Raw genomic sequence first — 72,089 nt, 5'->3', positions numbered from 1 at the left:
ACATGGACTGCCATGTAAAATAAACACTCAGGGGAAGTGTGTGTATTGAATAGGGAAATACACATGAATTGTAAGAACGAACACTATGGAAAATATCACAAAGGCAGCCCCTCCACAGAACTAACCAACTACCACCCCATAGCGATTCTATCTCCACTCTCCAAATTACTAGAGAGATGTGTTCACTCTCAAATCTCAGACTACCTCCTTACTAACAACCTCCTTTCTAATACTCAACATGGTTTCCGACCAAACCGTAGCACCACCACTGCCTTACTCTCTTTTACTAACACTATCCTTCACTATAAAAACAATGGCCATCTCTCTTTCCTAGACATATCTAAAGCATTTGACATGGTCCCACACAAACAACTCCTCTCTGTACTCAATAACCTATCCTTTTCTCAATCAGTCACCAACTGGTTTCAAAGTTACCTGTATGACCGCCAGCAATCTGTCGTATGGCAAAATGACATATCTCCCCAACTACCTGTCTCTGTTGGTGTTTCCCAAGGATCCATCCTTGGACCCCTACTCTTCTCTATTTTCACCAATAATCTAGCCTCTGCCACCAAACATGGCACACTCATACAATTTGCAGATGACTCAACCATCATCTGCTTAGCCCAGTCCCTACAAAAGGTCACACAGGATGCCTTTTCCTCTGTTAAAACTTGGCTATCCGATGCCCAGTTAATACTTAACAAAAACAAAACTAAACTCCTCATCTTCAAACCCATCAAACATACTCAAAACAACTCTCACTTTAACATCACAGCAAAATACAACACCACTATCCACCCAACAGATCACACCAAATTGCTAGGAGTGGAAATAGACAACAATCTCAAATTTGACATTCACATATCCATGACCATAAACAAAGTCCACCAAAAACTGGGAACCTTATACAGAAATAAGCAACTCCTCACCAAAGCAGCTTGGATTTCAGTTGCAAATTTGCACCTTATCTCCACCCTACTTTATGCCTCTCCAATATATACCAACCTAAGGCAATGTGATCTAAATTAACTCGAGACCTGCTACAACAAAATCGCCAAATTCGCCACCGGGGCATCCTACCACAGTCACCACTGTCTCTCACTTACTGAACTAGGCTGGCTAGAACTACCTCACCTCCTTCAATGGTATCAACTTACACTTGCCCAAAACTGGTTAACTATCCTCCAAAGGTCCCATCCCTCCAGTATTTACTCCAACCCTATCTCACCAACAGACTACAACGATCCAGCAACAAAAATCAATTGCAGGTTACTAGATCCAATAACACTGCTGGAGAAGCACTATTCTCCAGCACTATAGCCAAATTATGGAACACCCTCCCCCACACAATAACCTCTCTACCATCATGCACCCACTTCAAAGCTTTACTTAAAGTGCACCTAAAAACATGCTGGCTATGCCCTTGTAACTCTCCCCTCTAACTTCTCCCACTCCATCTACCCTCTACCTCTCTTCCACTCCACAAACAACCTTTGATTACAGCAAGCTCTGATACTTACATGCCTATCTACTTATTATATGGCAGTAACTTCTTATCATAACAATTGTTAATATCTGCTATGACTTCGTGGATAAAACAGATGCTAGTTATCTACTGAATGTATTATGTTCTTCATCTGTAACTATGTTTGTAATATTTTAATTTGTGGAGCTTTTATCCCCGGGCCTCCGCTGAAAATGGACCTGCGTCCAGTCGGACATTCCCGGTCAACAAATGTAAATAAATAAAAAGACGACAGGTGAAACTATGTAATGTATAGCAGAGAAGGGCATGTCAATGGAAGATGGTGGTAGCAGCAACACCAATCACATATCTATATAGTCCAGTAGGGACTGTACACTGAAAATGTGTTTTATGTGACTGTCACACAAGATGATATAACAATGGGCAGGATGTCTGTGTCAGATAGGCATCCTTGCATGAATAATACAGAGGACATTTATTAGGAGTTTGACATACAATTGGCGTAGGGTGCATTTTATGATGCTGTGAAAACTGATATGCCTGAACATGAGTGCACTCTCAGCAGAGGTCCCCAGCAAGGTGGCCATAGGTAAAGGCTCATGGAAAACATTACAAGACCCAGCTACAGTCATAGACAATATCAGAATATTACCACCAGCAATCCCATGCCTCTGGAATAACATATGTGATTTACAGTGATAACAGATGAGTCTGCACACACATACACACACAAACACACAACACACACACACACACACACACACACACACACACACACACACACACACACACACACATATATATATATATATATATATATATATATATATATATATATATGGCACAATCCACACTGTCGTGAATGATATACATGCCATTAATGTTGTCAAGCAGCTATGCATGTAGTGTGTGTATAAGCAGAAGATGTACCACACATGCATCTGATCTAACAACTTGATTGATGTTCTGCACCATCAGACAGTCATGTGTATTCCACAGAAAGAATACCTAGGTATGGCCAATAAGCATGTGACAGCTCACTGTGACAAAGGTGGTACATTTCTGTTACACATCACTGGAAAATGTGTCAGTAGGTACATGAAGAAGGGTGCATTGTACACAGTTATTGGTGTGATGAAGGCTGGGAACCATGAAGGTATTATGGCCTCTGATGTAGATGTCCTTCATATACCCTGTACTTCTGTTACATTCAAGGGAGTAGTCAGCACAGTGGTCACATGCTGGTGGATGTACCACTTACCATCTTCCGCAGCACATGGGTCACATACTTATTGGTCTGATTATAGGATGTGATGCCCACATTATACTTGAGTGGTGTGTTTGTTACCTGAATTAACAAATCCCCCTCCATGGGTCTTATCAATGCAGGTGTTGTCAAGCCTGTGGCAGCAATGTTTGTTATCTGTTGCTACTGTCTGTATTAAAGTAAAATCATAGTTGGAATCAATGATTGCCCACATTCTGTAGTCCTTCAGGTAGCTATGTGGACACAGCACATATATGTCATCTGTGAATCACTTAACTATTGGACAGAAAAGGGCCTATCTGACAGCCATGATGTAAGGACATGATCACTGGACCTGAGATAATGGTCACATCACACATTTCAACATAGTCAGATGCCATGTATGTGACACACTGGTCTACTCATTAGGTGATATGGCTGTTTATGGTCACATATTACTGTGTTGAGTGACTACCTCAGTGTAGATTTGTGTCAAATGCCTTTACCTGGTAAAATTCCACAAGATGATAGTGTTGTCATCATGCATGTCCTTGATGACCTATTTGAGGACATCTATCAGATGTAACAGACATGATGTAGCATAAGCAACTCATACAGGTCTGTTACACACAGCCAGAATATAATGAGTGTAGATGTAGAAGAGGTACATGATCACATATTGGTCTGGCTCACAGTCGAGGAGGGTAAGGATGTGTCTATACCTGCATGCATTAGGTGCTGTCCCTCTACTCAGATGGATGCATGTTGATGTACACCCTTGTATCGGAATATATCTCATGTGGATGGTGTGTTGAAGTGTGTATTCTACTGTATCAGATGAGTCTGATATGCAAAGGTATGGAACGATCATCATGGACCCACAAACAAGGATATAGGACATCTCCAAACTCTGGATCCCACACAGTTTGGTTTTGTGAAGGGTAGATCATGCCTGCTCAACTTGCTCCACTTCTTTGAGTCAGTCACCAGAGCAGTGGATGAAGGCAAGGTGGTTCATACAGCCTACCTTGATCAGGCCAAGGCCTTTAATATCATTCCCCACTCAGGAATCATAGAAAAACTCACTAAGGTAGGCATCAACCCCTATATCACTAGGTGGGTTGCACACTGACTCACAGATAGAACCCACAGTGTGAACATAGCTGACTCCAAGTCAGACTGTCGACTAGTCACGAGTGGAGACCCACAGGGTTTGGTCCTGGGTCCTCTCCTGTTTGGTATCTACTTCTCTGAAGTCCAGGCCAACACAAAGGGACTCTGGATGACAAAGTTTGCAGATGATTGCAAGCTGGGGGCTATTATTAACTCCCCAAGTGATGTTGACATCCTACAGAATGAACTCAGTGAGACCAACGACTGGTGTGAGAATGATGGCCTTAAGCTCAATGCCAAAACAATGTGTCATCATCCCCATTTGGAAAAACCCGGTTTCCATGAATTATCACATTGATTATAGTCCACTGAACATAGAAGGCATTATAAGATATCTGGGAACACAGGTTGACAGCAACGTTTCTTTTGATCAACAAATTGCCACTGTGGTCAGAAAGTCCTTCTATGTGGCACATCTCATTAATAAGGGTTTTGCATCCACGAAGAAAGAGGTCATTGTCTCCCTCTACTCTTCCCTAATTAGGCCAATGATGGAGTACAATGCCCAGTTTGGCATGTACCTCACTAGACACCTGCAACAACTGGAGAGTCTGCAAAAGTACCTCACAAAGAGGATCCTAGGCCTTAAACATGTGTCCTATATGGACAGACTCATAAAACTCCAACTATCCTCTGTCTCATATTGCCTACTTAGAGGCGATCTCTGCTTGACTTACAAAGCCATGTCTGACCCAGCACTGTTAGAAATGCTACATCTAAAGAATTCCCAATCCCTCTGTACCACATGCTCCAGAGACATCAACCTCATTACCACAATCAACAGAACATATTGAAGGACAGGTTCATAACCCAGAGACTGCCCATGCTATGGAATAGACTTCCTATACATGTCAAGCCGAGCACCTTGCCAACCCTCTTCAGAAGAAATCTTGATGAGTGAATGGGAAATAGACACCACCCCAAGAATAACTCCAGTAGCTCTACTCGACAGAGGCACTGGAAAGTAAGGTCGGGTGGCACGATGCCAGGGTAATCCTATGGCTAGGCTTCTATAGGCCACAGGCCATTAGCCTAGTACACACCTATGAATCTATGAACCTATAAGCCTAAAACTGATTAGTTTATCCATATAAAGGGTGTTCTATCAGGAAGGCAATTAATGACAATCAAACATATTTTTTCTGACTATAGGAATTTCTTATAGAGAATATTGCATGGCAAATTACCAGTAAAGGTATATATGAGATTTTAAGTACTATATAATATGTAAATTAGTATAAGAAAGATTCCATAGTGTGTTTATCAAGGAAACAATGAGGCATCCTTGTTGAAGTTTGGGGGGGTTGAGGGTTTTTTGAGAGTATTTAAGAATCAATGAAATACCATTCTCTTTCAAAAACTGACAGTGAGCATGGTATGAGATATAAATCATACCTGAGGAGAAAAAAGAACAATGTTAATAAACAGGCTAAAAATGTTAATAGCAATAATTGTGATTATAGAAAGAGAGATAAGTATTATTATATAATGTTTAAAAACATGAAGTCTTTGAGGAGGTAAACAAATTGCTATGTTATAAAGGATGGAGATGCTGGAGTGTGGTAAAAAGTATATTATTGTTCCATAAAAAATGTTTCTCTTAGATGTCATGGTATGCAAATGAGAGCATTTGATTTTAAGTGTAAATAGTGATTTGAAATGGTACAGAAATAAAACAGCCCTATATTTTCTGGTAAGTGTTGTAGAACAATTTACATCAACCTGCATACCACCAACACAAGCAGATGGGACGTTGGTTTATTATCTCATCCTAAATATGGCACATTCAGGAATACAGTATTCCTCTCCAATGGTGCAAGTCTGTGTCAGTACTGGAAATATTCATCCATTTAACTGATATAGGACAAGAAGCCACATTCTTTCAGATGCTAATGGGAGTGTGTTGCCCATTGAGTCACTGATACCAACATTTTATTTACTTGCTTCTGCTTTGTTTAAATCTCAATCATTTTATTAAGTATTTCAAGGAATGTAAAGCAGTGAATACTGAACAAATTTGGCCATGGATAAGGCATTTCCATAGCACAAATTTAAATCACATCAGTTCTGAAAAAATCTCATACCCACACAGAGGCTGCAGACATTTCAGACACATCTTTACTCTCCAGATTTATCAACATCTAATTGGAAGATAGTATTAAAACACTGCCATATGTTTATCCACTAGCTAAACACTGTATTATGTTTCAGAAAACTATATTAAATACATCATTAATTGAAATACATATTTTTGTACAGTTCCCGCTCAGGATCACATGAATCAGACCTTTGTATGACTTTTATATTGAATGTAAGACATTCATTTTATTTGTTAGAGCTGATAAATAACTGGCCTAATTCTTTTCACGTAGCTTTATAATTAACAATCTGTTCTTCATCTCCAGTAAGATTAAATAATAAAAGCAAGTTTGTAGGTATGCAAGTGGAGTATGCTTAATCTTCCTCTTTCCTTGGGTGGCTTAGAGTTGTCTTGTTTAAGTTGTACCACCTGTCAGATCATAAGAACTTAAGCATCATGCCTATTGTGTTTTTAATACTGGTGCATAATACTCTGCCAAAAAATGTATTTATGGGAATACATGAGGACTATATGTCATATAAATTGCAGTAGCTCATGGAGGATAAGAAAGCTAAAGGGTTGCCTAGTTATAGATCTATTTTTCAGGCCTCTGTAGGATTGTTTTAGAACTGGATTCACTAAGAAAGAATGCAAATATATCATTCTAATACTAATAAAGATGAATATCTGGATTTATTTCAAATGTGTTGGAAAGAAAATAATGTTTAAAACAATCATTGTGTTTTCTACAAATGAATAGCTATATATTTATTTTATGTTGAATTGTCACTTTATTTAATTAAAATGTGTTGCTACGTGATTGATGCAGACTATCAATTTATCTTTCATAGTTATTTAAGAAGAAGCAGCAGAAGACCTCAGAAATGTGATGGCAACAGCACCTCAGGATGCATAATACTCAACACTGTGTTCCTCAGGGTTGTGTACTAAGCACTTTGTTGTTCACCATCCTCACCCATGACTCTTCTGCAAAATACAACACCAATCACATCATTAAGTTTGCAGGTGATACTAAAGTCATGGGCTTCATCAAAAGGGAAGATGGAAGAGCATACAGAGATGAGTTCTATTTATTGATTGACTAGTGTGCCAAGAACAAGCTTGACCTGAATGTCAATAAAACAAACAAAATCATTATAGACTTTAGGAAAAGGTCAACAATACACTTACTACTCATGATAAATGGTGAAGAGGTAGAAAGGGCCAAATCTACAAAGTTTTTTGGGGTGCACATTTCGGAGGATCTCTCTTGGACTGTGAACACTAAAAGGTTGCTTAAAAAAGCACACCAATATCTCCACTTTCCCAGAAGGCTGAAAAAAGCAAAGCTCCCACCTACTGATTTCACCACAGTCTACAGAGGAGGAGCTGAGAGCATTTTCACTGGTAGCTTCCCACTTTGATTGGAGAAACTCCATGGTCAGCCTCAGTAAGAAGCTGAGATCCCTCATAAAATCCTCCAAAGCTGGTTACGAAAACAAAATTGCCACTGATTCTAAAGACAACCACAAAACATTCTATAGCTATGTCAAGAATCTCAATGGCAACACTCAGATCTGCTCTGAGTTACAACACAATGGCACTAAATATACAGAACCAACTGATATTGCCAATATCCTGGCAGATAGGTTCAGTGCTAACTTTACCCCTCTCTCATCCCCTAAAGGGCCCATTTCTATACAGAAAGAATGCAAAGTTCCTGTAATCACGGCTGCACAGGTAAAAAACACACTCTCCAAAGCCAAGAACACAGCATCCATGGGAACTGACAACATCCCAGGCTGCATTCTACATGAACTACAGAACGATCTGGCACCCCACCCGAGTACCATGTTCAATCATAGCCTCACCTCTGGCTTTGTTCCCACTGAATGGTGCACAGCAATGGTTATCCCACTCCACAAAGGGGGAGCCATCACGGACCCCGGGAGCTACCACCCTGTTAGCCTGACGAGCCTGGTCTGGAAGGCTATGGAACATATCATAATGGAACTTGTAAACAATGACATTGGTAATCTCCAAACTCTGGACCCTACCTAGTTCGGGTTTGTAAAAGGCAGATCATGTCTCCTAAACCTGATAGACTTCTTTGAAGCAGTCACTAAAGCTATAGATGAGAGTAAGGTGGTTCACACAGCCTGTCTAGATCTCGCCAAGGCTTTCAACACCATTCCCCACTCTGGAATTATAGATAAACTCACTAAACTAGGTATAAATCCCTATGTCACAATATGGGTTGCAAACTGGATCACTGACAGAACCCACACTGTGAAAGTAACAGGCTCTAAATCCAACTTAAAACCAGTGACAAGTGGAGTACCACAGGTTTCAGTCCTAGGTCCTCTCCTGTTTGGTATCTACTTCTGAAGTACAGGCTAACACAGAAGGTCTTTGGCTAACAAAGTTCACAGATGACTGCAAACAAGGAGCCATAATCAAAACCCCTAACAATGTGGACATCCTACAAAAGGGCCTCACTGAGACAGATGCCTGGTGTCAAAGCCATGGCCTCAAGCTCAATGCCAAAAAGTGCATTGTCGTCCCTTTTGATAAAAACTCTGCACCCATAAACTACCACATAGGCGGTAGTCTACTTAACACCAAACATGTGATAAGAGACCTTGGGACACAGGTGGACAGTAGTCTCTCCTTTGATAATCACATCGCCACAGTAGTCAGAAAATCCTTCTACGTGGCACACCTCATCACAAAAGTTTTCTCATCCAGGAAAAAAGAGGTCATTGTTCCCCTCTACTCATCACTCATTAGACCCATTATAGAGTACAATGCCCCTTTTGGTATGTACCTCACAAGGGTCTATATTAGAACATCGAAGTTTCAAAACTTTGAATGTTCTAATATTGACCCTTGTTCATCGAATGCTGACAACATCGAACATGCAGAACAGCAATTTTTTTCCTAGGGAAAAGAATTTGCTGTTCAAAAACTCATACACAAAACACAAACACACCAAACACACAGCAATCCACACACATACACCTAAAATCTTACATCTAACCCTACACTAAACTGTACATACACCACTAACTATCCACTTACCTTAACCCAAACCCTAACCCTAAGGTCCGTCACTATTGCACACTCACGTCACCTGTGCCCTAACCCTAACTCACCTACCCTGCCCTAACAGTCATGTCCACACAATCACACACTTACCTGACCTGCGTCCTAACCATAACTCAAATAACCTGCCCTAATCCTCATGTCCACACAATTGCACACATACCTAACCCGCTCCCTAACCCTAACTCACCTAACGGACCCTAACCCTCATGTCCACACAATCGCACACATACCTAACCCACACCGTAACCATAACTCACCTAACCCACGCCCAATCACACACTTACCTGAACCCGACCCATAACTTTCCACCACAGCGCTGAAAATAGCAAAGTGACAGAAACGGACAACCAAATTCTTTCCCTAGGAAAAAATTTGGTTTTCTGTAGCTTCGCTATTTTCAGCGTTCGCTGAATAGGGGTTGATATTAGAACATTCAAAGTATTGAAACTTCAATGTTCTAATATAGGCCCCCTTACAAGACATCTAGAACAACTGAAAAGGCCACAGAAATACCTCACAAAGAGAATTACCAGCCTCAAACAGATGCTCTACGCAGACCGTCTCAAAAAACTCCAGCTTTACTCTGTCACATATCGCCTACTCAGAGGCGATCTCTGCCTAGTAATACAAAGCTATGTCAAACCCAGAGCTGTTGGACATGCTCCACTTAAAGAAATCCCAATCCCTGTGAGCTACACGCTCTAGGAACCTAAAGCTTGTCACCACAATAAACAGAACATGTTGAAGGGTTAGATTCCTGTCCCAGAGACTTCCCATACTCTGGAAAAATCTACCTGCCTATATCAAACAATGCTCCTCATTAGCACTCTTCAAGAAAAATCTTGATGATTGGATGGGATTTAGGAAATTCACCCTGGGGATCACTTATGTGGCTCTACTTGACAGGGGCACAGGAAAATAATTTTCTTGGGTGGCAAAAGCCAGGGTACCGTTTGGCTAGACTTATATAGGCCCTAGGGCCAATAGCCTAGTACCTACCTATGAACCTATGAACCTATGAACAGTACAACAACAGAAAGAAAGAAGCTACAGAGAGTAGTGTGAGTTGCTGAAAAAATCATGCGCCCAAACTCACCATCAATCCAGGATTTCTTTGCAGCAAGAAGCATTAAATGTGCATCCAAAATAATTGTTGACCCCTCTCACCCTGCACATGGCTGGTTTACACAACTGTCTTCGGGGAAGAGATATTGGGGTATCCGCTACAGGACCACCAAATAATTAAACAGCTTCTACTGAACAGTGATGAGACTTGTAAACTCTGATACCAGCCACTGATTATTTAGTTAGTAATCATTCACAATATGTAGCTCAGCTGAAAAGTGTGCAATATCTTTTTTTTTTCTTTGCTGTAGCAATATATTTTCTTATTTATGTGCAATTGCCTGCTGTTTGTCTGATGCCGATGAACAAAGTAGGACAATCTCAACATGTGCAATCCTACACTGTCTAGGGTTGCCACCTTTCGTCATGGCTAAACCCGGAGTAAAGCCACACCCCTCGCATCACCAGTAACCACAGCCCATCCCGCCTACACCCTGCCCATTTTGTGATGTCACGATGGCATCACCCAGCAGGGAATGCCCTCTCTTTCCATTCCTGCTGCCTGCTTTCAGCTGATTTACTATGCTTTTCTGTAAAAAAGCATAGTAAATCAGACAATTTACAAACTCCCAATAGTCTGTTTCCTTTTTTGAACAGAATACCAGAGTTTGTACAGTGTTTTCCAGACTACCGGAGAATCAGTTTAATTTCCGGATAGTCTGGAAAAAAACGGAGGGGTGGCAACCCTAACACGGTCATGCTGCTATGTGCAGTACACTTTTTATGACTGTCTGGGAGGGTTTGTGTATTTTTGCTGTTATTATTGTTTATTTATCCTTCTGTGGGTCCTGTATTGAATATATATTTTTTTTAAACTGAAATGTTATACTGTTCTTCTTCTTGTCCTTCCTATGTACTCTCTGGTGAGTTGATACACGAATTTTCATTTAAGCTGCACTTGAGTAGTCCTAAATGGCAATAAAGTTTACTTTGACTTTCCTTGACTTTTGAGAATATCATTCAAAAGTCTAACTAAATGTTGTCAAAAACTGCACTTAGGAACCTTAGTTTAGTGCTTATCTGGTAGCCAAAATCTCTTGAATGCAGGAAACTGATTTTAATACCATTGATAATTTTGGTAGTGCTATCTGTTTCCTTGCAAAAGTATCTGTTATAATAACTAAATTTCTATAATAATACTGATTTGCTCAAAAGCAATGTAGATTTTGAAGAAGAACTTTGACACTTGACCAAATAGAATAAACTGCTATAATACTGCATTTCAGCACTGACCACTTTAGTAACCAACAGCCAGGTTAACTAGCCATAAATGCATATTATCTGTATAGGTGTCCATATGACTATCTAGTTATCTCTATAACCACACAGACACACATGCATGCACACACACAGACACGCTCGCACACACACACACACACACACACACACACACACACACACACACACACACACACACATATATCACAGCAATCGTATTTTATATTGTGTATTACTGTAAGAGACCTTTGTTCTGAGAATAGGTTTGAAGTATTGTGTATGACAAGCATATGTTGTGCTCTGAGAAATTTTGTCATACTATAATATTTGTTGGTCCCTTTTCTTGCCGCAGCCCCTACTGTAAGGGTGGCTTATTTCCTGCCCATCTAAGATCTTTGGATTGTTAGTATGAACAAGCTGTTGTTCACATTTACTCATGAAAATAGCAAAACAAAAATGTTCTTTCTACTGTTTCCTCATGTGTACATCTTTTTTATTTGCATCAATGTGAAATGATCTTAATACTTCTGATTTTATTTTTTAATTCTTACACTTTTATTACTTACTTATTTATCTACCATTTCTCTTCCCAAACTTTACAGATGTAGTTTTGAAGCATGCCATCTGTTTTTTTTTATATTAAACCACATTCCTCGGCAAACTATGGTCAGTAATATCACTATATGCATACCTCATATGCACATTTTTATTTCATGGTAAGAATCTTATTCCAGAGAATATCAATACAGCTATTATATGATAAAAGCTTGCAAAATTCTGTGGGACTTTACTAAAGTTTTTAACATGGTAGCTGAATTATAGTAATAATGAAAAATAGCCTTCCCATGCACTAATATATTTAATGGGACCAGAGCTAAAGTTAATAATCCTACCTAACCAGAAAGTACTTCAGGGTTAGTCCTGAAAAAGTTATACTTCCTGCCTGCCATCCTGTGGGCTTATCCAGGAAAGAAAATTCAATCAGTCAATAAATAAAAAAAAAAATAAAAATTGATATATAGTGACATAAATTCCTCAATGAAGAAAAAGAAGTGATACTAACATTTAATCATACCCTGGGATTCAATAAACTCAGTGCAGGGTCCATGTGAAGCCTACATGGAGTTTACATGTTTGTGTGGCAGTATGTGGCAAGCAGTAGCACACAATGCATATTAATTATGCTCAGCCCGCCTATGCCAGGTTTTGTGGCTGGCCAGGAAACCATGTAAGTGACCACGGATATAATTTTTTTGTAAAGCAGAGCAGCTCCAGTCCATTACTTTGCACAGAATGCCACAATAATAACCAGGACTTCACAAATAGCTGTCAATGTGTTACTGCAACACACCTGCACAGAGGTCAACATAATGAGGAGACAAATAACCAGAAATAGGACATATCTGACATAAATGTTGCAAAAAAATGTGTTAGAATGAAACTCTCAACCTCTTAGCGCAAGAATTCTGAACAAAGCCATATATAATGGGAGGGACAAAGTCTGCAATGACATGCCACTCATTTACCAGAAGACCAATATGTCATGAGGAAAATATCAGAACTATGACAAAAAAAATCGACATTCTGAAAAATCAGGCCATTTGATAGGTATGACCTCAAATATATGAAATATTGACTCACATCAGTCCCAGTGATATGGCAGAAAACCACAAATTTGATAAGGAAAACATTTGTAAATCCTGGGAATATCTGGACAGTTCAGCGGTATGAATGTTAAGAATATGGTCCAAACACAGTACAGGACAGTGTACCTGCAGTGCAGAGTATTGTGATATCCCATGCCTGGCACTGTGTACTGAAGCTGTGTAAATTGTCTGTAAAGGGACATGCACTGCAATGTATAATAAACACTCAGGGGAAGTGTGTGTATTGAATAGGGAAATACATATGAATTGTAAGAACGAACACTATGGAAAATATCACGCATTATTCCCCTTCACAAAGGCGGCCCCTCCACAGAACTAACCAACTACCGCCCCATAGCAATTCTATTTCCACTCTCCAAAATACTAGATAGATGCATTCACTCTCAAATCTCAGACTACCTCCTTACTAACAACCTCCATTCTAATACTGAACATGGTTTGTGACCAAATCATAGCACCACAACTGCCTTACTCTCGTTTGCTGACACTATTCTTCACCATATAAGCAATGGCCATCTTTCTTTCCTAGACCTATCTAAAGCATTTGACATGGTCCCACACAAACAATTCCTCTCTGTACTCAATAACCTATCCTTTTCTCAATCAGTCACAAACTGGTTTCAAAGTTACCTGTCTTACCGCCAGCAATCCGTTGTATGGCAGAATGACATATCTCCCCAACTACCTATCTCTATTGGTGTTCCCCAAGGATCCATCCCTGGACCCCTACTCTTCTCTATTTTCACCAATAATCTAGCCTCTGCCACCAAACATGGCACACTCACAAAATATGCAGATGACTCAACCATCATCTGCTTAGCCCAGTCCCTACTCGAACTGCAAAAGATCACACAGGATGCCTTTTCCTGTGTTGAAACTTGGCTATCTGATGCCCAGTAAATACTCAACCCAAAGAAAACTAAACTCCTCATCTTTGAACCCACCAAACATACTCAAAACAACTCTCACTTTAACATCACAGCAAAATACAACATCACTATCCACCCAACAGATCACACCAAATTGCTAGGAGCTGAGATAGACAACAATCTCAAATTTGACATTCACATATCTATGACCATAAACAAAGTCCACCAAAAACTTGGAGCCTTATACAGAAATAAGCAGCTCCTCACCAAAGCAGCTAGGATTTCAGTTGCAAATTCACACCTTATCTCAACCCTACTTTATGCCTCTCCAATATACACCAGCCTAAGGCAATGCGATCTAAATAAACTCGAGACCTGCTACAACAAAATCGCCAAATTCGCCACTGGGGCATCCTACCACAGTCACCACTGTCTCTCACTTACTGAACTAGGCTGGCTGGAACTCCCTCACCTCCTTCAATGGTATCAACTCGCACTCGCCCACAAACTAGTTAACCATCCTCTAAAGGTCCCATCCCTCCAGTATCTACTCCAACCCTATCTCACCAGCAGATCACTATGATCCAGCAACAAAAATCAATTACAGGTTACTAGAGCCAATAACACTGCTGGAGAAGCACTATTCTCCAGCGCTATAGCCAAATTATGGAACACCCTCCCCCCCACAATAACCTCTCTACCATCATGCACCCACTTCAAAGCTTTACTTAAAGCGCACCTAAAAACATACTGGCTATGCCCTTGTAACTCTCACCTCTAACTTCTCCCACTCCATCTACCCTCTACGTCTCTTCCACTCCACAAACAACCTTTGATTACAGCAAGCTTTGATGCTTACATGCCTATCTACTTATTATATGGCAGTAACGTCTTATTGTAACAACTGTTAATATCTGCTATGACTTCGTGGATAGAACAGATGCTTGTTATCTACTAAATGTACTATGTTCTTCATCTGTAACTATATTTGTAATATTTTAATTTGTGGAGCTTTTATCCCCGGGCGTCCACTGAAAATGGACCTGCATCCATTCGGACATTCCCGGTCAACAAATGTAAATAAATAAAAAGAGGACAGGTGAAAATACGTAATGTACAGTAGAGAAGGGCATGTCAATGGAAGATGGTTGTAGCAGCAACACCAATAAAATTTCTATAAAGTACAGTAGGAACTGTACACTTAAAATGTGTTTTATGTGACTGTCACACAAGATGACATAATAATGGGCAGGATGTCTGTGTCAGATAGGCATCCTTACATGAATAATGCAGAGGACATTAATTAGAAGTTTGACATGCAATTGGCATAGGGTGCATTTTATGATGCTGTGCAAACTAATATGCCTGAATATGAGTGCACTCTCAGCAGAGATCCCCAGTAAGGTGGCCATAGGTAAAGGCTCATGGAAAACATTACAAGACCCAGCTACAGTCATAGACAATATCAGAATATTACCACCAGTAATCCCATGCCTCTGGAATAGCATATGTGATTTACAGTGATAACAGATGAGTCTGCACGCACACACACACACACACACACAACACACACACGCACACACACACACACACACACACATATATATATATATATATATATATATATATATATGTGTGTATAGCACAATCCACACTGTTGCGAATGATGTACATGCCATTAATGTTGTCAAGCAGCTATGTATATAGTGTGTGTATAAGCAGAAGAGGTACCACACATGCATCTGATCTAACAACTTGATTGATGTTCTGCACCATCAGACAGTCATGTATATTACACAGAAAGAATACCTAGGTATGGCCAATAAGCATGTGACAGCTCACTGTGACAAAGGTGGTACATTTCTCTTACACATCACTGGAAGATGTGTCAGGAGGTGCATGAAGAAGGGTGCATTGTATACAGTTATTGGTGTGATGAAGGCTGGGAACCATGAAGGTATTATGGCCTCTGATGTAGATGTCCTTCATATACCCAGCACTTCTGTTACATTCAAGGGAGTAGTTTGCACAGTGGTCACATGCTGGTGGATGTACCACTTACCATCTTTCCCAGCACATGGGTCACATACTTATTAGTCTGATTATAGATTGTGATGCCCACATTATACTTGAGTGGTGTGTTTGTTACCTGAATTAACAAATACCCCCTCTATGGGTCTTGTCAATGCAGGTGTTGTCAGGCCTGTGGCACCAATGTTTGTTATGTGTTGCTACTGTCTGTATTAAAGTAAAATCACAGTTGGAATCAATTTTTGCCCACATTCTATAGTCCTTCAGGTAGTTATGTGGAAAAAGCACATATATGTCATCTGTGAATCACTTAACTATTGGACAGAAAAGGGCCTATCAGACAGTCATGATGTAAGGACGTGATCACTGGACCTGAGATAAAGGTCACATCACACATTTCATAGTCAGATGCCATGTATGTGACACACTGGTCTACTCATTAGGTGATATAGCTGTTTATGGTCACATATTACAGTGTTGAGTGACTACCTCAGTGTAGATTTGTGTCAAATGCCTTTACCTGGTAAAATTTCACAAGATGATAGTGTTGTCATCATGCATGTCCTTTATGACCTATTTGAGGACATCTATCAGATGTAACAGACATGATGTAGCATAAGCAACTCATACAGGTCTGTTGCACACAGCCAAAATATATCAAGTGCCTATGTAGAAGAGGTCCATGATCACATATTGGTCCAGCTCACAGTCGAGGAGGGTCAGGATGTGTCTATGCCCGCATACATTAAGTGCTGTCCTCTACTCAGATGGATGCATGTTGATGTATACCCTTGTATCGGTGTATATCTCGTGTTTATGGTGTGTTGAAGTGAGTATTCTACCGTATCAAGTTGTATGTACTGAGTCATGCCATAGGTGATCTGTGATGTTGTCATAGGCCATTGCTTCCATGTCATTGGCTTGGATGAAGGTAAGACAGTGCATACTGCCTATCATAATCAGCCCTAGGGTTTTCACACAATCTCACATGCTGGTATCATTGATAAACCCTCCCACCTGGGGATTAACTCTTACATCAGTAGATGGATAAGCAATTGGCTCACTGACAGAACACATACTATGAACATTGGTAAATCAACCTTTACCAGCAGGGCTGTCACAATTGGCAAACCCCAGGGTTCTGTGCTTGGTCCTTCACTGTTTTGACTCTATTTCTTGACAGTTCAGGCTAAAGTATATGGACTTTGCCTTACCACGTTTGCTGAGTCTTGCATATTGGGTGCGATCATTGAGTCCACCAATAATGACAACATACTGCAAGGGGAGCTAACACAGACAAATGAATGGGGACAAAGGCACACAATCTATTACTAAATGCAGAAATCTGTCTTTTTCTATATTGTCCCTCTGAAAAGTGGAATTCCATGATAATCAAAGCATTGACAACAGTCCTGCTATGCTGGCACTCAGTAATGCCAGCACTGGGAACACATGTAGAAAGCAGTCTGAACTTCAACCACCAAGTGTCCATACTGGTATTGAAAGTGTATGTTGGGCACATCATATATCATGCCATGATATGCAGATCTTAGGATTTTATGACAGCACTGTAGTCAAAGTTCATCAGAACAGTAAAATAGTATAATTCTCTATTTGATGTGTACCTCACCAGGCACATACAGCAGCTGGAAAGACCACAGGGCTTTCTCAGCCAGATAACACAGGGCCGACAAATCATGGCATGATGCATGTGAATAGAGTTAAAGCCATGTCAATGCAGTATGTGTGTTACAGGATGAGGTGATGTCTGACTGGCCTCCAGGCCAGTGTCTGACACTGTCTTGGTGGGAATACTGTATATCCAAAAATCAGATATAGCTGATGACATCAGCAGTGTCTCTTGAGGAGAATATGGTAAACACAATGATCCACTTGGCACACACACACACACACACTCACACACACACACACACACACACAAACACACACACACACACACACACACACACACACACACACACACACACACACACACACACACACACACACACACACACACTGTTGACTGCAGTGGCAATAGAATGCCAACCTATCTAAATACACAGACTACAGAACTCAGTACTTTACACAAACACCAAACCACAAGTCTTACTTGGAGTGTGTCAGACAGCACTTTATAGCTGATAATATCAGCAGTGTCACTTGAGGAGAATATAACAGTGTCCCAGCATCCCACATGATGGTGTGAAAGGCTCTCTGTATTATCAAGCAGCAGTTCACACACAAACACACACACACACACATACACACACACACACACACACACACACACACACACACACACACGGCAGTGAGAATAGAACCCCTACCTATCTACGTCCGTAGACTACAGAACCAAGTACATTAAGGAAACACCATGGCACAAGTCTGAAATGGACTATCTCAGACAACACTTTATAGCTGTTGGGAGTCCTACATGAAATGTATGTGTAGGCGTGTGCAAGCATCAAAATACTGTCAATCCATGGGATTGGAGCAGCAGCTGCAGGATACACACTTTTGTTTTTGTGACATCACACACACACACACACACACACACACACACACACACACACACACACATACACACCCTCTTGATTGCAGTGAGAAAGGAACCCCTAAGTACTTAGACTGTAGAATGCAGTACTTTACACAAGTGCCTTGGCATAAGTCTGACTTTTCTAAGACTGCAGATGAATTTATAGTAGATGACAGCAGACCATGTGGGAGACAAAATATTGTGAGGCCTGCATAGGCTCATAGCTTCCTATGTTCATAGGAGGCTATTAGCCTAATGGCCATGCAGTGTTTAGAAGGCCAGCTGTGTAAAAAAAAACAAGTACCTTTATTGAGCATAGTTGGAAGACCATTGTTAGGAGAGGTATATTGTGAGCAGCACCAACTGGCCCTGTCAGTGAAGGACATAGATGCCACCCCAGAGATGGGTTTACAATCACCCAACCAGTAGTCAAGTTTGCGGTTGAACATGGTCATTGAGGAGCACTACATCACATGCAGTGGGAGCCTATTACAGAGGACTGTGAGTCATTGGGAGATATATCTGTCTCCCCAGCATGTTCTGATTATATCACAGGCTAGGATGAGAATCCTGGGTGAAGTTATTCTTGTCCCATTTTATTTTCAGATGTCCAGGATTTTCAGCAGGACAATGTCTAAGACTGCTCTGCAGGGCAGGCATAGGTAACTTCTCAGCAACTTGCATGATACTGATTACAGTGACAGGTCTTTCAGTCTTTTCATGTGTGTCATGTTTGGAGGCCCTGGAGTCTTCCAGACACAACCCTGTGTTTTCTGCAATTGTTGAAGTTGTTTGTTGAGGTGCAGACAAAAGGGAGCATCATACTCAATTAGTGGCCTGATAAGGGTAGAGTACAACAGAGGTATGACAACCCTGGTCTTGGATATGATTTCCATATGTATAATGTGCGCAATGCAGAATGTGTGAGCCACCACTACGGACACATAGTGATGAAAGCATACATTGCTATCAACATGTCTTCTTAAGTCTCACAACACTGTGTTTGAGCTTAGAGGGGTGCTATGTATATCATAATTAGCAGGGATACTTCATTGCCAATGGAGACAATGAGGCATTATATGCTTTAAGGTTCAATCCATGAGTTTGGCAGCAATCATTTGTGTGTGGCAGCCCCTTCAATAATATGTTACCATCATTGGGGGAGTCTATATTAGTGTGTCCAATTACCAGTCATCTGCAAATTTAGTTAACAACAGGTCATTTATCATTGTCTGCATTTCAGGGAAGAAGTTTACAAACAGTTGCAGGCCCAGCACAGATCCTTGTGGTATTCTAATGGTAAGTGGCTAGTGGTGGAGGTGCAGTCTCCAACTTTGAGAGTGTGTGTTATATCAGTGAGCCATTTGCCTATCCAGTTATGCTGTATGTCTTAATTCCCACATGGGGGATCGTCACTATGAGACCTGAATGAGGGATAGCATCAAAGGTCTTGGATAACTCAACATAGGTGGTATGTATTGCTATCCCTCATCCAGGTATTTGGGGTCAGAATTCAATAAGTCCACAAAGTTCAGTAAGCAAGACCTACCCTTGACAAAAACAAAATGGGTTGGGTCAAGTGTCTTGAAGGTCACCTATGTCCCTGTGGAAATGGTCCATGCTGATTTCTTCCCTAGCCTTGCAGATAAGTCTTTTTAGGTGTATGGGTCAATAGTTGTAGTTCTGCATGTTACCAGATTGATGTGCATTGCATCGCACACATTTGATATTACAATCCATAGTGTGGTTGTTATATGTATGGACTAATACTGAGACACCAGGGTTGCAGTGCTTCGGGGTGCCAACATATGGCTGTTTTATAAACATGTGACATATTGTTAGATAGGGCCCTCAGTTTGTAATGTTTCCACATGTAGTTTCATGCCATACATGGGGAATGGACAGTAAACAGCAGTAATTCAAAATAACATGTACATTTTCATAGAGGTGCGAGTAGCATGTTTGCATTACAGTTACCAAAGTGCATACAAATGCGTGATACACATTTGCACATAGCTAAGCAGTGCACAAAAGTAAGCTGTATTGCTAAAGTCTGACAGTTAGTACTGAGTCAATAAAATACACCTACAGTTTAACTGACTCTGTGGCAGCACATGTTAATGCATTGATACATTTCATTTTGGGGCCAGATGGTGCTGGATTTGAATGGTACTGGGTTTGAATACAGGTGTATCTAATACTTTTAAATAATTTGCATTGCAGACTGATAACTCTATGACATGAGTTATTTATACAAGATGTGTTGCTGTGAGTTGGCGCAGCACAACTGTGTTAAGCAGCATTGTGCAGGGGTAACCACACATGTTTGCCTTTTCCCACTGTAGCTCCACACTTCCACACAAATATGGAGCCCAAAAAGTGAAGGGATCCATTGCTTTTCCAGCAACTTATGTGTGGTGTGTGTGATTCTACTTTTTGACTAGATTAAAGGTGTGAAAATGGGATGTGTATGTGTGTTAGGCAAATGTAACGGACATGCCAGTCCAGACAGCAGGATTATAGTTACAGGAATATAGTATACAGTATATCCACAGTCATACATCTGATAATAAATGTGATAATGCATAGATAAATAATGTAATAACTGACACAATACTAGTGCCTCAGCCCTCATACATGTAATTAATATCAGCTCCACTATTTCAAGTGTTATAATTAAGAGTGACTATAATGGAAAATGGAACAACAGTAAAAATATAGGGAATATCCTGTATCTGTACACAGGGCTATGTGTATGGCAGTCCTACAGTTGCAGCTGTAACCACAAGAAGGTTGAAGTAATATTTGTCTGTCTTTCAGTTCATTGCTATAGATTGCAATGTCACAACAGTAAAAAAAAAAGTTGCATACCCTGTACTAGAACCCAAGACCATCTGAACTGTAGGCCTAAACTTATACCTGCTGCAACAGAACTACTTGCATGGTGTTACCCTATTTTACTAATCATTCTTAAGCCATGCAACACTAGTTAGCAGGTTTGTGTGATGAACAATAGCATTAATAAAATTTATCTGGTTTCTATTATTTTGTTATTCTGGGTCCTGTCTGCTATCTGGGGGGTCTAGTTGTCCAGTTTGTGCACTGTTACCCTTTGCAAAAATAAGACAAGCACAGCCAAGCCCAACATTCATTTCATCTATTATTTTGCTAAGCACCATATCCAGCAAACAGTGCCCCCTCCCAAAAAAATAGACAAACGAAGACAGAAAAGGAGAAAAAGAAAAAAAATGTAGTTGAAATGAGGAAAAATCATTGTATGACATACACAAAAGAAAATGATGCCTCACATCAGGTATGACTAGGTCTGGATTTGACTTATCATTCCAATGCACCTTTAAAACACAGGATGGGTGTCTTATCTCTCTTTGCCACAGAAACAACTTTGCATCAAAGGACTGAACTCATTTTGCCAAAACCAACTGCACCAGCATCTACAGTGATATCAAACCATACAATTGTTATTTGTATATATATTATGTATGGATGTAGGATGCCTAGTGATCATACAACATGTCATGATTACTACTTCCAAATATACAGCTCTGTATTCCATTTCTGTACTTATTGGCCAGTCTTCATTTATCTGACCAGTAATCTGAGACATGCAATGTAAGCCATTATATAGCATTGCCCTTAAAATGTGTGAGGATATTAAGTGGAAATGATATCATATGAAGCTGCAAACAAATGAAGAACAGGTTGGATGTTAAGGAACACAGCCTGTGAATTGTGTGCTGCTCACTTACATTTCCAACCTTACATCTAACACTTTGTAGATCTAAGCTGACACACCCAGTGGAAGTAAGGCAGCCTGTAGTGTTGTTGTGTTTTTCTTCTCTCAGCCACTAATCATTCACAAGTGAATTCCATTAAAACCAAACACTGAGGGATTGTCTACACTAAGTTTACATCTCTTACACAGATCCAAGTATTTGGGATTCAGCAATTCTAACAAGTTCACACTTCATTTGCATCTTCTCCATGTTAATAGCCCTGAATCTACACCGTATAAAAGGCAACCATGTAGCTAGGCAAACTGATGGTAAGGAGACTTGTTTTATGTTGGGAAGACTGCATATAAGCCATTTCTTAAGGATATATATGTACAGAGGAGTATTGTACTTCAAACGTTATGCTTTTTTAACTACATATTGCATATGCTGAAATGTATGTAAGAAAAATTTGAAGCAAAGGCTTTTACACTTTTATCTGTATGCATTAGTTAGAAGTGTACTGATGGCATGGGCATGCTTGTCAAGCCATTTCAGAGGTATAAATGATTGCAAATACATAAAAATGGAATGCTGTGTAAAAAATATGAGCAAATGTTTCAGGGACAGTTCCTTTGATAGCACTTTTAGCATTTTAAAGATGGTTTGCAAGCAAAAGTTATCAATTTCCTGTTTTATTTTGGGGGGGGCAAAGGTGAGTTACTGTTTTGGTACAAACATGGGCAGACTGTTCTTTTTATGGGGAGAAAAGGTGAGTTGCTGTTATGGCATAAACAAGGGCACACTGTTCTTTTTGGGGGAGCAAAGGCACAAACAAGGGTACACTGTCCTTTTGGGAAACAAAGGTGAGTTACTGTTATGGCATAAACAAGAATATGTTGCTCTGTTTACTTTCCTTGTTTGCATCCTTCCTGTTGTCCATATTTCACAACTATAGAGTGCTGTATGCTTTCCAGGGGGTAATACTGAGTGGCTACCTTTTCTGTTTTATCTGGAAACAATTATTTAGTAGTTATGTGATACTTATGTATATTATCCTTCTGTTGACTTTTAGGACACTGAGCAGTCTGCCTCCCAGGTGTGTCAATCCTTGTAGATCCCCCTTCACTGATGTATGAACCAGGTTATGGTGGATGCCTTTAGGCAACATGGTGCTTTTCTGCTGGAAAGGGGATGGGAAGATATGTCATGGATGAAAATTTGACAACAGATAATGGATAAACTGAATGCCTTGGGTGGCCATTGCAGGACATACAAGTAGGTGCATCAAAGGGTCACTGACATGATCATGTCAGCATGGAGGACAGCAGCTGTAGTGGGCTGTGAACAGATAGTTACTGGGGGAGGGCCTGCTAGAGAAGCACCACTAATACCCAATGAAGAGTTCTCAGGCCAATATCAGGGGTTCAGACATTTCCCGGACAGTGTAGTACAACATGTGCTAGATGTCAAAGCAACAGTTTCAGGGACATCAGGCACATCCCAGGAGGAGCTTCCATGTAGACTTTGGTGTCTCAACACTTGAATACTGTTGTATAGTAATCTATAAGTTACTTCTGTGTAACGTCTTTTTGGGGGGAATTGAAGACTGCTACACTTATTAGCTTAGTTTGCAGTTGTCAGCCATGTTTTTGTTGAAAGTATAGAGAATGGACATATTAAGGGATAAAATTATTATCCCCGTGCTACTGTTAATTGTGGTGATGTTGCCCTTACCTCTTGTTTAACTTCTTCCAAGACTATCTATATTTCAGAGACGTATCTCATCTGCAGATGGTAAGACAAACATTTTTATGTCAGTGCTGCTGAGCAATTTAAAGAAATATTTTATTGTGTGTTGTTGATGTCAAGTCTGTTGTGTGTATTGCTGTACTGTCTGTAATAGTGGCAGCATTGTTACTTTTTTAGCAGATATTAGACTATAGTAGTGTAGGTAATTTTTTTTCCTGTGTTCGTTGCCTTTTATCACAGGTGATTTGGACAGTGGGAGTTGTGGGCCATCTCCCACCTGACGTCAGTGTATCATCAGACTCTGATGATGATAGAGACCAAACTGAAGCACAGTCAGTAGGTGCAGAGGTTGAATCTGACAGCCATCACCTGAAATTCCATTGGACACTGCCAGTAATACAACGCCTATCCATTCCAGTGAGCTGCCAGATATTGGACAAATGGAGGGCAAGAACATTGATCAGGGAAGTGTAGCTACTGCAGCTTCAGTGCCTGATGACTATGGCCATAGCCAAAGTGTGGGCAAGGTGCCACGAAGGAGGGTTGCTAGGGGTGCTCTGAGGGAGCCTGCTGTTCCTCCTCCACCTGGTACATGTGCCTCTTCCAGTGCCACTCAGTATATGTTTAGGGCCATCATGGAGGCACAGGCACATTCCCATAAGTGCTCCAGATAAATGCTTCCGGATGTAGATTTGGCACAGTCTGACATATGTGACTGCCTCCACCTTGTTGCCAATTCTATGGATTGGTTGAATGACATATTGGAATGAGGGGTGTCTGTGATGGACTGAAGGGTGTCTATCATGGAGCAAGTATTGCTTTTGATAGAACATCTGCTGGGAGGGGAACAGCATCCTCGTGGGTGTAAGTCAGCCACATCATCTGCTGTCAGCCAACATGGCCATGACCGAGCATGCTTCACACACACACACACACACACACACACACACACACACACACACACACACACACACACACACACACACACACACACACACACACACACACAAACACAAAACACACACACAAAACAGTTACTCATTTTGTCTCACTGGCTATATGTTGGTTTATCCAAATGTCTGCCTGCTTCTTTTCTTACTCACACACACTCACTCACTAACCTTTTGTGTCAACTTAGGCTTTCTGCCCCCCTCCACCACACACATGCACACAATACCCTGTGCAAGTGATGATAAACCATATCCCTGTTTTCTATCTTTTGGATTCAGGGATGCATACACTTTTTGTCTAATACTCACAGTGCATAGCTAACTTAGTGCTTAGCATATCTTCATTTCTGGTGTTGAACTGGAAATTGTAGCTTTGACTTATACTGGCCTTGGAAAGTTAGACATTTGATAGCATCAGGATTTCCCAACTTTATAGTGAATGCTCTTATGAGGACTGTGAAGTAAAAAAGTGCAATATGTATAATTGCTTTCTAACTTCTGTCTTTAATGATTTGCCAGTAGAAATGTATGGTGCTAAACTGAGGGCAGGCAGTGATCATCAGTATGTTTGATCGGTATGACTGTGTGAATCTTTGATACCTGAGGCCTACTACTTACTAATGGACACATATAAGTCAAATAAGTCTCTGCTGTCACATGGTAAGGTAATTACTGTAGAAATATCTCACCTTTTATTTGTTTACCATACCAACTGATGAAATACAAGGAAATGCCACACATTCATATTATTAAACAATACAGTCCAGGTTCATGACTTACCTTGTAAATGGAGCAATTGCCACAGTTTTAGTTCATCAACTCTGTCTGATGGAAGCAGTACACAGAGAAGTAACTGTTGTGTGAGTTGCCTGAAATCAATGTTTCTATATGTATGTGAGTAGGAGGAAGGTTTTAGGCTCCTAGGTGTTGAGTGACTGTGCTAAGTATTGTCTCTTTGCCAATATAAGGGCATACTGAGAATGCCTACGTCTGCCTACACCAACAGCAGCTGGTCATTCTCCCTCTGACTCCTCAACTGCCTGTGGCCATAGTGACCTTGGCCTTGGTGGTGGGATGTGTGCCCCTTCCCCTTACTAATCCTGCTGAAGGTGTTTCCTCAGGATTCTATTCTGTAGCATGGCACATACTGTGTATATTTCTTTACATGTCTGTGGATTGTACTGCAGGGCTTCCCCAGATGTATCTAAGATACCAGAGCCATGACTTCAGCAGCCCAAACACATGCTCTATAATATTTCAGGTTTGAGCATGTGCCTCATTATAGTGTTCTTCCGTGTGTGTGTGTGTGTGTGTGTGTGTGTGTGTGTGTGTGTGTGTGTGTGTGTGTGTGTGTGTGTGTGTGTGTGTGTGTGTGTGTGTGTGTGTGTGTGTGTGTGTGTGTGTGTGTGTGCATTTCTGATGGGCATCATCAGCCACGGTTCCTGTGCATAGCCTGCATACCCCAGCAAATGACCCTGTGGTATATCCTCCCCCCCAGCAAACATCTGGTACAGTTGGAAGGTGTGCCAGATATGTGAGTCATAGTAACTGCTAGGGTTGCCAGCACATGATTCAAGATGATTCCCTTGGCATTACACATGATGTGGCAATTGATAGAGTGATAGCCCTTTCTGTTTATGTAGCGCCTACCCTGCTCCCCAGGTGGTGCCTTCATTTCTATATGTGTGCAATCTATGTCACCTAATACTTCAGGGTAGTGTGCTACAGGGTAGACCTTCTGCATATTTCTGCCCCTCTCCACAGAACTACATCAAAAATATATGTGGTCATTGCCATGTTGGAGCACAACATTCAGAAATTGGTGAGGAATCCTAGATGCTGATGCCTGTGACACCTCCACCATGTCCCCTGTTGGTCTCTGAAAGGTACCTGTAGCTAAGATTCTAACAGCTGCACATAAGTTTGTCTTCACTGGGATGGGTTCCCTTCAGTTGGCTCTGAGATGAGGATGGCAGAGGTCGCAGAGCTCCTGTAGTGTGTCCCTGCTCACCCTGCAGTGATCTATAATTTCCACATCATGTAGGTTGTGAAAACTTAAATGGGGCATGAAAACTCTTCTCCTTCTCAGCCTAAGACTATTAGTAGCAGCAGCAGCATTGGCTTTAGCCTGTAGCACATACAAATGTATTAAAGCAGCAGCCCCTAATATTCTGCCCATGTAGACTCCTTTCTATGGATGGATTCCAAAAGTTTAGCAAGTTGTAGGAAAAACTAACTTAGAGTCTACATGGATGCTTTATAGCTTGTCGAATAGCTCCACCATGTTGGATTAGTTGATTAGCATGCAATTCAGCTGCTTATGCTATAATTAGCATGCCACAGTGTTTACCTTGCTTGTGTGGGGGTGCATGCCCCTACACAGTGCTTAATGAATCTAAAATGTATTGCTACTTTGTGCACATAGAGGGCTTATTGAAGCCCCTGATAACCTATAATGTTCTTATCTTACACACACACACACACTAATTTCTGCAAGAATCTGCACATTTGAAATGATCACAGGTTTGAAGTGAATAAACCTTAGGAATAAATCTATCCAGGAAATTCATTAACAATCATGTAGGCTTTGTGCGGACCTGTTAAGTGTGCTCATGTGGACAGCATAAAAAATGTATACAAGGAAAATAATGCCAGCTGTACCAGGCAGGGAAAGTGTACTGAGTATAATGTACACATAAATAAAATATATGACTACAACAATGAAGGGAGGCTAAACGGCAAGGACAACAATAATCAAATGTTCACCATGCAGTTAATGTGCGCTGAGGACAGCACGCACACAAGTCAAAGATAGGATGGGAGGGTAAATGTGCCAATTGTACTAAGATAGCTTAGTTAAATGTATGCATGTCTCAAACACATCTGGTATCATACAATAATGCAGTATGCATGTCATGATATTTAATGATTGTCACACTTCTTGAGAAAATATACTTAAATAAAAATGATTGTATGACGTGAAAGGTGCATAAAGTAACACTGGAACAGAGTATAGTACTTGTGATATAATCAAGATTAACATGCTGATTTTATATGATAGTTAGCAAGGACACTACATACATTACTGGATATTTCCATAGTCTGGGTTTCATCAATATGATATGTTTGAAAAGAAGAATGTCTCATCAATCCATTCATCCATCTACATTCACACACATATACAGTCATGAGTTTCTCACTGCTGTATTCAAACTCTCTACCCATCTATGCAAACAATCTAGAAGAAAGTACATGATATGCATGCACCACAGGAGACACTGGAAATGAAGCGTGTGATAGTGCCTTTTGGAAAGGATTGCCTCATCAGTGTGTATCATGCAGTATGTGTTGCTGGACAAAGGGAAAGGGAGAGGTGGGATTCATGTGGCCATCTAAATGTTTCTCAAGAATAGAAGACAAATGAGCACAGCTGTTGAAGGACTCCTCCAGTGATGTGATGGTCCCACTATCACACATAAATTGACTGCTCTGAAATTAGAACTCCCTACCTATCCAGTCATACAATCTAGAGTGCAAAAGCCACCACAGAAGTCTGGCTTATATAGTATAAGTGTGCATTTTATAGAGGATGACATCATTATTGTGTTACAGAAAAGATGATGGTGGGAGAAGGGTGTTACAGTAAAGTGGACCCACCTTCCAGTGTAAATGTCCTCTATATTGCTAGCTGAGTGAGGACAACAGTACACAGGGTCATGCGTACCTAACTCTCACCAAACCATTTATATACACACCCACATACGCTGACTACTGTGAGAATAGAACCCTCTACCTATTTAGTTATACAATCTAGAGGACATAGTACTTAAGGCAAGTACCACCTCAGAACTCTGACTTCTGCACTGTGAGAGTGCTCTTTATAGAGGATGGCATCATCAGCATGTTGCAGAGAACACAGGAACCACTGAGAAAGTCTAACTTCTAGTCTGACAGTGTAGAGTACAGAGGATGATTTTCTCATTATGTGTCAGAAAATGCGTTGTTGAAGTTTTTTGCTTGTTGATATGAATGAGTAAGTGCAGACTGATGATCTAGGTCAGCTATGCTCTCATTAATGTATATCGCAGAGGTGAGAGTGACATGCCTGTTTTACATGATGTTGTGTCAATGACACACATAAACACACACTTGTGAAACACATAATGGACAATAAAGCATTCATGGCTCATCACGTTATAGTGATGGTATATAAACATTAATGAATGCTACTGTTATTAGCAATGTTATCTGCTCATGCATGAACAACATGCAGTATCAAACCAAAACAATCTAACATTTCCCAATGCAGTAGAACTAAGTAATGACGAAGTATGTGTGCCTATGTGCTATGTGTTTGTATATCATTTGCAAGTGTTAGTATTGCAGTGCAGACATAAATGTGCAGAATGATGTGTTTATTCAAAGTCCACTGCAGGTCTCATGAGTACAGTCATTCAAATCCATGTAATGAATTGTTACCATCCAGTAAGAATTGTTATATGTGCTCAACATCTCTTCCTAAAGGACAATGTTGAGAATCTCATTGGTGCTGAGGTTGGCAAAGTATTAGTGCATCCATAATTATATTTGAGGTGTTACACTTAGACAGGGAGTTAGCAGTAGTCAGTGGTCTTCCTTGCCAACCTGTGCACAAATAAGGAGCAGAAAAAAAACGGTGGTGTGTGAATAATGTAAAACAGATTTTTTTTTTTGTTAATGTTTAATTTGTCATGATTGCAACTTTTGTCATGGCAGTACTGGTTCAGTTTCATGGAGATATAATACTTTATGCCCTACCTTTGTACTATCATGGCCACCACTGTATTGAAGAATGAAGTGGTGTGACTGCCTTCCCCATTTGAGCGATAGTCAGCAGCAAGCAAACAGGGTTCACTGTTGAAGAAAAATTGAAACATTTAATTTGTCCTACCTTTTGTAACACAAACAGGATTGTGTCTTTATCACATCATCAAAAACATTAATTGTTGAATCATTATTCAGTAAACGCACTTCGTTGAAATCTCACTTTATCAAACAGCCATTTAATCAATGTTTTTCATAGGGAAAAACAATGGTTGGCCATCATCGGGAATTTGTCCTTTTTCCTACTGTAGTGCGATCTTGGAGTTGGTTTATTTAGTTAAGGTGTGTGGAGGTGCAGCCCCCCCACATTGAGAGGTGTGTGGGCAAAGCCCCCCCCTCCCACTTGGGTGTTTTGAATTTTGTAACTGGCAGTAGGTTGGACAGCTGATTTTTATCCCTATGAAAAACTTTGACTAAACAGCCGTTCAACAAAGTGAGATTTTGACGAAGTGGGTTTGCTGAATAGTGATTCAATAATTAGTGTTTTTGACAATATGATAGACCCACAGGTTTAGTGGTAATCTACAACCATCAGAACTCTTCGTGGTACTGAAGGGAGACATTCTCCCTTCTACCTGTATGTCTCTGTGGCACAAGTTATAGGCACAGCAAGCTTTATGAAAAAGTGCAGTGTTTGAATCCAATATGGAGTTACCTTTAGAAAGGTTGTAAAAATGTGATTATTACAATTATTTTGATCATGACTGTAAAATGACATAGGAATAACTATCTTAAATGTGTTTATTTCCCAGATTGTGTCAGTAATACCTACATAAATAAACCTGCTTACATACTATCACCCATATTTCAAGAAAACCGCAAGTTCATTCTGTGTACAATTTGTAAAACATGACAACAATAGTATGTAATTAAAAATAATTATTATGACTCTGCACATATCCTAACTATATGTGTAGGCAGAATGTGTGGTTAAGTGGGGTCATTATGCTTCCTAGCAGTAAGGATAGTAGCTAAATCATATAAGATGATCATTTCATCCATCAGACTGCAAAATATGCTATGTTAGAATGCAATGAGACAAAACACATGATGAGAGACAGCGACATCGAATAAGAGTTAGTGTTATTGCACATTTCTGACCACCTTTATGGTGTGTTTGTATTAGGTGTCTCCTCATTCAGATTGTGCCCTACTCTGTACCATGAAGTGATAAATAAAGGGGTAGAGAAGGTGGAGGAATGACAATAACCAATATATACACATACATGTTGTTGAAGAAGGTGTAGAAAACTGGGACATAATGGTGATCTGTGGTTGGTGTTTGATTGCTAACAGATGTAGCACACACACACACAAATAATATTAATTGCAAAAAACTTACATTACTGTGTAACATATATCAGTATTCGAGCCTTTGCCGGTAGAAACAAAAAACAGAGGCAATCACACATTGATAGTTTTCAATCACACACTGTAAGAGACACTCACAACATGTTCAATAAAAGCATTAGGTAAGCAGCAGTATTCACTATACTTATTTCAGATGTAGCATCCCTTACACTTTACATGATATCCAGCAGTCAGTTTGAGTAGAACACAACAGGTGTATGTTTATTTGTTACCATCCCAATACTGGGATTAAATCACATTTTGTTATGACATTTGAACTGCCATTTAGCATCACATAGTAGAATTGCTTGTAACCAGACCTTGAAAATCTTGAGTAGTACAACTGATAAAACAAAAAGGTGGTATATAGATGCATAGCAAGATAGACACATGAAAGAGACATAAACATAGGCAGTAAGAGTTTCTGTTACTGGTGGATTTGAACCTTTGACAAGATGAAAAATCAGGTGTATATAGCTGAGCATTATGTCAAGACATCAAAAAAAAAAATCCTCCCTCACACATGTAAAAATCACACAACTGAAGGAATGAAGATAATCTGCTGAAGCAAGGGAAGATGTAAATATTAGCCTTTAGTAAAAGCAATGACAATACGAAAATGCCATAGCACAAACTTCACATCTGTCACCTTAATGACTAATCAACAGTAGAAAGTGATGAGAAAGAAGGGGTATAGTTAAGAGAGATCACAGTAGCATATCAAGGTTTGGTGTTATGGGACATTAATGCACATATTTATGGTGTCTCCTCATTATTAATCTGTCATGTTCTGTACCATTAACTAATGGTTGTGTGAATCAACAAGGTATAGGAGATGAAATGCATGATTAAGACATCAGTAAAATAAGGGTGATTTCATATTTCTGATGTATGGGGACAGATATCTTTTCAATTTTTTTATATAGTATTCAAACTATGTTCACAAAACATCATAACTGAATATAACTTAAAATGCATGTAAATATATTATAGAACTACAATACCCCATTAACTCATACAAGACTATAGCACCTTTTTATAAACTTCTAGTTTATACCCATAGCTCTTTAAGAGGTTCAGACATTTTTTGCGGTCTGGATTCTTTAACTATCTGAGTTATCAGCTAATAATAGACAGTATTAGAAGTGCAAGGATTAATTAAAAAATGACAGTAAGACTGTTAATCTGGGATCTCTTACAACAGATAAGTTAATCACTGTGTGTTTCTTATTATTCGTGTGTTCATAGTTGTGCATTTTCATAACTAAGAGCCCTATATTTTTATGAGGGGTATGGTGTGATATGCCATTGTCTGACACAAAAATTCATTGACAATGCCCAGTGATATCACAATGCATCTGAGATGTTGGTAGCTTTTTTGCTAGGTGTTACTGTTAGCTCCTTGTGTGTAAAGTAAGGTGGTAGTGTTAGCGCAGTGTGCCTAGAGTAAGGTGCTAGTGTTAGCACAGTGTCCCTAAAGTAAGGTGCTAGTCTTAGTGCAATGTGCCTAAAGTAAGGTGGTTATGTTAGTGTAGTGTGCCTAAAGTAAGGTGGTAGTGTTAGTGCAGTGTGGCTAAAGTGAGGTGCTAGTGTTAGTGCAGTGTGCCTAGCATAATATGTTAGTGTTAGCACAGTGTGCCTAAAGTAAGGTGCTAGTGTTAGTGCAGTGTACCTAAAGCAATGTGGTAGTGTTAGTGCAATATGACTAAAGTAAGGTGGTAGTGTTAGCATCATGTGCCTAAAGTAAGGAAGTAGTGTTAGCACAGTGTGCCTAGAGTAAGGTGGTAGCATTGCTAATGTGGGCCTAAAGGAAGGAGGTAGTGTTATTGCAGTGTGCCTAGTGTAAGGTGGCAGTGTTAGTGTCATGTGCCTAAAGTAAGGCGGTAGTGTTAGTGCAGTGTTCTTTAAGTAAGATGGTTTGGTTAGCACAGCGTGCCTAAAGTGAAAAGGTTGTGTTAACACAGTGTGCCTAAAGTAAGATGGTAATGTTAGTGCACTGTGTCTAAAGTAGGGTGGCATTGTTAATGCAGTGTGCCTAAAGTAAGGTGGTATGCCTAAAGTAAGGTGGTAGTGTTACTGCAGTATGTCTAACATAAGGTGATAGTGTTAGCTCTGTGTGCCTAAAGTAAGGAGGTTGTGCTAGTGCAGTGTGGCTAAAGTAAGGTGATTGTGTTACCACAGTGTGCCTAAAGTAAGGTGCTGGTGTTAAAGCATTGTGCCTTAAGTAAGGCTAGTGTTAGTGCAATATGCCTAAAATAAGGTGGTAGTGTTAGTGCAGTATGCCTAAAGTATGGTGTTATTTTTAGTGCAGTGTGCCTAAAGTAAGTTGGTGGTGTTAGTGCAGTCTGCCTAAAATAAGGTGATTGTGTTAGCTTAAAGAAAGGTGGCTGTGTTAGCTCAATGTGCCTAAAGTAAATTGTAGTGTTAGCACAGTGTGCTTAAAGTAAGGTGGTTTATTTAGCATAGTGTGTCTAAAGTAAGGTGGCAGCGTTACTGCAGTATGCCTAAAGTAAGGTGATAGTATTAGCACCGTGTGCCTAAAGTAAGGTGGTAGTATTAGCACAGTGTGCCTAGACTAAGGTGCTAGTGTTAGTGCAGTATGCCTAAAGTAAGATGGTAGTGTTAGCACCAAGTGCCTAAATTAAGGAGGTAATGTTAGTGCAGTGTGCCTAATGTAAGGTGGTAACTCTAGTGCCATGTGCCTAAAGTAAGTTGGTAATGTTAGCACAGGGTGCCTAAAGGAAGTTTGTTTATTTAGTGCAGTGTGCCTAAGGTAGGGTAGTAGTGTTAGAACAGTGTGCTTAAAGTAAGGTGGTAGTGTTAACACCATGTGCCTAAAGTAAAAGGTGGTAGTGTTAGCACAGTGTGCCTAAAGCAAGGTGTTAGTGTTACTGGAGTATGCCTAAGGTGGTAGTGTTAGTGCAGTGTGGCTAAAGTAAGGTGATCGTGTTATCACAGTGTGCCTAAAGTAAGGTGCTGGTGTTACTGCAGTGTGTCTAAAGTAAGGTGCTAGTGCTAGTGCAGTATGCCTAAAGTAAGGTGGAAGTGTTAGCACCATGTGCCTAAAGTAAGTCGGTAGTGTTAGTGCAGTGTGCCTAATGTAAGGTGGTAGCTTTAGTGCCATGTGCCTAATGAAAGTTGGCTATGTTAGCACAGGGTGCCTAAAGTAAGATTGTTTATTTAGTGCAGTGTGCCTAAAGTAGGATAGTAGTGTTATAGCAGTGTGCTTAAAGTAAGGTGGTAGTGTTAGCATCATGTGCCTAAAGTAAGGTGGTATTCTTAGTGTAGTGTGCCTAAAGCAAGGTGCTAATGTTAGTGCAGTTTGCCTAAAGTAACGTAGTTATGTTAGCACAGTATGGCTAAAGTAAGGAGGTTGGGTTAGCACAGTATGCCTTAACTAAGGTGGTTTATTTAGTGCAGTGTGCCTAAAGTACAGTGGTAATATTACAGAAGTGTGAATAAAGGAATGTGGCAGTGTTAGCACCATCTGCCTAATGTGAGGTGTTTTGTTATTGCAGTGTGCCAAAAGTATGGTGGCAACTCTTGTGCAATATGCCTAAGGTAAGGTGGTCATGTGAGTGCAGTGTGTGTAAAATAAGGTGGTAGTGTTAGCGTAATGTGCCTAAAGAAAGGTGATAGTGTTAGTGCAGTGTGCCTAAAGTAATGCTTTAGCATGGTGTTCTTAGTGTAAGGTGGCTGTGTTAGCACAGTGTGGGTAAAGTAAGGTTGTAGTGTTAGTGCAGTGTGCCTAAAGTAAGGTGGTTGTGTCAGCACAGTATGCATAAGGTAAGGTGGTTGTCTTAGAGCAGTGTCCCTAAAGTAAGAGGGTAGTTCAGTGCACTGAGCCTAAGGTAAGGTGGCTTATTTAGTGCAGTGTGCCTAAAGTAATTTGTAGTTTTAGTGCAATGTGCCTAAAGTAAGGTGGGTTATTTTGTGTAGTGTGCCTATAGTAAGGTGGTTGTTTTAGCACAGTGTGCCTAAAGTAAGGCATTTGTGTTAGCAAGGTGTGCCTAAAGTAAGATGGTAGTGTTAGTGCACTGTGACTAAAGTAAAGTGGTTTATTTAGCATGGTGTGCCTAAAGTAAGTGGTGGTGGTTTTGCAGTGTGCCTAAAGTAAGGTGGTCATGTTAGTACAATGTTCCTAAAGTAAGGTGGTTGCAATAGCACAGTGTGCCTAAAGTAAGGTGGTAGAGTTAGTGCAGTTTGCCTAAAGTAAGATGGTAGTGTTAGTGCAGTGTAACTAAAGTAAGGTGGTAGTCTTAGTGCAGTGTGCCTACAGTAGGGTTGCAGAGTTAGCACTACTTGCCTAAAGTAAAATGTTAGTGTTAGTGCAGTGTGCCTAAATTAAGGTGGTAGTTTTAGTGCAGCGTGCTTAAGGTAAGGAGGCAGAGTTTGTGCCATGTGCCTAAAGTAAGGTGTTAGTGTTAGTGCAGCTTGCCTAAAGTAAGGTGGTAATGTTAGCACCATGTGCCTAAAGTAGGGTGGTAGTGTTAATGCAGTGTGGCTACAGTAAGGTGGTTGTGTTAGTGCAGTGTGCCTAAAGTAAGGTGGCAGTATTTGCCCAATATGCATAAGGAAAGGTGGTAGCTCTAGTGAAGTATGCCTTACATTTGGTGGTAGTGTTAACACAGGAAGCCTAAACTGATCTGGTACTTTTATTCCAATTTGCAGAAAGTAAAGTTTTACCCCAGAATTCAGTATAGTTCTGTGCAAGAATAAGCTATTCTTACATGGAATGAATCATGTCGGTGCAGCACATCAGCAAGCCTTGCATATTCATGAAGGTGTGCGGCTGTAACACCTACATGGACATGATCCGAGAACGAGCGCTGGAGGTGTGTTACAGCAGTGCCCGCACATGTAACACACCCCCTTCACTCAGAAAGTGCTGTTATGGCACATTTAAAAGCCAAAACACAGTTGTCTCCGAATATACTGCACAATTGTGCAGTATATCCACAGAATGCCTGCCACAGAAATGCATCTGGAGCATGTCATCCCGAGCCTCTGATGAAAATAGACTTCCTGTCCTAATCAGACTTATCCGGTCAACAAATATTAAATAAACAAATAAAATAAACACAACAGTGACATGCCAGAGTTCCCATACACCTTACAAAATACATACTAACACAAAACCCGTTATCCAATGCACTTTTAAAGTGATAAAATTGTCCCCAGTGTTGTGCCCTTGTTCCCCCATATGGCAGGCATACTCCTAAAGTGAGAAAAAGTTAAATTTCAGTTAAATCCTCAAAATATTTTTTTTATTAAACCAATAAAGTTTAAATGTAGCTGAGCGGATGTGCCCATTGAGCAGCTATGCATAGCAGTGTTTAAACATTAAAAGAAGTTAAAGAGAAATATACAAAGCGCAAATAGTGTGACTGGAGCAGTGTAGTGAGTTAGAGCATTTGTATTTTTCATAAATAGGTTGTTAATATTATTATGTATATGTTAACCAGGGTAGTGTAGCGGCCTCAAATGTGAGGTGTCAGTGAAATTTAAAGTTTCAGCAAGATTTAGCATAGCTAAGTGGATTTGTGCACAGGTAAGCAAGGATTAGTATTAACCCCTTTAAGCAATTGTTATCTTTGCTATGTGGGTTTGCCCGGTGCTTAACTTAGCACAGTGGTTTCAAAACTGTCCAATCATGGTAAAGGGTGAGAAATTAGCCTTACTTAAACCACACAGGCAGGAATATAGCTCATAACCAGTTGTAGCTCCCCACTGTAGGCACTATGGTTGCTGCAGCTGAAGGCGTGCGCTTTTGGGCTCAGTGCTGGGGCATTCAGGAGTCCAGGGTCATGGTTGGACTCCTCATTAAAGACCATGAAGGGTGACTGCTGCAAGACCATTACCAGGGCTCCCAATACAAAGTAGAAGCCTGGGAACATCTCGCCTGAGTTTTCACCACTGCCACTGGCATCCCTCGGACTGGTGAGCAGGTCCGGCACCACTTTGCTGACTTGAAGTGGAGGAAGAGGAACCTTTTGGACCAGTGGGTCCAAGATGCCTGGGTGGGGAATGCTCTAGCCATGTGTAAGTATTAGTCAAAATAAGTGTTCTGTAAAGTCCAGCCTGTGTATGTGATGGAAAGGTATGCATAAATATTTCTCTTATCTCCTGTACAGCTGCTGATGAGAGGGCTGTGAACTTGGAAGCCCACACCAGCAGGCTGCTAAGGTTGCATCACGAGGCTGGTGAGTAGCAATCTAGGTTGTATTATGTAGGGCAAATAAATAAAAAGTAGTAGAATGTCACCCTGCAGTATTTAAAAATTGGTATGGTTTTTAATGACTGAAGAAGCCAGTAGGAGAGTAATAGTGACATACAGGTTATATATCAATAAAAGTGTAATTACTTGTCAATAAAAGTGAAAACCCCAGACTTGTTGTGTTTACTCCGGTATTGTATGACTTGAAAGTTTCATGCACCAAGATCTGATATCAAAATAGTAATGTTGCTTAACCACTGGTTTCCACACTGTGCTATGTCAAAAGGTAAGTATAGGAATGTATATAAAAAATGCTGTAATCACAAGGTCAGATTGTACAACCAAGAGAGAATTAGACTGAAAACATTCAAGGACAAGACAGCAGTTTCTCAATAGTGTGTTCTGATGAAACACAAACTTGCTGTACTTTTAGCAGAAACAGCCACGGTTTGAATCCTGGGAGTGGTAGTAAGCTGTATGGATAATTTCAGCCAGGATTTTGTGAATATGTGTAGAAACAGTCAGGTAGTGTCAACATAAATTCCCTCAAACAGGTCTTCCAGGTAAGAGAAGGTATAAAGTAACTATAAGATGCCTGTAGTAATACTGTGTCCAACACCCACAGTCCGACCTCAAGGCTGCAAATGACAGCAAGACAAGTGCATACACCAAGTGGTCTCCCCCAAGAAATGTTCAAAAGTGTCATGATGTCACAGCTACCGGTCCGTGCTACCAACAACCCGAGTATAGCAGTAGCACACACACACACACACACACACACACACACACACACACACACACACACACACACACACACACACACACACACACACACACACACACACACACACACACACACACACACACAGTATGAGCGCACATATGTAACCCTGACAATGTGAATATGGATAGAAACAGTCAGGTAGTGTTAACAAACATTCCCTCTACAGGTCTTCCAGGTAAGAGAAACTATAAAGCAGGTATAAGAAGCCTGTAGTAATACTGTGTCCAACACCCACAGTCCAACCCCAAGGCTGAAAATGACAGCAGGATAAGTACATACACCAAGTGGTCTCCGCCAAGAAATGTTCAAAAGTGTCATGCTGTCACAGCTACCGGACCCTGCTACCAACAACCAGGTTGACCGAGAGAAATCAAGGCAGAGTATGTCAGTAGCACACACACACACACACACACACACACACACACACAGTATGAGTGCACATATGTAACCCTGACAATGTGAATATGGGTAGAAACAGTAAGATAGTGTTAAACACACTTGTCCACTGAATGCATGTAATCTGGTCTAATTGGCTTCATGACACATTATTGTTATCCTCACCACACTCTCAGGGGTTTGAGTGTCCAAATTTACCTCCAAATTCAATACATATGCACAGCTGTTGCTGTAGAAGAAATATACAGCTATGGACCTTCCCTACACCCATCCTGCACATCCCTAACTATCTTTCATATTGTTTTTCCCTCTTCATGCTCCCTTTTTCACCATTTTCCTGTCACCCCTTTTTTTCTTTTCTTTTAAAGAAATTAGCATGGGGGTAAGCAGGAGTAAGCAGTAGTAAGCATGAGTAAGTATGTTTACATGGTGCTTAGTGATGCCTACACAGATTAAGCACTTTTAAGGCTAACTGGCTATCAGCATAGTTAACCGGAAGTGAGCATTGCTTACCACCATGCAAACCTGTGCAAACCCACTTACAACTGCTTAAAAGTGCCTTGCTCACTCTGTATCCAACAGCCCTTGTTCTGCCATACAACAAAATAATTAGCCCTTGCAAGGCTTAAACCCAAGATTTGGCACACCATAGCTACAGCAATTTACCACTAAGCCATCTGAGCTATAGGGATGCTTAATGGTTTTTCAAATGTATCATGCAGCGGAGTCATTCAATAGTAGGAAAAAATGTTGTTAACATTAGTCATGTATTGTAAATAGATATAAATGTATATGTATTACACATATGTGTATGAAGATGCATAGACACATACCCACACCCACACATATATGTATATATATATATCTATATATATCTATATATATATATATATATATATATATATATATATATATATATATATATGGGTCTACGACTAATGACCGAAATGACGATTCCCCGACAGGATATTCACCGACGCGAGATGACCGACAGGTAAGTTTACCGACAGGGTTATTTGCCGACAGCGGAAAGACCGACAAGGGAATGTGCGATCGGGACCCGGTAAGTGTGCGATGGTGACGGAGTTAGGAGCGGTCAGGTAAGTGCTCGAGATTGTGGGATGTTGGGTTAGGCTGTGGGAAAGGTGAGTGTGTGTTTGTGTCGGAGGTATGGTTCGGGTAAGGTAAGTGTGTGTTAGTGAGGGACTGTAGTTTAGGGACGGGTTAAGTGAGTTAGGGTTAGGGTGCAGGTAGGTGATGTGCGTTAGTGTCGGAGCTTGGGCTAGGGGTGGGTTAAGTGAGTTAGGGTTAGGGTGCAGGTAGGTGATGTGTGCGTTAGTGTCGGAGCTTGGGCTAGGGGTGGGTTAAGTGAGTTAGGGTTAGGGTGCAGGTAGGTGAAGTGTGCGATAGTGTCGGACCTTAGGGTTAGGGTTTGGGTCAGGGCTAGTGTGTATGCTATGTAGTGTAGTGTGTTGTTTACTTTCCGTGTGTCGGTGTAATGATGTTCGGTGTTTTGCGTTGTCGGGTTTGTGTGATGTCGGTTATTTGGCGTCGGTGAGTTTTGTGTCGGGGAATCGTCGTGTCGGTGTTTAGTAGTAGACCCATATATATATATATATATATATATATATATATATATATATATATATATATATATATAAATACATGTTTTACCAATATCAAGCTTCTTCTCAATCCCAAAAAAAACAAACTTATTATATTTGGCCCAGGATAATCACCACTCCTAAGTGATAGCTTCTACATCAAATCTAAAGACAACACTCAAATCAGCCTACCACACACACAAAACTGCTAGGTGTTGAAATTGTCAACAATCTTAAATTTGACATCCACATTGCTCAAACTATCAAGGTTAACAAAAACTTAGACACCCTTACAGGAATGAAAACTTTATGACTAATAACACCAAAGCAACTATTGCAAGGACCAATCTCCTATCCATCCTCTTGTATGCCTCTCCCATCTTAACTAATCTCAGGCAAACTGTCATAAATAAAATGGAATCTTGTTACAACAAAATCGCTAAATCTGCTACCGAATTCCCTTATAGGTCCCATCACTGTCTGTCACTTAAGCAAGTCAACTGGTTGGAGCTGCCTCATATGCTACTACTCAACCAACTATCTACTTTATTACTTTCCCAACCTAACCCCTGCACTACAGGAACTCATACAACCACACATCCCCACTACAACTCTTACATCCAGCAACCAAACCCTCATAAAAGTCATCAAGCATAGAAATGATACTGGTAAATCCCTTTTTGCCAGCACCATTGCCAAAAAATGAAACATCCTACCAAGCCATACAACTTCTAGCACCTCCACTACTCAGTTTAAAAAAACTCCTGAAAAAACGTTTTCAGAATAATTGGCTATGCTCATGCCATTCACCAGGCTAACCCTTAAAAAGGTAACTACTCTGTACCTCAACTACTCTCAGACAGTCTGTTTCATGAATACATAATACTGCCTCTTTTTAGGTCTTTTGAGTAGATGTCTTTTGATACTCTATACATCAATGTTTGACTTTTGTATGAACTGTTAATTTCATGTATTCCATACTGTATGTATCATCTCTTTGTGTGTATGCAATGAAAGCTCTCATAACATGAAGTGCTTAATATGTGAAGGCATGGCTTAGCACCACGCAAACAGGCTTAGTCCCACTTACTACTGCTTACTTTCGCTTACCCCTGAGATAATTTCTTTAAATGAAAAGAAAAAAGGGGTGATAGGAAAATGGTGAAAAATAGGGCATGAAGAGTGAAAAACAATAAGAAAGATAGCTAGGGATCTGTAGGATGGGTATAGGGAAGATCCATACCTGTCCATTTTTTCTACGGCAACAGCTGTGCATATATACTGAATTTGGAGGCAAATTTGGACACTCAACCCCCTGAGAGAGGGGTGAGGACAACAATAATGTGTTGTGAAGCCAATTAGACCAGATTACATGTGTCCAGTGGACACATGTGCGAAATGGACAGCTATGTATGGGGTGACATTTTTTTGGGGGACGGAATAGATTGCCTTTTTTTTTAAGGTGAGAGTGGATGTTGGGGAAGGATAGCAGGTGTATTTGGTGAGTTAGGTTGGGTAGGACTGACAAGACAGACAAGACAGCATACAGTGGCAGTATATGACACATGTGAGGGGTAAACATCTTGGACGGGGAGGGGTGTTTGGTAATCGGAAGCCCATGAGCCCGCAAATGGATACAGTGAGATCCCCACCCATGGGCAGTCACCACTGCACCTTCACTGTTCCAAAGGTGGCTGTGCTGGAGGCTGAGCAGGTGGGGCAGTCTGACCCTCTAAAGGCACCATGTGGCCTTCAAGCTGGTTTAGCAGATCTTCCAATTCCTTGTGGCACTTGCTATGCACCAGACCCTGTACCTGGCTTTAGGTGACAGGATTCTGTCTGCACCTGCACCCAGGGGGGACAAGCCCCATCCCCTGAGGCAGTTCCACCCAAAGGTGGTGTATGACCAGCAGACGAGGAGATCTCGGGAGGGGTCCCAGATGTGCTGGGACCTGGTGCCATGGCCAGATGAGGCAGGACAGGTGAATCCGCTGGGATTAGCCTTCCCAGACGTGCTATGGTGTTCCAGTTTTAGAACATATGTTGGTTAGTAATGGTAAACACATTTCAGGATTAGTTATAACAGCATGCATGAGTATTCTCATTAACCCAAAACAACAGATTTGGAACATTTGCATATCAAACAGAACACATGCATATATTGAAACACAGTGGGCCTTACACCAGCATGCAGTTTACATTGATAGCAACAGGCCACCACTGATAGTATTTGAACAGGGAACATTAATTTAAATGCACTTCAACATTTGTAGAACAATAGGACACATGTCCCAACAGTAGGTTTGGTGGAAAACATACCCATTCATTTATGTGTTTAGATTATTGGTGAAGATAAGGTGGGGGAGAGAGAGATAGACGTTAATTAACAAATGTAGATTCTTGCAGTTGTCACAGCTTTAATGATCATTGCTCTAATCATTACTCTACCAGTATTATTACAACAACCCATGGACTTGGTTTGGGCAGTGGTATGTTTGTACACAGTATATAATTACAGTCTTCTTATAGCTACTTTATACCTTCTCTTACCTGGAAGACCTGTGGAGGGAATGTTTGTTAATACTATCTGACTGTTTCTACCCATATTCACATAGTCAGGGTTGCATATGTGCATGCATATTGTGTGTGTGTGTGTGTGTGTGTGTGTGTGTGTGTGTGTGTGTGTGTGTGTGTGTGTGTGTGTGTGTGTGTGTGTGTGTGTGTGTGCTTGCATGCTACTGACATACTCTTCCCTGGTTGTTGGCAGCAGGGACTGGTAGCTGTGCCAGCATGGCACATTTGAACATTTCTTGGGGGAGACCACTTGGTGTATGTACTTATCTTTCTGTCATTTTCAGCCTTGGGTTTGGACCATGGGTGTTGGATGCAGTATAACTACAGCTTTCCTATAGCTACTTTATACCTTCTCTTACCAGGAAGACCTGTGCAGGTGAATTTTTGTTAACACTATCTGACCGTTTCTACCCGTATTCACATAGTCAGGGTTACATATGTGCACTCATACTGTGCGTGTGTGTGTGTGTGTGTGTGTGTGTGTGTGTGTGTGTGTGTGTGTGTGTGTGTGTGTATGTGTCTATGTGTGCTACTGCCATACTCTGCCTTGATTTCTATCAGTCACCCTGGTTGTTGGCAGCAGGGACTGGTAGCTATGACAACATGACACTTTTGAACATTTCTTGGGGGAGACCACTTGCTGTATGTACTTATTTTGCTGTCATTTGCAGCCTTGGGGTTGGACTGTGGGTGTTGGACACAATATAACTACAGCCTTCTTATAGCTACTTTATACCTCCTCTTAACTGGAAGACATGTGGAGGGAATTTATGTTGACACTACCTTACGGTTTCTAAACATATTCACAAAATCCTAGTTAAAATTATGCATACAGATTACTACCACTCCAGAGATTCGAACTGTGGCTGTTTCTGTTAAAAATACAACAAATTTGTGTTTCATCAGAAGGAGCTATTGAGAAACTGCTGTCTCTTCCTTGAATGATTTCTGTCTCATTGTCTCTTTGTTGTATAATCTGACCCTGTAATTACAACATTCTTACACATACATTGCTATACATACCTTTTGACATAACACTATGTGAAAAAAGTAGTTATCACAACATTACTATTCAGATATCAGATCTTGGTGTGTGAAACTTTTCATATTAGTTAATCTCGTGTCTTACAGAGGCAATAACTTTGTCAGATGAGACTTGATTGTTGAATGCTTTCAGAGCTATAGTTGCTATGCATAACCTGTACACATTTCAATTCATACCATACCAGAGTAAATACAACCAGTCCAGGGTTTTGAATTTTATTGACAGGCAGTTACAGTTTTATTTAAATATAACCTATATGAGAGTATTACTGTTATATTGTCTGGTTTGTTCAGCACAAACCATACCCATTTTAATACTGCCAGGTGACATTCTTCTCCTTTATATTTACTTGGAATGAATACTACAAGCTAGATTGTTATTAGCCTTGTGATGCAGCTTTTGCAACCTGCTTGCATGGGCTTCCTCGTTTGCAGTCTACACAGCTGGAGCTGTAAAGAAGATAGAAAAACATTTATGCATACCTATCTATCACATACACAGGCTGGACTTTGGTAAACAGTTATTGATATGAATACTTACACATGGCAGGGACATCACCCCTCTGCCATGCTTCTTGGACACATTGGTCCAAGATCTCCCTCTTCTTCCACTTCAAGTCGGCATAGTGGTACTGGACCTGCTCACCAGTCCAAGGGATACCAATAGCACTGGTCAGATCACAGGCAAGACTTTCCCAGGCCTCCACTTTTTATTGGGAGCCCTGGTGCTGGTCCTGCAGCAGTCTTATATCATGGTTTTCAACATGGAGTCCTACCATGACCTTGGAGTCCTGTATGCCCCAGCGCTGCACCCGAAAGTGCATACCCTCTCCAACACCTGACATACTGCCTACAGTGGGGAGACCTAACTGGTTATGAGCTGTATTCCCGCCTGTGTGGTTTAAATATGGCTGATTTCTCACCCTTTGCCATGATTGGACAGTTTTGAATATGCTGAGCTAAGCTACAGGCAAACCTGCTTAGTTAATGTTGGCCGTGCTTAAAGGGGCAGGTTCAGCACTGCTTACCAATGGGCAAATCCACTTAGCTGGGCTACTCATTGCTTAGCATTCATATTTAAGCAATGTTTGCACCCAGAAAGCATAGCTGTGCAATGCTTAGCATTGCTTATGTTTTATTTTATAGACTATCAGCTGTATGGGATTGATTCATCATTCCTGGCATATTATAATTTTGTTTACCTTCCCTGACATCCCTTTATGTGCTTTCATTACATTTATTCTTGTGTGACGATACTGTAGGAGGCAGTTTTGTTTATATGGGGGTTTCACAACTTTATTACATTGACACCTCACATCTGGACCTACTACACTACTCTGGTTAATAAATATATGTTATTTACTACCTAATTATTAAAAAAAAAAAGTATGTACTGCTTTCATATGTAAAATGCTAATTGGCTTCAGTGGGGATCAAACCGGGAATGACTATTTAAAAAGCAAATACTCTGACCCGTTTACTATTTCCACATTGCTAGGTTCTCAGGTATATTCTTATTTAGCTCCTTATGATGTGTAAGCTAGGTTGAGCAGAGCTGGGAGATGCACACACCCACTCAGCTACATTTAAAGTTTATTCTGGACTGAAAAAAAATTAAACTGTTGTGTTTTATTTTTGTAATGTAGGGGTATGCATATTGCTTTCTGCAACATTATCTGTGGGGGGCTGGGCTTTTCAAATGGTAATACCATGACAGACTTTGCATTTGACAGGTATGCTCCACAGACACTAATAGTGTCTGCCATAACTCTCAACTGTACAGATATTCACAGAATCTCCAGATTTTTGCCATATATTTTTGATCCACTTTTCATATGATTGTGGCTTTCAGACAGATTAGTGGCAAATCATTATAGACTGTAGTTAGTAAATAATGACAAACATTTGAGTTTTCCACTTCATACCCTTTGGGAAGTCATGCTAGTGTGAACCCTGTCATTCTATTGACTTTATATGTTTGTGAGAGCAATATCTCACTTTTGACCCATTATTTTAATGGCTTTGTCCAGATTTGTTGTAAAGTTGGAGGTAATGGCATCTGCGGACACTCTCTCTACATTTACATTGCCATACTGCAATTATGGAGTGCAGGGGGAGTGTGTATTAAGTGAGCACTGCTCTCAGGTACACCACTTGTACTCGTACACAACACCCTATCTGTATTAGAGCACAGCAGTGCGCATTCATGAATATGCATGGCATGCTGCCGTGCTGAACTGGAACGGTCCCTTCCATGCAAGAATGATCTATTCTTGCACGGACATTCCAGGGCATATGTCCGAGACCATATGACCGAGGTTTTGAAACTTTAAAAGTAAAATAAAAATCACTAAAACTAAATAAAACGTATTATCTTTTCATTTTTGCACGGGGGACAAGCACCCTTGCACCCCCCACACCCTCTGCTAATTAAATATACCAAATTAAAATAAAATTAAAATATACCAAATTAAACTGGTGTGTTTTATTTTTGTAATGTAGGGGTATGCACATTGCTTTCTCCAACATTATCTGTGGGGGGCTGTGCTTTTCAAATAGTGATAACATGACAGGCTTTACATTTTAGAGGTATGCTCCACGGACCCTAACAGTGTCCGACATAACTCTCAACTGTACAGATATTCACAGAATCTCCAGATTTTTGCCTTATATTTTTGGTCCATTTTTCATATGATTGTGGCTTGCTGACAGATTAGTGGCAAAGCATTAAAGACTGTAGTTAGTAAATGATAGACATTTGAGTTTTACACTTCATACCCTTTGTGAAGTCATGCTAGTGCGAAACCTGTCATTTTATTGACTTTATAAGTTTGTGTGAGCAATATCTCACATTTGACCTTTTATTTTAATGGCTTTGTCCAGATTTCTTTTAAGGTTGGAGGTAATGGCATCTGCAGACACTCTCGCTACATTTACATTTCCATACTGCAATTATGGAGTGCAGGGGGAGTGTGTATTGTGAGAGCACTGCTCTCACGGACATGGAAGTTCCAGGGCATATGTCTGAGACCATATGACCAAAGTTTTGAAACTTCAAAAGTAAAATAACACGTTTTACTTAGTTTTAGTGTTTTTTATCTTTTCATTTTTACAGTGGGGACAAACCCCCTTGCACCCCCTGCTAATTAAATATACCAACTCCAAGATCCCATTACAGTAAGGAAAATGAAAAATCCCAACTTCTATGCTGTACGACAATCTCAATACAAAGTGTTCAAAGTTTCAAAACTTCGATCATAAGGTCTTTAAAGTTTTGAAACTTCAATAAATTGAAGTAGACCCATATTTATTTTATTTATTTATTTATTTGACATTTGTTAACCAGATAAGTCCAACTTAGCTTGAAGCCCATTTTCAATGGAGACCCGAGGAGAAAACTCTAATGTATTTACACAAAAGTCACAGTAAGAGAGACTATATGCAAAGTAATTAGTGTGCAATAGTACAATGATGAATATTTAAACAGTTGAAAGTTGATTATGATAGCAGCATAAATATCTGAATTTTAACAGTTGAAAGTGACTGACAAAACTGAAACCTGCACCGATTACACTGTTTTGAAAGAAGTATATGCAGTGGATACTGAGAAGTGAGATAACCTGAGTAGAGAAGGCAACTATATGAAGGAAGTATGAAAAAGAGAAAGACAGGCTGTGAAGTTAATAGTGGAGGTCGAATGATGAGACGAAAACAATGAGGTGAGGTTGAAAAGGATGGAAATTGGTTAGGTAGGTTCCTGGCATGGACAGATCCTGGAGCTTAAGAGGAACAGTTTAAGTTGCTTTTTGAACAGAGAAGTATTTGAGGTGTTTCTAATGGAGTAAGGAAGTTTGTTTCATGCTTAAGACACATTGTGGTTATAGAGAAGTTTACCTATATTTCTATTTGGTACGTGTATGTCTAGGAGCTGTTGGTCAGAGCTTCTGAGTGATCTGTAGGGGGTGTAGAAGGAGACTAGAGTGGAGAGGGAGCAGCAGGCAGTAGGCTTGTAAAGGATGGGGTGGGTGATATGAGGTTGAGTTATAAGAAGTTGGTGAGAGAGTTCAGGCCATTGCAATTGTGTTAGTGCAATGCAATGGTGGGCTCTGTGAGGTTGATTTGTTGCAAATCTGGCAATTTTATTTTAGGTTTGTTCAAGTTCTGAGATTAATGTGGATTGCAGACTTGTGAGGATGGGAGCAGCATAGAGGAGGCCATGTAGTAGGAATGCTCTAGCAAGGGATAGTTTAGCTTCAGGGGTAAGGAATTTTTGTTTCGATATAGCAGTCCCAATTTTTAGTGAGGTTTTTTGATACAAAGGTGAATATGCTGGTCAAACTTATGCTGGTAATCAATTATGGTACCAAGAAGTTTTGTGAGAGGGTCAGCTTTGATGATGGTGTTATCAAGTGAGGAGATGGAAAGGAAGATTTGTGATCAGAGAGGGATTTAGGAAGGAAGAGTAATAGTTTAGTTTTCTTGGGATTTAGGATACGCTGATTATCACTGACTCATTTTTTGATGGAGTTAAATGGGTTTTGAGTGAGGGAGAGGAAATTATCTATGTTATTAGAGGAGGTGATGAGGGTGGAGTCATCTGCATATTGGATAAGAGTAGAGTACTTGCTGGCAGAGTGGAGATTATTGGTAAAGAGGTTGAATAGAAGGGGATCTAGGATAGAACCCTGGGGAGCCCCTGTGTTTATGGTCAAGAAGGGGGACAGGTAGAGACCCAAGGCACATATTGTAATCTATCAGATAGGTAGCTGGAGAACCACTGCACGGTAGAAGGAGAGAGGCTGAGCTCAGTTAGTCTTCTTAGTAATTTAGAGTGAGATACTGTATAAAATGCTTTGGACAGGTCCAAGAAGAAACAGGATATGTGTTGGTTATTGACTCTGGCCTCAGCAACTGTATGAGTAAAGGACAAAAGGGCTGTAGCAGTAATGTGGTTAGGCCGGAAACCATGTTGAGTAGGGGTGAGGAGGTTCTCCTGTATGAGGTATTTAAGACATTGAGAGTGGATACATTTTTCTAGAATTTTTGAAAGAGGTGATAGGATGGCTATAAGTCAGAAGTTAGAGGGGTCTGTGGATTTATCTCCTTTGTGCAGTGGGATAGTATTGAAGGCTTTCCAGATGTTAGGAACTGTGCTTTCCTGGATAGATATATTTATTAGTATAGAGATTGGTAAGGCTATGGAATCAATTATGTACTGTTCAACACCTTATTGTAGTTGTTACCCAGAATACTTCGATGGTTTCTCTGGTATTTTCTGGAAAACAGTCAATATACCTGGCTAATGTGCTTGTGTTCCCTACCTTGAACTGTAATTTAATCCAGTTGAGAGTCATTATATTACATTAACTGTGTTAAGGCATATAATCTGTACAATAGCATTATAGCACTGTTAAAACCTTACCTAGATATTTATAGTAAACTCACTGTGTGCTTGTGTTGTTCCATTATCAACTCTTTATTCCTATTCTAATAGCTTAAATACTACCACCTAACATAGTTAACAGGCTTATTTAGTTCTATATTTATAAGGCACTGCTACTATGATTTTTGACTGCATTTATATACATTTTTATCTGCTTAGTACCGATTTTTGCTGCCTACTTATGAATATACTCTTTTTCTTCACCTCATTTCTATATTCCCTCACTTTATGAACACAGCTATTCATCCTGAATTTTCCTGTACCAGAGTATGAGATTGTGCCCTGCTTGCTGACCACGAACCATAACCTAAAATAATTCCTGCTGTCTCTTCCGTAACACCAGGAATAGAATCTAGATTTCTCCCTGAACCTCAATTCCTCAAGGTACCAAGAAAGTATGTTTTCTGCTACTAATTGTCTGTAGCAATTATTTTGCATAAATTAATACCAAGTGTTTAAGCATGTCTTCTTGCCATGATAGCCAGCAGCCTTACCCCTCATTACTTTTTAGCCCCCACACTTTCCCTTCTTCTATACTCCTTAATTATCTCCAAGCTTTTCCCTCCCCACTCCTGGACCTGCTATCTCTATTGATGAGCTACTGCTGCAATATAGGGTTTGCACACTAGATAGTGCCCTTTCCCTAGTTTTACCTTCCTTTAACATTGATCCTATTGTCTTAGACCATAGCTCACAGGCATCTATTTTCTTTTCTTGCTTATACTGTAGTCCCACTCTACCCTTCTAAAGTATCTGCTAATCAATTTACTACTCCCTCCACTATTACTACTATTACGTTTCTTATTCTCCTTACTTATCTCCACCCACACTCACTGACAGCAGTCAGCACTCCACTCATTGTTCTCATTCATCTTCTTCCTTACCTTGGCTCTACCACTCTATTCGCTCTGTGGGCTCACTCCACTCTCCTACCCTACCCCCAATTCCCACACACCCCAGTGGTCCTATTCTTATACTACTTAACCACACCCCTTTCCCCTTCCTACCAATCACTAAGAACACTATCATTGGCCATCTAGCTCCAATTCCTCCTTTCTCCTACCATTCCCTACCTCTCCTACCACACCCTTTACCTCTCCCTATCCACACCTAGTATACCTCCAAGCCTATAACAAAGACCTAACAACTTATTCATCCAAATGTACAAACTACCCACCTCAGCCCAGTTATAGCTGTTTCTCATACTCATACTTCTACCACCTTTAACTTTAGACTACCTCCTTACCTCCTATCAACACTCATTATATACACACCTTCAATACACCAATAAGCTAATCACCTATCCTTCTCTACCTGTTTTCACTAACCATGTGAATATAACATCTACACCCAGCTATCTACTACCTATCACAGAATAGCCCACATTAGATATAACTCCCTCAATCCCAGAAAATCTGTAAACCTATACTGTAAATCCCCTAATCCCAGATTTCAAATACAACTCCTCTTTTTAAAAGATGGAAACATTCACCCAAACCCAGGCCCAACAACTACTACTACCACACAACACCTCAACCCCAATCCCTCTACTTTTCAGTCCCTTACCAAACCACCAAACTCACTCTTAATAGCTCACCTCAATGTACGAAGTATTAATAACAAATTTGCACAACTCCACTCTCTCTTGGAAGTCTACTCCATTCGATGCTTAACAGAAACCTGGTTAAAACTGGCTACTAAAGACAATGAAGTCATCCCACCCGGCTATAATATCTTACGACTTGACCGTGTAGCTAAGAAGGGCGGTGGGATTGCTATCTTATTTAAATCAGGTCTAGAAATTACTAGCTATGCCTATAAACCATCTCAAGACTCTAAAGCTGAAATTATTATTTCCAAACTGCAAATTAACACTTTCAAATTAATTTATATTATCTGTATCTATCTACTTCCTGGCAATAGCAGTGCCATCATAGAAGATATCCTTTGCTGGTCATCCCAAAACTTACCCCACGAAACCATAATCCCAGGGGATTTTAACATTGACTGGAAGTGTTGCAGTGATAGTCACCCTGCCAGCCATATTAACCTATTTGTTTTTTCTCAAACTGTCACCTCCCCTACCAGGATAAACAAGCCTAATAAGAAAGAAAGTACCTTAGATTGCATTCTCATAAATAATCATCCCCAGACTTATGAAGCTGGAACCCTCCCTGATGATGTGAGTGACCACTCACTCACCGACATCATCAGGCATAAGACCAATCTACCCATTCCAACCATTTGTAGGACAATTAGAACGAAGAAAAACTTTAACCCCGATCTCTTCAAAGTGAACTTAAAGCATGTAACTGGTCTCCCTTAAAATACCTCCTACTGGAGGAAGCTGTTAAATACTTTAATTCTAACTTCCTAGCCATACTTGACCACCATGCTCCAACCCATTCTAACAGAATCAGAACTAAATCTGCCACATGGCTTTCAAAAGAAACCAAGCCAAAAATCAACTTAGAAATAAATACTGGAACAAATGGCGAATGACCAAAAACCCAGTAGACCAACAAAACTTCAAAAAGCTGAGAAATGACACTAAAAAAGCTGTACTCTCTGACAAAAGAAACTACTACCTACAATTTCAGCAGACTTACCATAATAATCCACAAAAGTTCTGGGCAAGTATTAACCAACTACTACACCCAGGACAATCTATTGCACCAAACCCACAAGGCACAGACCTGGAAAATCCCAAAAATACAGACAATGCCTTTAATACCTTTTTCACTGAAGCCATTCAAACACTTGCCAGTCAGTTATCACCTAATAGCTTTCTTATATCTAACTCTGACTCTACCAAACACTCTCCATTTCTCTTCCAACCACTCCCAACAACATATATTCTTACTCTTATCCAAAAACTGAAACCATCCTCTCCTTCAGCTGACCAACTACCGACTGAATATCTACAAAAAGCAGCCAAAACCATTGCCTATCCCATTTCCAAACTGATCAATAGAACCATCAGTGAAGGACACATCCCTAGTATCTGGAAAGCCTCCCATATTATCCCACTACATAAAGGCAGAAGCTCTACTAAATTCTCCAACTACCGTCCCATAGCCCTTCTTTCTCCTTTGGCAAAGATCATGGAAAAATGTATCCACAGGGAAATACTAGACCACCTAATCCAAAATAATTTACTATCCAGCTGTCAACATGGTTTCAGACCTTCCCATAGCACTACTACTGCCCTCCTTTCCTTTACTTGACTGTATTAACAAAAACCATAACCACTATATGCTTTTCTCTGCATTGTTTACTGATCTGTCCAAGGTATTCAATATGGTAAATCACCAGATACTTATAAATATCCTTAAATCCCTGTTACTAGATGAACTTGCTATAAAATGGTTCAAGTCCTACTTAGATAACAGACAACAGGCTGTGCTTTGGCACAATATACTATCTATCCACCTGCCTGTTAACCTTGGTGTCCCTCAAAGGTCCCTATTAGGACCCCTACATTTTTCTATATTTATCAATGACCTTCATCTAGCAATTCCCCAAGCTACATGCATCCAATACACAGACGATTCCACTCTCATATGCTCATCCACATCCAAATCTGAACTTCAATCCATTACCCAAAAGGTGTTTAACACAGTTGAACAATGGTTTACACAGTGTTGTCTCCTCCTGAACCCCCCCCCCAAAAAAAACTCCTCCTTTTTACTCCTACTTGTAAGTCCTCCCCGATAGATTTCACAGTAACATCCAATAATGCTACTCTCATATCCCCAGAACCTACAACCAAACTACTAGGTATCACCATAGACACAACCTCAACTTCGACACCCATATCAGTAATACTCTAAAAACTGTTAACAGAAAACTAGGCTCTCTCTATAGGATCAAACCCTTCCTTTCTCCTTCAGCTAGAATAACTATTGCTCACACTCATCTGATCTCTACTCTCCTCTATGCCAATTCTTACAATAACATAGCCAGATTTGCTACAGGAAACCCATTCAGAACCCTCCACTGTTATAATCTAAAGCAGCTAGGATGGCTTGAACTGCAAAATCAGTTTAAGTTCCACCAACTGACCATTGCCCATAAAATCCTTTACCAACCTACAAATACTCCAGTACTATCTACCCTCATCATCCCCTATACCAATCTGAAGACGTTACGATCATCTCATAAACTTCTTGTAGATATTTCAAAATCAAACAACAAAGCTGGGGACTCTCTCTTCTCTAATACTGTTGGAAAATCCTGGAACCTTCTTCCCACTGAACTTTCCTCACTCCCCTCTATATCACTTATCAAAAGCAAACTAAAACTCTTCCTCAGAACACACTGGTTGTGCCCTGTACTAAACCTGACTAAGAAACTAGCTCTTCTAATCTTGCTTCTGCCTACCCTCTTCTTCTCATTAATCAAAATCTATTTTCTTTAAATTACAACGTAACCTTGTCCTACTATATTCTGGTTACTTGCATCTTTTGGAAAGTTATTATTGTGACAACTTTTTTTTTTTTAGTAACATAATTAATTATATTATATTATATTATATTATATTATATTATATTATATTATATTATATTATATTATATTATAACATACCTTTTTTTTATATTATGGATTAACCTGCATTTTTGAATTGTATCTGCATTTCTTTTGCACTATGTTATGAATGCCTGTACTCTTTGATTATCTCTGTACCGTACCTGCAAAATGCATTATACATATGAACGTTTGTATATGAGATCTTGTTTTTGTATATGAGATGTTTTGTTTTGTTTCCACGGAGCTTATCTCCCTGGGCCTCTACTGAAAATGGACATGTATCCCGTTAGACTAGCCCGGTCAACAATTGTAAAATAAAATAAAAAAAATAAATCAGCAGCAAGCTTAAAAAAGATGGGAGGTAGTTTATCAGCAGATGGGGAGCAAGGTTTCAGTTTCTGAAGAAGAGATTTGATATAGGAGGTGGAAATAGGTTTAAGAGAGAAAGGGGTTTGTTGATATAGGAAGATGAAAGGGAAGAGTTGGGGATACTGGAGTTATGACCTTTGAGAGCTAGCTTTTGGATGGGGTCAGTGAAGTAGTTGTTTAGCAGGGTGTCAGTTTCTAGTGGAGTATTACTGGGGAAGGGGTCTGGGGTAGAGGGGTTGCTGAGGTGAAGGATATTGTTAATGGTGGACCAGAATTTCTTGGGGTTGGGCTGGTGCTTGGATTGTGCTGTAGTGCAAAAGTTTTTCTTATCCTTATAAATGTGTTTTTTTGTTAAGTTTCTGATCTCTTTGTAGGTTTTGTAGTAGGGGAGGAGATTTGTTTTTCTGCCAGGCTTTCCAGATACTGTCCCTTTTGTGGATAAGGAAGTGAGTTTCTTTAGAGAACCAAGGTGCATATGAGGCTTTTATCCTAATTTTTCTATGGGGGGCAAGTGTGTCTAAGATGCAGAGGAATATCTGGTTGAATTCTTCTACAGCTTCATTGAGGGGGGGGGGATAGCAAAGGAATGTCCAGTTAATGGAAGGTAGCTTAGAGTTAAAGGAATCGATGCTGAATGATGAAAGTTTACAGCAACCTCTGTATATGTAGGATTTAGGTGTAGGTGATGTTGTAGAGTGTCTTTTGATGTGAATGAGCAGGTAATCACTGAGGGAGTCAGGCAAGGTGCAGGGGTTGTGGTAAAGATTAGGGTCAGTAGTGAGTATCCAGTCAAGGATTGACCTAGTGCCAGCATTTTGTTAATACAGGTGGTGGATGTGATTAGTTGTTTGAAGCCATAAAGACTGAGTCAACCATGAGTTTAGTCAAGTCTATGTTAACATCTCCCAGAATGATAGTTTCATAGGAAATGTTGTCAGTGAGCCATGCAAGTATATTTTCAAGAACAGGAATGTTATTGCCTAGTGGGATGTAAATTAAGCCAATGGTGAACTTTTTGTGAGAGTTCAGGTGACAATTTAGTATAAGTAGTTCAGCAGGGTGAAAGATAGAGGTATTTGTAAGGGGGAGAGATTAAGTAGGTCAGAGTAGGATGATTGCTACCCCACCACCTTTTCTTGTCTTTATATATATATATATATATATATATATATATATATATATATATATATATATATATATATATATATGTTCACTTTATAATCCTGAAATCCTGAAATATCAAATTTCAGAATCTCGAGATCATAAAGCCGAAACCTTAAAATCCCAAAACCCCAGAAGTGTGAATTTCAAAATTGTGACTCCTACACTAACCATACACCACACACATGCACACACTTTCCCCCCACAAACAAACACACAAACCTACAATACATACAAGCAGGGGGACAAGCCCCCCTGCGCCGCACACCCCCTGCTTAAATATACTAATTCCAAGGTCGCACTACACAGACAAACACATGAAAATACCACCATACAAGCTACATTCCCCTTGCACACACATAACAGTAACAAAACACACTGACACACACTAAAGCCCCTAACCAAAACCCTTAAACATAAATACTTACCTGAACTTCCAGCTATCCATTCACACAGCGCAACCACCAGAAGCTCTACTTCAGCATCTCCATACTTCGGGATTTTGAAATTCATGCTTCTGGGTATCGGAGTTTTGTGCTTTCAGCTTTATAATCTTGGGATTCTGAAATTTGATATTTCAGAATTTTGGGATTATAAATTGTTCCCATTTTTTATATTGTATATATATATATATATATATATATATATATATATATATATATATATATATATATATATACACACACACACACACACACACACACACACACACACACACACACACACACACACACACATTATAAAGAGCAGCCTTAACTTTGCTACACTTTCTATACATTCCTTTTAATGAACACAATTTGGATAGGTTACTTTTATTCCATCTGCTATTTTATGCTACTTATTGTCACACCTGCACTGATTGTCTCACAAGTGGCAAAGTTTGATCATATGACAAAGGTGTTTTTTATTTAATAGGCTATCAATAAGATACCGATTAAGCATTTGAATGAAAACGATGAATGTGGCCTTTAAGCAAATTAAAAAGAGAGGAATCTATTTGCAAAACAATTATGTCTGTCAAAGGAAGTGGTAAGAGATCAATACAGTGAACCTATTATGTTTGCAATTACTGCCAACAAAGGAAAATAAATGAAAACAATTCCTTTTCCTGAACACAAAAGTAATAGGACAAGGGAAATGTAAAGTGTGATACCGCTGATTATCTTCCTGCTGAAAGTCCATTGTTTGGTATTTCTAAATGACCTTTGGTTTGCAATAATGTCTCCCAGCTCAGAACATTAAAATAGCAGTATCATTGAAGAATAGCCATGCACACAGGCCATTTTCATCTGTCTGGCTTTATTTTTGAACAAATTTACAATAACTATACCGTGTATGATTTTATAGTTCTCATTGAGATTTAGCATGGATATAGTGAGTGATATTTTAATAGTCTTAGTTTTTATTTTGAAATCATCTGTTCTGTTTTATTGTAGAAACATTATTCAGTTCTGGAAAAATGTGAAAACAGTGAAATGATTTGCACAGATATTTTATTCATAATGGAGCTTGAAATCTTATTCCAGTGTAAAGATTAAGCATTTTAAATAAGGCAAACAAGTAACGTTATGGAACTGAAATTATTGCACTAACTGAAAGTACAAAGTTTTGCCTTTCTGGTCATTGGTAGATCCGTACAACATACTCTGGTACTTTACTTACAAAACTTCTTAGTAAAGTTTTCCTGCTGAATGACTTTCATTTCTTCTGTTTCCATTTGCTAGTCCCCAGGTAATCACAGTACTCTGAGTACATATGTCAGCGTTAGTTTATAAAGGTAGTAATGCAGAAAAGTTACACTTCTTGGCAAGCTTCTTAGTGCTTTTCTTTTCTGTCTTCTTCTTTTTCAGTCATTCTAATTTGGGAATACTCTAATATGGATGAAAGATGTCAAATGTCCAGGGATGCTGTTGCACCAAGCACAGATGAGTGGGAGTAAATATCCAGAGCTTCTCCCCTCTACAAATTAAATTCTGCAGGTTAAGTGTCATCTACATTGCATGTACTTTTACACAGTTCACTTCTTGCCAGAATTTCTCTGGTATCTTTCACAGGCTTAGACTTTTGATAGTCTAGAATGCTCCTGACTTTAAAGATGATATGTATAAGGAAAAATGCCTTAGTAATTTCTCCACTTAGCATATCATACAGTCATATACTCATTTTCAGCCACACTGATTTTGTTTTAATTTATTTCACTTACTGTCACAAAAAAAAATGTTAATGGCCAGTTACTATGAAGTAAGCCCCCAGTCTCTTAAAAAAGTAGAAGAATATCTATCAGCAACCTCAGTTACATGTTTTAGAAGTCAGGCATGTTTCTATTTAACTGATATAAATGTTCTTAACTTATTTTCAAAGATAACTTTCCACCCAAAATACAGAAGACATCCTAGTACCCACTAACGGTTTTAACTTTGGATCTATGAGTAGTTCAGTTTTGTAAAAACATCCATTCTGCAGATGTAACATTAAATCAAGCATCCGTCTGCCTGAGTTTATGATTGCTCAGGAGGATATGAAAGATCCCATGGCACTTACTGAAAAGAGTATGAGAAGTTCTCTGGTGCACTGGTCCAATTTTCCCTAGTCATTATCAATATTATCTTTGTTATCCAATGAAAAGAGGCCATTGGCTTAGTGGGACTAACACAGTCAACAAAATGTAAATAAAAATAAATAAAAACATTCCTTATTCCATGTACTAAGAATCCGCTTCATGGTCTATCTTCTTACTTGCCAAACTTTCGTTAGCTATGTTCTTCAAGATTTACATTGATCTTCTGTTACTTGCTTTTGTTAATTAAATTTCATAAGCAGAACTTGCCTAAACCATGTTAAGATGCATATGTCAATTATTTATATGTCTGGTCATTTATTGGAATATCTCGATGCTGCCAATTATCTTATGTTGCAATGCTACAATTAAAATTTTGGTTTAAAACATGTGCAGGATAAAGTGTTCCTGATGTATTTGTATCATAATTATCTGAGAATGCTGAGGCTGGTCGGGTTTCCAGCTTGGCTCATCTCTTTCTTCACCATTGCTCCTTTCCCTGGTCACAGCTAAATGTACAGTAATTACCTGACATGGTTTTCTACTACTATTTTATTGCATCACACAAGCTGTAGTAGTCACTGACTAATCAATTAGATGTAAAGGTCATTCATTCAAATCCTCTGTAAGATTTACTCTAATGTCTGTCTGCTGATAGTGGCATTTGACCTTTAGAGCCAATCTCTTTATTTCAGCACTGACTGATCCTATATCTCTAATGCCATATTATAATGGCAGGTGAGTACAACTGCGATTTTAATGCCCTTCATCACATAGTCCAATATACACCTAGTGACAATTATTCTTCTCTGATAAATACAAAAAATAATCGTTCTTCTGTAGGTATTTGAACTACATTAGGTGCAGTTTTTATATTGTCATCACAGGATATTAAAGGAATAATATTAACTTAACAATTTGATGGTGAATGGCCATTATTGCTCTGTAAACTACTGTGTCACTTTTTTTTTCTTTCAGACACTATACATTTTAGATGGGTTAGCAAAGACTGATAAAGGTTCAGCTGATGTTTCTTTTATTGCACAAATATACTGCAATATAGGACAGAGAGATGGTTAGTAACAAAAAAAGATGGAATGAATACTATCTTGTTGGAATATGTTAAGTAAAATCAAGTTCTTGAAACTTCAGACTGAAAATACTGTAGAAAAAGAAATATTGAATATAATAACAGACACTTATTTTTATGGAAAGTTGTAGAAAGGAGTATCTGTCAATAGAATAATAGCAATCAGAAGGATAATGGCATGGTTTAAACCAGGGCCGGCCTTAGCTGAAACGGCGCCTTAGGTGAAGTAGTGCTCTGGCGCCCCTTAAGCCCCACCCACAACATACTCAAGAAACACCTATTTCAGCCACACCCACAGGAAGGTCACTCCCCAAAAAAGCCACTCCAGTCATTTCCTTAAATCATTTAAATGCATAAGAAGAAAAAGACACCTTGTAATGTAGTTAACCTACAGCTACCTTTGTGTATGTGTTTCCTACTGTAAATACCAGAGCTGGATCATGGTCAAATAGGGCCCTAGGCAGGGTAATATGCCACCCCCCCAGAGCAGCCCCTTCTGCAGCAACCCCCCCCCCCAGCAGCAGCTCCCTCCCCAGCCCCAGCCACTCCAGTGTTACATTACTTGGCTATTTCTCCTCATTTACCATAAACACTGTTCAAACCTGTCAGTGTGCACACTGTTTTCTTATTTACTTCAACAATGATTACAATTATTGAAATAAAATAGAATAAACACAGCCATTTGCTAAACAAACAATACAGGCTCACAATGAAAACAGATTGAAGATGAGCAGTAAAACTTCTCTGCCCTTGAAACTCACATTCATTGAAACAGCATTCAAACCCGAATTCAAATAAAATGTATCTGGCCAGTGGAGAATTAAGTTTACCTTTAGGATCTTTTCAAACTACAGGCTCCTTGAACACATTCTTAGGGCCATGCATATATGTATGTGTTGATTGACCTTCCTGATTGTATTAAACTATATTCCTTGTATAATAAAGCACCACCTGTTAGTGTGTTTAAAGTTGTACTTTTGAACATTTTTCCAGTGAGCAATGAAATTAAATGTATGACCCAATAATGACAAATCTGCCCATTTCAGAACATTTTAATCATAAAAGGCCACTCAAACTTCTGTCATTACAATCCACGAGTATCCATCAATAAGCACAATCTCCGCAGAAGTAAAATTCATCCGAATAATTTTACATTAGAGATGTGTAACTAATAAAAGGCTGTTACTGCCTAACAACTTTACATTTCAGTGTCTCATATACAAATTCAGTGCTTGCTGTCCTTGAAGAATTAATTGCCTATGTTACAATAAAGAAAAGGATACCTCGGTAATGTTGCAATAGGGAATGACTGAGACCCTGACACACAAGTTCATAGTTACTAGCCATCTTATACAAAGGAGTGCACATTAAAGAAATGCAGAACCCCTAGCCCCCGTAAAATGCACCAAATAATAGGCAACTAGGTTATTACATACCATACCTCCATTACCTCTCAAACTTTTAGTACAAGAAATCTGAACAAAGCCTAAAAAAAGCACAGGGAATCTGAACAAAGCCTAAAATAATGGGGGGGGGGGGCAAAGGCCCCCAAACAGGGACAGATTATAAATATTGCTCTTAGGAGAGGCTTAGAAAGTTGCTAGAATTATGACATTTGTATTGGCATATATTTTCTGAATGAAATGAAGGTTGAACTTCAAATGTATGACATTTAGTTATTTAAATCCTCTGTGATTTGCCAGAAAACCACAAATTTTATGAGGAATAGGCCAAAAATATGAGGCATAAATCTGAACAGTTGAGAGGTATGAATACCTCTCAACCTCTTAGTGCAAGAAATCTGGCCAAAACGTAACATAATGTAGATGCAGTGGCCGAAAAAATAGGGATAGATTTTAAATATTGCACTTTAAGTTGCTAGAATAACAAGATTTGTGTTAACTTGCATTTCATGAAGAAAAAAAAAAGCCACAATGGGGAAAGATCATTTTTTAAAGCATTGCATTTAGAAATTGGAAAGGAAAGAGCAGCTCAAGAAAGATTTCAGGAGTAGCCCGCAGACTTAGTGTCAAAAAGAGGTAGACTTTTTTATTTTACAAGCTTCAAATAGTACATTAGTTTACTCCCATGGCAGGTTGAGTATCCACTGGAGTTGGTGGATAATCAGAGCCCATTTTACTATGAATCATTAGTGTATTTAGAGCCACTGCAACATTTTCAGAATATTACCACGTGAATCAGGAACAAAGCCAAAAGTACTATGGGAGAAGAGCAAAATGATCCAGACTTAGGGACGCATTTTAACTTTTATATATCTAGTTGCTTACACAGATTTTGCATTAGCATGCCCATTTTGAAGAATATAAACTATGACTCCAGTGTCTCCCATCATTTAGTGATAGCAATCCTCAAGAATCAGTGCAAGGCCAAAAAGAAAAACAATTTAAATATGTCTATATACTCATATCTCTCTATATGTATCTATCTGTATATCTTATCTGTATCTAGATAAATCCATATTTATAGATATCAGAGGCATAGCTGGTTCAAACTCCTTGCTCAAACTGAAGAACAAAAAAAAAAAAAAAAAGGGCAGCTCTGATAGACTGCTTATGGCAGTCTGAAGCAAAGACGATAGTTGCATATGGAAAATTGAATACATACCTCTCAACTGTACAGATTTCACAGAATGTTCAGATTTTTGCCTCATTTTTTTGGTGTGTTCCTCCTAAAATCTGTACTTTTCTGGCAAATAGCTTAGGATTGAAGTAATTAAATAATGACAAACATTTGAGTTTAAGACTCCACATCATTTAGAAAATTTATGCTAATGCAAAACCTATTATTCTAACAACATTCTAAGTTTGTAAGAGCAATATTTAAAATCTGTCCCTATTTGACCCCCCATCATTTCAGGCTTTGTCCAGATTTATTGCTCTAAGAGGTTGAGAGGTATGATGGAATAGCTGTAGAAAGTGTGTGCCCTTGTGTTAACTTATTCTTGTAAAGCACCAAGTCCTGTACACAGTCTTCAGGACTTTCATTTAACATTTTGGAGGTAGAAGGACACAGTGAAGAAGGAATTATGTAACAGTGTTTGTTGAACAAAACACAGACACTCACTTTCTCTCTCATATGCACACATACTATCTCACACAGTAACACACACTTTATCTGTCATACAAACAAAACAAGCACTTAACATACTACATTGAAATATTCATATATGCAACTTAGTAATAATCACCTAACTTATTTAGAAGAATAGGTTTTTCCTTCTTGAAACATACAGAGTATCTCCTACTGGTCTGACTACCACCACTGTAGTGATTACTACTGATATGGCAAATGCATCTACCTGGTTAACATAAATCAACAAACAATTAAATAGCACAATACTGATTAGCTATCTCAGAGTTTTACTACCCATTGCAACCCATTCAGAAAAACACCTTTAACATTCTTTAAGGCAACTTATATTGCCACTTATGTACACACACACACACACACACACACACACACACACACACACACACACACACACACACACACACACACACACACACTATATAGAATGACAGCATCTGCATTCAAACCAACAATAAAACATTAACTTTAAACATGCTCAACATACAATGATTTCAATTTTGTGTCAGAAACTGGAGACAAGATATTCTACTAGTCAAAAATGCCCAGATGATGCGTCAATTCACTAACGTCAAACAAAACGTTTATGCTAAATGACCAATGTGCAGTCTCCAACTGCCCAACTACAGTATTATCAAAAGTGTTAGGGAGTGTATTCCTTCTATTTCAGCTGTCCTTCCTGTTAATTCAGTTACCATTTTTGTGTTAGTTGTAGAAGGAATACCCAACACCAGAATACATACAGTTCCTTCTTAACAATAGTTCAGCAAGTTCAAGTACTGCATTTTTATCTACTTAGCCTTTTAATTTCACCATCAATAAAAAAAAGTCAAGTCTTATTTCAATACACATTTTATAAAGTATCAGACTTCTGTTTATCTTGCCCACTATCACACTTGACTGGAAATTGTTATTGGTTTCTACCTTCTTGTGAAACATTAAATAATCAACACAAAAATAATTCAGAATACAGACACACCAACAACAATGATTAGTGGCATCACTTAAGTGTTTTAGTAATCCAAAAACATCATGATAGGCAGTCAAATTAAAACTATGAAATTATTTTAAATTATTGCAAAAAAAACTATCAATAACTGGTGCACGTGGGGACTAAGCCAACATATATGGGCGTAACAGTTAAACAAGCAAAAGTGTGCTCTACCTCACTATGTACAGTTTTTGACAAGCAACGTAGGTAAAAAAAAATCACGATAGATATTATACAATTGCATTTAAGAAATCTATTAAGTTGTCCATCAGAATACTAATGTCAGTGGACATTATGCATAACATAACATAATAGGAACATAATTTAGAACAAATTGGCAAAATGTGGAACACCTAAAAACAGTTTACTAACAACTTCAACTAGGAATCTCACATGATGGTTAAATGTCGTACTTGCTCTGAAAAAACTTTCAAATCAGGTAATCCCAATTCACCTTGTTCTATTGGAAGAATCAGCTTATCCCACTTCACTCTTGACATCTTTCCCTCCCAGATAAAATCCTTCAGCTCTTTATTAATTGCTACCCACAACTTCTCCTCTGGTTGATAAAAATATGCCTGACTTGTATATAAGACGTCTTCTTCTTCTTCTTTTGGCTTTTCCCATTTAGGGGTCACCTCACCGGATCACCTATATTATTCACCCATTTTGTTAATTATGCTTAATGAATTGGGCCTACTTAAGCACTACTTTATTCCAATTGTTAATTTTTATCTTTCATACATACAAATATATTTTTTAAGTATTTATTTTCCTTTTCCGTCATAGTTATCTAACTGCTTCCTTGAAACCATAATGATATGCAGTCTACCAGTACATGTAAACTCTTTTCTCATGACATATTTAAAACCAAATGTGATGTTGCTTTTATCCTGGAGACCCACGTGAAAGCTAGTCACATGCAAATGCATAACAAGAAGTGGAAAAGTAAGATTTTTGTTCCAGCACTTCTGACAATTCATGTGGAGCAGCACTTGTTGGTAGAATATCACTGTATCTTCAGATATCACAGTTTCTAGAATGCAGAGGTATCTTTGAAGAATGTAGATACTTTACATTTTCTGGTCCATATCTCTCATTACCTCATCTGTCTGTGTACCATGCTGTTCCAAAGAGAAGTTTCTACATCATTTAAATGATTTTTTTTGGAAACTTTTTATAATCAATTAGTTGTGCTGACCATAGACTCTTATCACTTAACCCCATTTTAGACAGATTCATTTTATTTCCATTATTCACTATTTGTATGCTGTGATGGTAAGAAAATCATGGCAGCTCAGAATCTGTGCAGTCTGCTCCATTTAACATTTCCTATTAATAAGGGATTTACTTTCTTTGCTGCAGCACACAGATCGGGACCTGACTCATTTTTAATATCTTCTCCTATTCTGAGGTACATGAGATTAAAATACAACCCATATTCTTCTCTGATATTTCTCCTGTTTCCTTACAAAGTAAATCTGGCATTCATCTTGTGAACACTAACAGATGGCAGTTAAATGTTTTTTTATTTAGTGATGAAAGGGGTATCAAAAAGTGAGGAACAGGTGGAATACTTTTATAACAGCTGTGTAGAGGCTGATTTACCCTTTGATATTTGATGGACCACTTTGAAGGCAACAGTTACAGCAGATTTTATCAACTTGCCTTTTTAAATAAATATAATTTGTGATGTAAAAGATCTAATTAGGCAATTAGGCAGGTGAAATTAGAGCATACATGCATATACAATACACACACACACACACACACACACACACACACACACACACACACACACACACACACACACACACACACACATTTTATCTCGCATACAGAAGCAAACAGTTTAAATTCTCTCGCATACAGAAGTGAACAGTTTAAATTACAAACACAAACATACACCTTAGCAAAAGTATTAATACAAAAAGCATACGGTTTTCCACTGAACGAACAGCATACAGAAGTTCGGGTAATTCTGAAACCATTAACATGTACTGTCTGCGACTCTTACAAGTGGAAAATAACTTGCAGTTCAACTCAGTTTTCTCGTGTTCAGACATCAACAGCTTCATCTTGTCCTTCTGGTATGTCAATATTTGGTCGGAATGTGCTGTAGCATTGCTTCCATTGCTCAGCAATGGTCTGTCCATTTGTTATCTGGTAAAACAGTACAGAGACCCCGGGAGCACAGTGGTTTGAAGAGAAGCGTGGATGAGGAGATGGTGAAAGATAAGATGAATAGAGATAGCGCATTGGGGCTCTCTAAGTACCTATAATGAATGGGAATCTCCCAGAAGTGGCTGACATCAGACCGAAACTGGAATTCACTTCTTTTTTTTTTTTAAACGGAATGGCCAGCCTCATCTGTACACATGACCTTAACCCCTCTAGTAACTGAACTGCTAACTTAAGTTCCGTGTGCGACGGCAGAAGTTTTTTTTTTTTTTAAACCTCTTGAAGCCTCCCTGTCAATCTGAAGCTATAAAAGTGGGAGGGCACTCACCCTTCCCCCACTCCCTATTCTTTTGGCGCACTCAGAGATGGCGCTGAGAAGATAGCAAAATAATAAAATAAATAAATACATAAAAATGCATCCTTTATGAGGCTGGCCTGTACAGCGCCCTAGGCGGTCACCTAGTTCACCTATGCCTAAGGCCGGCCATGGTTTAAACGTGTTTTTGAGCTCCAAGATTTCTTATACAGGTAAATGTTAGGAAAGGTAGCCATAATGGGGAACTGAAGTGTGAACAACATTTGGAAAGACAATGTTCATTATTTAATCCTGAAGAGAGCTTGGAACATGCCTTGCTAAGCTATGAAATGATACAGACATGCTTATTTTCAAAACATTAAGTTAAATTATTTATTGTACGGAGAATATGGTATGAGGAAAAAACATTGAGAGATGACAAAAATGATAAAATACTAGTTAGTTCTGTGTTACTACTGTGTAATAGTAGGTGTGGTAAAATATTATAAAACCATTTATGGCATTATAATGTGCAATAGAAGAAAATGTTTTTGTTTATTTATTTATTGTTATGGAAAAATTATGGGGAGGGTGTTATAGATTCAAAAATGTTAACCATAATATTATGTTATTTTTGATTTCTGTATTTGTTCTTTTGATTTTTGTATCTACCTTTACTACTGTGTATACATCATCTGTCGATGTACTGAGTGATCTTTTCAGTCTTGTTGTCTTCTCTTTTCAATAAGTGCTGTATAATTATTTACATCTACCTGAACTACCACAAACTCAGGCAGATGAGACTTTGGTTGAATGTCTCATTTGACGTTTTTTCCCAATCTCTCAGCCTCTGAATGGCATGTTAAGCTAATAAGAGATGTAAGAAAAGAACAAAAATATCCACTCAGTATTAAAACCCAAAGTCTGTGAAGTACTAGATTCCATAAAAAGATCAATAAATCTGAAAATACCAATGCTTAACCTATATACAAATGATAGCAACTGTGTGATATGCATGTCAGTTCCCTTAGCAAATTGGGCAGTTCCATTTGTATGCATTTGTAGTTAGAGATTTATATTTATATTTATTCTTATATAGTAACTACTGCTGTTAACTTCCTTCTAAACATTTTCTTCAAATTTCCCCTCAAGTCAATGTGAAAAATGCTACATTACTTAACTCACACAGAAATATCTGAACATAAATTTTCCTCACCAAATGCAATTTTTTGCTGTCCCTAGTAATTTCAGAATAATAACTCTTGTGAAATTCATAAAAACAGGAACCACAAACTTGTGAAGAATACCACCAGGATGAAAGGAGGCAGCTGACCACTCTGTAGAAAATCTGTTTATTTAGCACTTTCGTCCTTAGTGAAATAACTTCATCAGAATACTGAATACACACACAGCTCCATCTTTTATACCCAGCATGCTGTTGATGTTAAACGGTTAAAAAAATGAACATCTTAAAGGGCTATGTCCCAAACTTTCCACATGTATACAAACATTCATTTCACCATGCCAAATTGTTAAAAACATGAACTACTTATAAAACTAAGACTGCTTTTAGTCTTAAGACAGGACTGTTTGATATATTCTCATTTAACCCAGGGTAGATAGTGGAATTGTTGCAAGTTGCCACTGAAGTTCCTTGTATTCAAGGTAGTCATCTATGGGTCCACCTCTTTGCCCCCCATCTACCTGGTCAATAATAATAAATTTGAAAAAATGATCAGTAAACTTCTGAATGTGCAGTGATAATGCACTGTTCATTTCTTTCTTCACAATGTCATAATTGTGTTGATAAAGCCTGCTTTTTAGACAATTCGTCATTTTCCAATATAGAAACAGATGCATTTCTGACATGCTGTTAGGTAAACAATGCTTCTACTATTACAGTCAAACTTCTTTTGAAGTTTGATAGTACCATAATATTCTAATCTTACTTCACTACCTTCCAGTATACATTTATACTGTGTACAACATCCACATTTTTCCATCACCCCCACCTGCTCACACCTAGTCACTCTCTCTAGCATATTTTTTATACAGATGTATTTTGTGTATACAATGAGTGGGCTTTTCCCAACTATTCCCTTATATTCTGGTTCAGTGTCAAAGACTCTCCAATTTTTACATATCACTTTTTTGATGTCAGTGAAACCACTATTGTATGTTAAAATTAATGCCTTACACGTTTTCATTTCATCAATAACAGTTGTGTTATTTGTAGGCATTTGTTCTCTATGCATCCCTAATAAAGGTAGGTAGTAACCCCCAGTCCTCTTCTCTTTTACCTTATTGAATTTATTGTTCAGGAAGGGGGTGGAGTACCATCTTTTAGTTAGCATGTCATGCAAAATGTTGCACTGAACCTCAAATTCACTATGTTGAGACACCATGCATGCCAAACGTACACACTGCCCTTTCACTAAAGACCAAATTTGAATCTACTATCTGCTGGAAACCTACATATTCCAATACATTACTACACTTCAGCAGTTGGCATCCCATCCATTAGAAAAAATCTTTAGTGAAAGGGCAGTGTGTGCTTTTGGCAATTAGAAATGTACTGAATTTTTTCCCCTCATTTACTTTGTGAGGGAACTCAAGATTCTGCAGTTGGCCTTACTACTCCATTTCAAAGGCAACCTAAAGTTCCTGTTAACAAATCACAAAGCAGCGATTTTCATAGAGGATCAAATGATGACATCATCAGAGGGGGCAGTGCTTCATACAATCTGAAAGATTTGGAGCCTTTTTGCAAGGAAGAGTGGGCAAATATTGCCAAGTCAAGATGTGCCATGCTGATAGACTCCTACCCAAGAATGCTGTAATTAAATCAAAAGGTGCTTCAACAAAGTATTAGGTTTAAGATTGTGCACACACAACAAAGTATTAGTTTAAGGGTGTTCACACTTATGCAACCAGTATATTGTATGTTTTTTATTTTTTATACTTTTCCCCTAACAGATTTGTTTGTTTTTCAATTGAACTGTACAGGTTAAACGTCACATTAAAGGTGGGAAAAGTTTTGAAATGATGTATTGTGGTCCCTCATTTTTTTATATAACAAAAACCTGGCATTTTAACAGGGGTGTGTAAACTTTTTTATATCCAGTGTATCTGACTATTCAAAAGCTTGTCCTCAAGAATAAGATGTATTTTGCGATAGGCTATATTTAATTCATTTATGGAAGCTTCCTCATAGATGTCCAAGTACAACATGCTGAACATTTTGTTTACATAATTATTGTTGTACATTACCACCAACCTAACCCCCTTGTCTGGCTTCATAACACGCACACTTTTGTTGTTCATTATTTCTTGTAAAAGTGTTGCTTCCATGTCACTCAAATTGTGCTGAGCTCTTGCATACTTAGGTGTTTTTAAATAATTTCTAAAGTTAAATTCACACAACTTTTCAAAGAGTAAAACTGTAGGATGAAATGGGGGTAAAAGTACTAGGTTTGTAAATGGGGTTGGCAGAAAAGGAATTAAGTTCAACATGTCTGTTGTCATTAAAGTACAAAATAAAGTTAATTTTTCTAGTATATAACTTTGGCTGAATCAGGGTTTCTTCAATTTTTATACTTGTGGTGGGTACAAAGGGAAATCCCTTTTCAAATAAATTTGCCCAATTAACACCAATGTTTAACACACTATAATTGTATACCTTGAAATCTCCTTGTGAATTGTGTATAATGGTATACTTGTTTAGTTCCAATTCCTGTAATTGCAGTTGTCTCTCCCCTCAATCCTGTTCCACCTCTCTGTCTCCTTCTCCCCCTCCCCCTGTTGTAAGAGGCATTGGGCTCCCAATAACTTGGGGGTATCTGATAGTGATGTGCCCATTCCTCTCTCTCTCCCTCTCTATAAACCTCTGTGAATATCTCAGCGGGGGGGTTCCCTAAAGGGGATTCCAGTTGATTTTGGTGTACTTCAGGTTCAGTAACTTCATCTAGCAAGTTTGGCCCCCCATTTACATGGTCTGCATGGGAAGCTGGTATTTCATTTCCAAAGCTTGGGGGGGGGGTAGATAGGCTACACCTTTGTCATTCTCAGCTCTGTCTCTTTCAAGTTTTTTTTATTTTCTTATTTGTCATCAATAAAATATCACTTTCAATACTTTTAGCATATCATTGTATTCCTCTAACTTACTTTCAAATAATAAATCATTGTGCATAGTTTCACTTAGTCTATTCATAACAATGGGTGTTGTTTATCTAGGGTTATGCACACTTTGCACAGCATTCTACATAGGGAAAACTAAATGTAAATGCAGGCAAAGGATATATCAACACATATACAACATCAAGAAAAAAAGATGAAAACAATGCCCTATATAGGCACATTAAATCCACCCCCATGCACCAGTTCAAGTTTTGCATTATTGAGCAAGTCAACTTAGGTGAGTGGGGGGGACCAAGTGATGACTTCTTAGAATTTTTAGAACTTAAATGGCAATTTAAGACCAATGCCACCCAGCCATCAGGTTTAAATGAAAATATTTAAATTTCCAGTATACTAAAACTCAAAGCTGGATATTATTTTGGGTAATTATGCATTGATGCCATAGGGTATGCATTTGATATGTGTCACATAGGTTATGAAAACATTTTTAGCTAAGAGTATTATATAAAAACTGAATAAATGTTTTGAATTTTAGCTGCAGTAATCTTTCAAGTGCACTGTGCATTATTGTAAATTACTTCTTTGTAACTGTTACATGTTTTTACTAATAGGTTTTACAACATTGTAGTTGTTTATGCTGACATCCTGAGGAAATTTTACTAATTTGAATATTATGTAATCAATTAATTTAGTATGATGTATAAAAAGGCTTCTTGACTTATGAGTGATTGTTCTGATGAAGTCAAGTTAACAGAGGACAAAAGCGCTTAACCTCTATTGCTGTTTTATGAGTTTTTTAAGTAATAAATTTATGTTTTGAGCAGCACTCAACTCTGAAGTCTTTTCCCACCAGTGTTACTGCTTAACGCCTTGCATTAATGAAGGTTTTCATATGATTGTCCATACTTTTTGTAATGTTGAAAGCACTTAATAACTCAAGTTAGCTTGATGCTTGCATTCTGCAAGATATACACATTGAACATTTGTTTGTTTGCTATGATACATTAAACTGAAATTAACATGCTGCAGTTTGAAATTTACAGTATGGTATTGGATGGAACCTTGGCTCTAGATGATTGTCTTTACTGAAGTGATACCCTGACCCCATGTGTAAAAATGGAAAAAGGAGTTATGGATGAATGGATGGACAGAATACCAAATTACAATTGACTAAAATTAATAATTGCATATTAGTCAGAGTCAAGGCTAGAATCTCTGATTAGCATAGTTAAACTTAATCGATGCCCTGGTTACATGCTTGCCTGGCTTAAATGACCCTTATAGTAGATGAATGAATACTATACTTTGCAGTTTGTTATATGCAAACAATGCACATTATGAAGTAAGACATAAGTGACACTGTAACATAAATGTTAAAGATACATGCAGGTGTAACGTGGCCATAGCAGGAGAAACAGACATTAAGGCTTTTAACTAAGTCCAACACACACAGAACAGTAATTGTACATTGGGTAAAAATTAAATGGAACTGAAAGAAATACTGGGGAGAAAGAAATGAACTCCAGTGCCCTAGATCAACTTATCCACACCCCCACCAGGGGCAACAATATCCTTGACCTAGTCATTACCAACATGAGTTCTACACCTGAAGTCAACTCCTCGTTGGTCCAATCCGACCATAAGCTTATCACCCTTGATATCCACATCCCACACCCACCCCCCCCCACTCCCATTAAGGAAACCACAGTAAAAAATTTCTACAAAGCCAACTTCATGCTTCTTAAGACAGAAGTGGTGAACTTCATTACACCCATGCAGATGGACAATACAGTTACAACTGCTGAATCCTACACAAATGCACTCTATAAGCACTTACACAAGTGCATGGATTGTGCTATCCCAAACAGAACCAAGATGCTATCCTCCAAAAAGGAAGCCAATCTAGTGGCCCCTGCCATAAACAAACTGTACAACAGAAGGAAGAAACTGTTGCAAAAGAGAGTAAAATCCCATGAGTGCAGGAGCTCCCTGGTCAGCCTCAGTAAGAAGCTGAGATCCCTTATAAGATCCTCCAAAGCTAGCTATGAAAACAACATTGCCACTAAATCCAAGGACAACCAAAAAGCATTCTATAGCTATGTCAAGAATCTAGATGGAAATACCTAAATCTGCTCTGAGTTACAGCAGAAAGGCACAAAGATTACAGAACCAACTGATATTGCCAACATCCTGGCAGATAGGTTCAGTGCTAACATTACCCCCCTCTCACCCCCTAAAGGGCCCATATCTATACAGGAAGAATGCAGAGTCCCTGTAATCACAACTATGCAGGTAAAAGCTGCACTCTCTAAAGCCAAAAACACAGCATCCATTGGACTGGACAACATCCCAGGCTGCATTTTACACGAACATCAGAATGAACTGGCTCCCCACTTAAGCACCATGTTCAATAATAG

The sequence above is a fragment of the Protopterus annectens genome, chromosome 10.part0, assembly GCF_019279795.1.
Source record: "Protopterus annectens isolate FY-2018-M chromosome 10.part0, PAN1.0, whole genome shotgun sequence".
Taxonomy (NCBI): Eukaryota; Metazoa; Chordata; order Ceratodontiformes; family Protopteridae; genus Protopterus; species Protopterus annectens.
Note: the sequence above shows the minus strand (reverse complement) of the source record.